This window comes from Apteryx rowi, unplaced genomic scaffold, assembly GCF_003343035.1.
Source record: "Apteryx rowi isolate R43461 unplaced genomic scaffold, aptRow1 scaffold_2, whole genome shotgun sequence".
NCBI classification, from domain to species: Eukaryota; Metazoa; Chordata; class Aves; order Apterygiformes; family Apterygidae; genus Apteryx; species Apteryx rowi.
Genome location: NW_020448307.1, coordinates 7,300,570 through 7,372,146, shown reverse-complemented (window position 1 = coordinate 7,372,146; position 71,577 = coordinate 7,300,570). Strand labels below are relative to the sequence as shown.

The 71,577-nt window shown below is 47.8% G+C and overlaps 1 protein-coding gene across 5 annotated transcripts; it reads right to left on the bottom strand.

Annotated features, from left to right (window-relative positions):
- Positions 1-27,914: 27,914 nt before the first annotated feature.
- Positions 27,915-64,946, bottom strand: CSNK1A1 (casein kinase 1 alpha 1). Of its 5 annotated transcripts, none has more exons than XM_026063082.1 (11): positions 64,375-64,946; positions 63,417-63,523; positions 50,220-50,346; positions 48,358-48,456; positions 45,805-45,888; positions 42,304-42,443; positions 38,819-38,897; positions 37,692-37,766; positions 36,357-36,463; positions 35,353-35,501; positions 27,915-29,436 (listed from the first exon to the last, which is right to left on the bottom strand). In XM_026063082.1, the coding sequence occupies exons 1-11, from the start codon at positions 64,495-64,497 to the stop codon at positions 29,429-29,431; spliced, it is 1,098 nt and encodes a 365-aa protein (XP_025918867.1). In that variant the 5' UTR covers positions 64,498-64,946; the 3' UTR covers positions 27,915-29,428. The 5 variants fall into 5 exon arrangements, with proteins under 5 accessions (XP_025918867.1, XP_025918869.1, XP_025918870.1 ...); XM_026063084.1 differs by having other exon boundaries at positions 35,389-35,501; XM_026063085.1 differs by lacking the exon at positions 45,805-45,888.
- Positions 64,947-71,577: the final 6,631 nt, after the last annotated feature.

Below are 71,577 nucleotides of genomic sequence, written 5' to 3'. Positions count from 1 at the left end.
ATGCCAGTTTGCATTTGCAGCCTAGACGTGGCAGAGGCCTCACCAGACGCTGCTCACGGCTCGTGTTTCTGTGGGCTCCCTCCCACTGTCCCCATCGTGCCACCATCTGAGCCTTGACTGGGGTGGGGGAGAAGGCCCAGCTCTCAGGCAGAGACACCAAATTTGGCTATTTCTCCCTCAGTCTGGCAAGGGGAGACAGGCTGCGTGCCCGGGGGGAAGGAGTGCAAACCAGATGCATCCTCTCCCTTCTGCACCCATCCCCTGCTCTAAGACTCAGAAAAGCCCCCCAAACCTGCTCCTTTGTTCTTGGCATTATAATTTATCCCAGCAAAACCCACAGAGAAAGAGCAGCATCCCCCTGGGCCCCCTTGGCTCGCCCCCAGCATGGGAGATCTGGGCCGCACGGTCTCCAAATCTGCCTTTTTGACCATAAAAGGGCAGGCATTTTGCAGCCATGGCAGGAGGATGGGAAAGGAAAGGCAGAGCTATTTATAGCTGAGCATCAGGACCTCAGCCTGAACTCAGGGTTAATCAGCCTGTGACCAGATTAGGATCTCCCTTGGCCCCTCCATTTTCTCATAAACCTTTGATTTAAAACCAGTACTTGCRAGGGAAGGAGGGAGGAGGCACCTCTCATCTGCAAGGCCACCARGGCCAGCAGTGGGACGGGATGGCGATCCCAAGAAGAGATGGCAGGAAGAGCAATGGAGAGTTTCTGTTGCAGCCCTGGTGGGAACTGCCAAGGTTGGGTCTCCCCGCAGATGGTCAAGGAGCTGGTGTTGCAGGGCGATGACATGCAGCACGTCTGTGTGCTCGGTGCAGAGTGCGTCCCTCTCCAGCTCGGTCCCTCTGCACCTCGTAGAGGGGCTGCAGTGAGTGGAGCCAAGTGAAGGCCAGCATCAGCCACCACATGCCCCTTCAGCTGGGATTAGGGTTAGGCCCCGTCTCCCGGCTGCCCTCTGAGCTCTGGCTGTGTCCAGAGCATCCCCTTGAYGCTGGGGATGACCTCGATGAGAAAGTCTCCAAGCTGCTGCTCAGGGCTCCCCCAGGCAACTGCTGTGTGCAAGAAAAACCCAACAGGTCACCCGGAGTCAGTCTGACAGGGCCATGGCTCAAATTCCTATAGTGCTGGTGAGATCTGGGCCCCTTCACCAAGAGCGTGTCCCCTCCATTGCCACAGCTTTCTCCGGCTTGGCGAGGGGTACCTGAGCACCAGCAGGGCCCGTAGGCAGCACTGCCTTGTCTGATGTGCCCCAAGTTCATCATCCAGTCGGAGATTGTCCAGGGGCTCCTAGCGTAGGTGATGGCCAGGGCTAAAACCCAGAGAGCAAGCAGCCCATGCAGGGCATCCCGGGGGTGGGACGGCTTGGCTGGGGTAGAGACCAAGCCCTGATGGCCAGTGGAGGTCAGACACCCAGCTTTTCGGGGCTGCGAAGAGGGGAAATGGGGTGTGTGCACAGCGGTGCTGGGCACCAGGGTCTCCCAGAGGCTGCTGCCCTCCCGCAGAGACCGGGACAGACACGAAATGCTTGTGGCAAAACCGTCTTGTCAAGAGATTTTTCAGCTTCCCTTAAAAGAAAGCAAAACTTGAAGGAATACTTGTATTTTGGCCCTTACTGCTGATGAAACCAGGCTGAGGAATTTCAAGGAGGAAACAAATCCCAACTGTTATTGAAAAAGGACATTTCCTGAAGAAGCGCCCTTTCTGGCGAGGGGAAAGGGCGCTGTGTTGTAACTGCGGGGAGGGTTCAGGCACGGCGCTGGGGGCATGCTCTGACTCATCCCCCGCGGCCGCGCAGGGAGGCAGCTCATGTCCAGGGAGCGTTCAGCTCTCCTTGGCTCCGCTCCTCGCAATCCCTCCAAGCGCCCAAACCCTGCTCCGGGGCGGCCCAGCGCTTCCCGGTGCAGAGGCGGGCGAGCGCGCTGCTCTGCACAGCAGCCTCGCTCCAGCCGCTGAGCAAATCCCCGCTCCCGAAAGCCAGGGAGAGCCGGGCCGTGGAGGGGAGCCAGCTCCTYGGAGGCTTTGGAGCGAAGGCCGGCGATGAGCACCAGGTAGGGAGGCGAGGGCAGGGGCAGGCAGCCCCGGTGCGAGGAGCGAGGGACCTTGCCCTGGTGTGAAYGCCACGTGCTAGGCACCTTGGTGGTGGTACCCACCGGGGAGCGCTTCGCAGCCGGGGACGCGGTGACTGCTGGCGGTCCTCCGACATCGGCAGTGACCGTGAATCCAGCTATTTTTTGTGATGATTTCTTTTTCTGAAGCCATGTGGGCACTTTCCCACCCACATGAGCCAGGGAGCAGACAGGGGCCACTAGAAGTAATAGGGACGCGGCCATTGCAAGCGTGACCTAAGCGTGGCTGGGTTGTATATCTCATCCTGGGAGGTAGCACCGCGTAAGGGTGTCTGGGGACTACAGGAAGGCTGAGAAACTTGCCTCTGAGTCTTCTCAGATGTCCATGGCCCCTCAGAGCCATCCGGATGTGTAAGGACCAGCTGGGGCAACCCCAGMAACCGAGGGATGGGGCTGAAGCAGGGCTGGTGGCAGGGACGATGCTGCAGGGCCCTGGGAGCGGGTGGCCCCCGGGGAGGCCGCGGACACGCATTCCCGGTGGAGCCAAGTGCCTTGCTTTGCACAGTTCATCGGGGAGAGGGCTGAGCCGCGGGAGAGCGCCGTGCTCTGGGGACAGGGCTGCCCCGTGGGCTCCGAAACGCGGGGTGCTGGGGAGCAGGGAGGTGGCAGCCGCAGCTGCGCGGCATGGCAGTGTGAGCCTCGTTTCCTTGGGAAACTGGGCCAAAAAAGGGCAGAGACAAGGGGGAAAGGGCAGGCCTGGCAGYGCTGGCTGTTTGTGCCCTGTGCCGCTCCTCGGGAGCGAGATGCTGCGCAGGGGGACGGAGGCAAGGAGCACTGCGGTGCCTCCCTTCCTCTGATATTTCCCCCTCGGGCACCGGTGGCCAGGAGGGAGAGACCGTTCCCAAGAGAAGTCCTCGCTCTGTCGGATGCGTGGCCTGACACATTCCTCGAGTGTTTCATGGCATTTCTCCCCCCTGCCGCCGCCTCCCCGGGGACGGCAGCTGAGGTCTCGGGCCCCGCGCTGCGGCGGAGGGAAGGCTCCGTCCCGGCTTTTCCCACCGAACCGTTTGGGGCCAGCTGAGGGCTTCAGCCGCGGCAAGGCAGGAGGATCTGGGCTGCCCCAGGGCCAGCAGCCTCTGGTGGCCCTCCAGGGCAGGGGACATGCCAGCCGCCCTCTGGGAGAGGCCCCGGCACCCGCTGGCTTTTGAGGCACACGCGGCTTTGAGCAGTCCACAKGCCCCTCTCATTGCGCATCTGCCTGGAGCTGAACGGAGGCTCCTTCCCCAAGGGCTGGCTGCCGAGGCGCCCCGCTAGCGCGGTTTGGTTGGGTCAGGAGAAGTCGTGGTCTGACAGGGAGGCCTTCGAACACCGAATTGTTATTGCGGGGTTGCTTTAAAACACAGGAGTGTGGGGGCAGATGTCTGTCCTGGGTGTTTATTATAGGGTTTCTTGCGAGCACAGAGCTGTTGGCATTGCTTGGGGGACTTGTCCCTCTGGGGGTGACCGCTCGGGTGTCCCCACCGTGCTGGGCCACCCCCACACCCCGTCACTGGCACATCGGCCGTTCCCGGGGTGGAGATGTCCCCGCAGCACAGTGCTGCTCCATGCGCAGCTGCCCGGCACCCACCGGACAAGGCTGTCCCGGCTCCAGCCTCGGCCTGGCTCCTGAGGGCTGGACTGGGAGTGCTTCGTGAGGGCGCCTGCTCCGAGCTGTGCCCATGCTCTACACACCCTCCAGGGACATCCCCACCTTCGCACCTGTGCCGGCTTGCTGGGCTTTTAGGGGAGATCCTGGGGTGCTCAGGGCTGGAGGAGAGGTGCTGCTCCACCCGTGTCGAGGGCCTGGAAGGACCAGGGATGCTGGGCTCAGTGGTGGGAGCGATGGGTGTGCTTTGCCCCATTAAGGAGGGCCGGTGTTGCAGACTGAAGCAGCAGAAGGGCCCCGGAGAGCCCCTGGGTGATGCAGGGACGGAGCCAGGGTGCCCTCGCACCAGGATGTGGGGCTGTGCCGTCCCAGCGGGGCAGCATGGCGCTATGCACCCCTGCGTCCTGGAGCCAGCTCTGCTCGGGGAAGGCGCCTATCCTCCCTGCGGCAGGACGGGACGCGTACCGGGGCAGATCTCAGGGCTCCTGACCCCTTTTCTTCTCTTAACACCAAACCCGGGTCCTTTGCAGCCTCCCCTGCCAGGGTCCTGCACTCGAACCCTGCAGCGCGGCTGGGCCCCTGCCCTCAGCCCTCCTTTGGGGTCCTTGGGGAGCTGCCTAGGAAGAGACCTGCGAGCTCACTGCCCAGGGCAGCCCCTGGCTCATGCTCAGCCCGCGGGCACTTGYGACCAGCCCCGGCCGCCACGCTGACGGCCATCCTCTGTCCTTACAGGCTTRGCCGTGGGAGCAACAGGGACATCGTCGCTGGAGGCAGCTGGGAGCACACCAAGGCCATACAGCCCCAGGAACACGGCCAGCGGCCAGAGATGGGCAGAGCCCGCGTGGCAGCACGCCGTCAGCACGGGCRCCACCACCACGTGCCCTTTCTCCAGGCACCAGCAGCCACACGCACACCCGCTGCGCCGGGCAGCCCGGGCCGGGCTGAAGCACCATCACTCAGCTGCTAAAAGGACGGCTGGGCCCTTCCCAGGAGATGCCCCAGCCGAGCCGTCCCCTCCGGGGCCATGTCAGCGAGCTGCCTGCGCGCCGCTGCCGGCTCTGCTCGCCGGGCGCACACGGACGCCCCTCCGGGCGCTGCTGCAGGGCCGGCTGCGAGGGATGGGGCTTGGCTCTGCAAAGGTTTAGGGAGGCTGGGGGGCAGAGCGGCTCCTGCAGGCTGCCGTGCCCCACCGGCATCCCTTTGCTCCGGTTCCCTGTAGCTTGTTTCCACACTTGGCCGGGGCTCRCGGCTGGCCGGCCCGGATGGGGCTGGCCCAGGCTGGGCTGGGAGATAAGCCTGCACCGGCGAAGGCTTTTCCCAAACCACACTCCGAGGTGGCTCACACCACAACCGGGCACAGCCATCTGCACCCTGCCGAGCCAACGCAACCCTCCGGAGATGCTGGCCGAAGGTTTCTCCGGTGAAGGGGCTCTGGCCCAGCCGGGGCCATCTCCGTGGGACTGAGGCGGGATGCACATGTAGGGCAGCACCCAGCAGGCTGCCGGCTGCTCTAGTGAGTGCTCTGGGTGGGGGCTGGCCGGAGCCGTTTTCTTACGAGCTGCCCTGGAGTTTGGGGCACCGGTGGGCTCCTTTTCCTTCCTTCTCTTTCTTCCCAAGCGACGGGGGCTGGGGGAGCAGGGAGGGGCCAGGCGGAGAGGCCTGGGAGCCCTGGCACGGACACGTGTTGGGGTCGTTTCTGTCCCTGGTGTCCCAGCTGGGCTCACGCTGCTCCCAGGCAGCCGGGGTTGGGGGGGGGGCCGGCATGCCGGATGGAGGGACTCCAGGCCAGAGACATGCCATCTGCTTCTTGTCAGGTTGTTAGGAGCGCCGAGGCCCGACAGCAGGACGTTGTCATGATAGATGGTCTGTTTATCACGTTTCGGCTCTGCTCAGGATGTTAGTGCTTGCCTGCAAAAGCCATTTCTGGGCTCAGTCTCTCCCTCCCTCCTCCGCCTTCCTCTTGCTCCCCCCGGGCCCGCTCCCGCTCCCGTGGTCCTGCTGGGGCTGCAGCCTCCAGGGATGGCAGTGCAGGAGGAGAGGGGCATCCTTCCTGCAGCACCCGGCCGTGCCGCGGGAAGGGCTCGGCTCAGCCCTGCCGCGCCGGGGCCAGGATCTGGCCGACGTCTGCGCTGCGGGAGCCCAGGCTGGGCCAGGCTGGGCCTGAAGCCTTCCCGCAGGTGTTGTCCAGCTGCGGGCTCTCCCTGTGCCAGCCCAGGCTCAGCGGGGACCGGGGATGGACCGCAGGGGCTTTCCATTGGCTCTTAACCCCCTGGAGCCTGAGCCAGAGGGATGCCGGTGCTGGGAACAGCCGCCCGGCCGTGGGAAGAGGCGGAGGGCAGGGAGCGACACACTGCTTGTGACCCACATCTACCACCCCATGGAGGCGTCCTGGTCCTGCTGAGCGTGAGTCCTGGGTCCCAGGGCTGTCCCAGCACCGCGGGGGCACTGTCTCCATGGTTTGGATCCCACTGGCGCCCAGGCTGAGGCCCGAGTCTCTTGGCCTTGGGAAACGCCAGCTGCCGATGTGCCCTGGGCCAGGCCTTCTCCCAGCAAGGGGGGGTTCTCTCGGACAGTGCTGCAGCCCTGCTCTGCCCTGTGCTCCCACGCTGCTGGTGGGCTCCCAGCCTCCGCAGCCCCCGGGCAACCCTGCTCTCCATGAAACCAGAGCCTGTGCTACCATGCAAGGGAAGGGCGAAGCCAAGGAGGGCATCCAGGCTGCTTCCCGGCTTCCCTCTCTGCCCATCCTGCTCCCCATCCCACATTCTCACCCATCTCTCTTGCAGTCCCTCTCTTTCTTGCCCAGCTCTGCCCAGTCCCCGGGCTCAGTGCTGGGATATGACTATTCGGAGGTAGAAACCCATGGGTCTGTCCCTGCAGAGCTGGTGGCCAGGCTGAGCCGTGAAGCCCAGGTCTGTCCTATGCTGGGGACGGTGCCATGCGGCTTTCCTGGCCCAGTCCGTGCCTGCCTCCACCGCAGAGGATGCGAGCACGCTGCTCCTGAGAGGGGACCTCTCGCCTGCACCCCAGCAGGGCAGCCAGACCCACAGCCGTGCCGTGGCACAACCCCATAGCCCTCRCTGTGCCCTGGCACACACACCCCGTGTAAAACCATCCCTAAGCACAGCCTAGGGCACACGCACCGCAGCCCTGCTCGTCGGTGCCCAGACGCAGGCGTGCAAGGGGCGAGATGCCACCAGCTGGAGGTCCTCTGAGTCCGGCCGTCTGTCTCTGCCGAGGTGAAGCCGACATCTGCATGCCCCTCCGTCAGTCCTCGCCCGGCGTCCCGGGCCACCCACGCGCTGCCGGCTGCAGCGAGGAGGCGAGAGCGGCTGTGCACTCCTCCATGTCTCCCAGCCCAAGGTGCAGTGCTGCATCTCTGGTCAATTGGGAGTCTGAGATGAAGCACTGTAGCTCGGGAAGGGAGGAACTCTGCGCCGTGGGGCAGCCCCGCCAGGAGCCCCGGGAGCCGTGGGGCACCGCAACACGTCGTGCCCCACGAGGGAGACAGATGCAAGCAAAGCACGTGGGGCTGGGCAGCAAGACTGGAAACCAGTGTGCCAGCATGCACTCGTGGAGGCCAGGACCTGGGGCATTTCTAAGGGCATCGATTAGCCAGGAGGCCCTTTGGTTGGGGTCTGCCCCCTTCCTCCTGACAATCTCTAGGCCCGTGTTCCCCCCCACACTGGCGGAGCAGGGCTCTCCCAGCCCCACTCATGCTTTGGACACCCCCCGTAATCTCACAGGGGGGACAACAGAGCACTGAGAAAAAAGCCTGCAGGCTACCAGCAGGTCCCAGGAACACCCCACTGCAGGCTCTCGGGAGCCAGGGTTACTGAGCCCCAGCTGTGGGGCAGGCATCACCCCATAGCTTCCTGTCTTACAGAGGGGAAGAGGGGGGATTAGCAGGGAGGTGCAGGGTGGGAAGAGGTTCCTCCTTGCAACAGAGGCCTCCTTGTCAGCTCAGGTCCCACCACGAGAGGTGGGGGGAGGATCCCCACCAGGTACTGGGCACCAGCAGGAGGGAGGTGCACGGGAACGTGGGAGCCTTGTGCGGAGGGGTGCTCCGAGGGAACAGCAGGGATGAGACAGCAGCATCCCCCCACCAGCCACATGCAGACAGCCGGCTGGAGGAAAGGATGCTTTGGGACCGGAGCTGGTGGAGAGCCAAGGTCGCCGTGCCCTCAGGGTCCAGTTTTCCCAGGAATCCCTTAGGCACTATGTTGGGGATTCCTGGAAATACTGTTCTTGGGGCCACGGCTCGGCAGCCAGAGACAGTCTGTCCCTTAAGGGGAGCCAGAGTCTTCAGAAGAGTCGCAGACCAAGGTATGGCACCATTTCTGGGCATTTCTGGGGGCTGAGGGTGGGAGGTGGGAGCCCTCAGACCCTCGATTACCCCGAATGTGGGGAGCTGCACAATCTGACCCAGAGACCCCCAGCTCCCCAGACCCAGGGGTGACAGACATCCCCCTGGGCCACAGCTCATCACGGGACGACACTGCTGGCGGGCAGATGGGCTTTTGCTCCGCTTCTGCCCTATGCTGCCCTCTGCGAGGAGCAGCTCTCCCCTGGGGCCCTGTGTATGTCACTTAGCCACCATCGTGTCAATAAAGGTCTAGATTCAGGAGTAAATCTGTCCTGGCCATTTCTTTGGGGCTGGGAGCAGGGCAGGAGCGACGGCACTGCCGCACCACGAGCACCGGGCTGCACTGAGACACCTGGGACATCGTCCCTGCTGCTGCTCAGCAACGCACGTGTCCTGGGCAGCCCCCTCCTTGGCCAGGAGCGGGGATATCTCCTGAGACCGTGGGGGTCTGCAGCCTGTGCTGGGCACTTGGCATCTGCCCAGCATTAAACAAATCCCTCAGCAACACCAGCATCTCGGCTCGCTCCTGGCCGGGGCTGAGCACCAAGTGCTGGGAGAGCCACAGCCCGCAAAGCCCCCTCTTCCTCTGGGCTTTCTCCCTTGGGCAACTGTGGCCTCCCCCCAGCACCATGGCTGCAGCCCCCGGCTTGGCTGAGCCCCCCAGCCTTGGAGCATGAACACGAAGGGGAGCTCCTGGGATTGCAGGAGTGTGGAGCAGACCTGGGGGGCCACCCCACACCCGGGCTCGAGGCTGGAGTGTCCTTGCTAGACACCTGCCACCTTTCCACCACCTCTTGCCCCCGCGCTGGCACCAGGCGGCCCCGGGTGGGCGCTGCCAGCCCTGCTGTGCTCCCGCAGGCTGCAGGGCTGCACCCCGTCCCCAGCCCCAGGCGTCCTGTCCAGCCGAGCRGAGGCAGCCCTGGCAGGGGGCTGCCCTGTGCCCCGGGGCTGTGCTCAGGGGGAGCAAGGGGAGGGCGGTTAAACCACCACAGTGCCTGCTCTGCCCCGCGGCCCACGGCTGTACAGGGTTCAGGAGGGCATGGAGGTGCAGGATGGAGGCGCAGGATGGAGGCAGGCGCAGTTTGGGGGTGCAGTTTGGGGATTCAGGACAAGGCGGGTGCAGTTTGGAGGCTCAGGATGAGGCAGGCACAGTTTGGAGGCGCAGGACGAGGCAAGCGCAGGCTGGCGGCGTGGCCGGGCAGGCGGACGGCAGGTGGCAGTGCTGCCTAGCCTGCTGCAGGCAGGGCCGCGCTGCCCACCCCTGCCAGCCCTGCCAGCTCTGCCAGCTCTKCCAGCCCCGGGGGGAGCCAGGGCCGGCGGGGACCCCCCTGGGCACCCTCACCACTTGCATCTCTGTAGCCACAACGTGGCTGAGCTCGGGGAGGCCAGGCTGGGCGCCTTCGCCAGCCACCCCACGACAGGTGCCAGCCCTGGTCGGGGTGGCACGGGGGCCACCTGGGTGCCACAGCAGAGCCAGCTTTGCATCGCCCGGAGAAGCCACCAGGTTCCCCCACGTCCACCGGGGCCATCGCTGCCCCACGCCGCCCCGTGCCGGTGGGAGCGCAGCGGGAGCCRCCTGCCTCTGCCTTCGAGCAGCGGCTGATTTGTTTTGCCACCTGGGAGGAAACCGAACCGAGGGCCCCGGTTCCTGTTACTGTTAATGGCCGCGAGGGACGGACGAGCCCACCCCAGCGGCTAAGAATAGCCCGGGGCGCGAGGCGGCACAGCCCTGGGCCCCACGGCGGTCGCCTCTCCCCACGTGCTGCCCCCCACCCCGGGCACGGAGCAGGGGCATTGCAGCGTGGTCCCAGGCTCTGCTGCTCTCCGCCACGGGCTGYTTCCAGCAGGGAAGAGCCACGCAGCCCGCGCCCGGGGTTCGGGGCCGGTCTCCCCCTCGCTGCACCCCCGGCTGCTGGAGCCGGCTCCCGCTGTGCACAGCCCGCCCAGCCCGGGAGCACGGGCGAGCGTCCCCCCAAAAGGAGCCTCGCACGGGGTGGTCCTGTGGGGCCGTTTGCACCAGCACCGGGCCAGGGACCCGGCTGCGCCGCTGCAGCTTAGCTGAGCCTGGCTAGGGGCCTTCGCTGCCTGCTCTGGCTTAGCYGGGGAGGCTGGCGCAGAGGGAGGACTCAGGGCTCTGCTCGGAGGGRCAAAAAGGGGCGCTGGGCTGATGCATTTAGGTTTCTAGAAGCTCCCAGTTGGGCTCGGCGTGCCTGGGACACACAGTGACGAAGCACCAGCTCCCRTCCACCAGACCCGCTGGTCCGGGTTCAGCCGGGGATGCTCTTGCTGGCAGGAGAGCAAAGACGACTTCCCAGCTCCCTGCGATTTCRGAGCCTGCCGGCACGCGGGGCAGAGATGGAGTCAGCAGCAGCGCTGATCGCAGGGCGCCGGGCTGCCCCCGAGGCTCCCAGCTGCCCGGCCGGGACTGAGGCGTCACCGGGACGGGGCGAAGCGGCTCCTGTTTCACCCCTGGGCAAACACGCTGCAGGGGAGCCCTGGCCAGGAGCACGGGGCGCCTCCGCCGTCGGTTTAGGAAATGGGGTTCCCCTCCCTTCGCCCAGCCTGGAAATGCCCAGGCCTGACCTGTCGCCCTTCGCCGGGACGGCGACCTCCAAATTGCGAATGCGGCTGACAGAGACGAGGGCAAGGAAATCCCGTTCGGAGCGGCCACCCCAAAACCCCAGCACACGCTGCTCCGGGGGGGCGGGAAACGGCAGCTCTCGCCAGGGAAATTCAGGGGATGTCGAAAGTTCTTCCTGCCCAGAACCAGGAGGAAAAGTGGAAATCACAAAACCTTTCTGGAAATGACAGGCCAAAAAAACCCCTGCAATAGCAGTTTTGGTCTGGGGTGAGTCCAACTGCTCTGTTTCAACCATTTCCAAGCAGTTTGTTTTGATTTTGATTGTTTTTTGGGGGGGGATTACACGACATTCAGTTGCAGAATGGAAAGCCATTTCTCTCTCTCGCACACACACACACACAAATTAAAAAAATATGGCACTTAGCTCAGGAAATGCCAGCCCCGAGAGTTTTGATTGTTTCCTTCTTTATTTTTCCCCTTTCTTCAGCCAGAAAATTCATCAAAGCTGACCCTGGCCATAAGAGAGATTTGGTTTGGACAAAATTGGCAATTTTTTGCCAAAAAGACCCATTGAACTGAAGAATTCCTGACCCGCCCCCAGCCTGCCAGTAAAACAGCTGCCCCAGCAACTGCAGAGGAACAACTGTCTCCTCCTCGTTAATAAAACAGGGTTGGGTTTTGTGTCCCCGCGTTTCATTAACAGCTTTCATCCTGGGCTGTTGCAAAGTCTGCCTGGGTTACAGCGCCACTAAAATGCAGCTGCCTCCGGGTTGGAGAGTGGAAACCAGGTGATCAGCAGAATATCGCAGCGGGTGGCACTTCGGACTCTCAGGGCCGCCCCGCGCTCCGTACGCACAAGGCACCTGCCTCTCCCAGCAGCTCTGGGCATAAAGCCTGGAGCGCTGACCCATTTTCCTGCTGGGGAAACTGAGGCAGAGATCGCATGTCTGTCCTTTGCTTCGAGAACTTGGCCTTGCCCGCAAAACCCGCCCTGTCCCAGCGCGGGAAAAGCTCTGGTTCCCACGGGAAAACGCCCTGGAGAGCTCTGCTCCCTGCACGCAGGTGCTCGGGGGCGAGGATCGCCCGCAGAAGAGCCCCGTGCGGCGAGGCAGAGCGGAGCAAAGCCTTGCCCCTCCGCGGGACTCAGCCGGGTGCCCAGCGTGAGCCGGCGGCTGGGAGGGTGCCGAGAGCTGCCGGGGTCCCCGCAGCAGCCGGGGGAGCGTCCCACCTCGCCCACGTGGCCGAGGCCTTTCTTGCGGGGTGGGACGGGTCACCGGTGCCGCGGATGACGGGGAATCGCACCCGCCCAGGTGGAGGTGAGGCCCTCACAGCTACCCACAGGGATTGCATGCTCCGTGCCTCAGTTTCCCCACTTGTGAGACGGCATTAACTCTCTCCAGTGAGTCACTGAAGGTTGGGAAATGCTCGGATGCTCTGAGAATAGAAGCCAGACATGGAGCTGGGGGCCTCAGCCTGAAATGGGTCAAAACCCGTGGGATGGGCATCACCGCTGGCTTGGGAGCAGCCCGTCCCGCGCCGGCCGGCTGCCCACGTGCCCTGAGCCCGCTGCCACCAGGACCGGGCTCTGCAGCGCCCCGGCTGCCCCAGGGCCCACGGCGGGGGCCGGCAGGGTGTTCCCCCCGCGCCAGCCCAGTGCGGCTGGCACAACCGGCGCGGCTCCCCGGGCAGCACCATCCTGGCGCCAGCGCCAGCCTGGCCGGAGCGGCGAGGGAGAGGCGGGACGCGGCYGAGCCAGCTCGCCCTGCCAGGGAAAGGCTGCTTTCCCCACGCTCGCAGGCGGCCGCATTTATTTCTCCCTCGCAGGACACGAAAGCAAAGTTTCCAGCTCGCTAGAAACCAGGAGGGTTTCCAGGGACGAACCCAGCAGCTCCCAGCAGGCAAGGCCGAGCGACGTTCGCCTGCCACGCTCCCTTTTTTGGGCAGCTTGCTTTTCCCTCTGCCCCCCTCCAAGATTCCTGCGACATTATTGTCTTTGCAGAAACGCGGCAGCTGCGAACCCTCCCCGGCCCGCGGGAACCGCCTGTCCGCACTTYTCCTGCCTCCTCACGGGCTGCACGCGGGGGGCCACAACCCCCCGAAACGGGGGTCTGATCCTGCAGAGCTGCAGAGGGAAGAGGAAGGGAGCTGGGAAGCCAAATCCCCGAGGGCTCCTGGCTGCCTCGCTGCTGCCCTTCCCGGGGCGGCTCGTCTCCGCGTGCCCGGGCGGCAGGAGGAGGCAGGGGGTCCCGCGGGCGCCGCCAGCCCCGCAGCACATCCCGCCACGGCACCGAGCCTGGGAGCCAGGCCCGGGGGCGGCTCCTCCCGTTTTGGGGTGGGAACCTGCCTCGCACCCATGGGAGAGGCCGGGTGCGAGCTGGGGGGGGGACACGTCGGCCCGTGCTGCGGGTGCCGGCACCTCTCCATCGCCTCCCTGAGGATGGCTCCAGGCCTGAAATTAAGCCAGGCGGGAGGTGGGGGAAGAGGAGAGCGAGAGGAGCTGTAAACCCGAGCACAGACAAGGAGAAGCTGGGCCCATCCTGCCCACGGCACAGCGCTGGGGTGCCCCGGGCAGGCACGGCAGAGTCCTGCTCCAGAAGGAGCCGAGCCGGTTCGCTCCAACAAACTTCCACGTTGGCAGCAAGAAAACCGGCCCCGGCAGAGCTGCAGGCGCTACCCCGGGGCAAGGGGGGCACCGGYGAGCTGCAGGGCGGCAGCGCCCGCGTGCCGGGCCCCTGGACGAGGACCGTGCACGCTGCCCAGCCTGGATTGCACCCAGCAACGTCTGAGGGGCAGGACGGCTGGCGTGGAAATCCCACGTGCCCCCTGCCACCCTCCCACCCCTGCAGCTAATAAGGATAGTAGCGGGGACRAGCCCTTAAAAGCTACTTCTGCGGGAGACCCTGCCGGCAGGGCCGTCCGACGAAGCGCGGTGCTCGGGGCAGGCGGCCGCCGAGGTGTCCCCTCCCCGGGGCTCCTCGCGAGCGCTCTCCCGGGGCAGCGGGCAGCCCGCGGGCTGCAGCGCTGGGAGGGCAGGTAACAACCGGTGTGGCCACGGCAGAGAAAAGCATGGCCACGGTGGGAAAAGCATCCTCCAAGCGCCATCCAACGGGGACACGAGGCCCCGGCGCTTGGTCAGGGAGGGAGAGGGGCAGAGCCTGACGCCTGTCACGACGGGCGCACGGGCCACGCTTCATCTGCGGAGAAGCACTGTGACGCCTGCAACAGCATTCCCGTTTTTCCGCCGCGGGGAGGAGGCGGCTCCTGGGATGGGGAAGCTCCTGCCCGTCTCGCGCTTCCCCGTCAGCAGAAGAGGGGATGAATCAGCGTGYGCCGGCGCTGGCTGGGCGCTGCGGCCTCCCTGCGCATCCAGCCCTGCCCTGGCCCCGGGAGAGGGCGAGCGGCGGCGCTGCCTCTCCAGCCGCCGGAACCGGGGCAGGCACGACCTTGCCGAAAGCAACCAGGCCTCCCTGCCACTCCCCTGCTCCCAAACCGGTCCCCCCGCCCCGCRCAAACGCTGCCAGGCTTTTCGGCTCTGCCTTTATCCTGTGCGCGTCCTGACCTGATGTGAGACCGGGGGGAGAACACCTCCAGCCTCGCTCCCAGGAAGCCATCGCCCTTTCCGGGCTGCCGAGAGGCTGGGACAGACCCGGCTCGGGGACACGGCTGTGCTGCTCCGTGCTGGGGACGGGGACAGCGGTGCATTACRCCGAGGTCGGCACATCCCCAGCGGGGCCGTGTCGCCCCCTTCCTCCTGCTCCGGCAGGGCRCTTAATGCCAGCCCCGCTCCCAAATGTGACTCCCCAGCAGCTGGGGGAACCGCGGGAAAGTATCTCCGCGCTTCCCGAGCAGGCAGCAGCAATCAGCTGAGCACTAATCCCCCCATGTCCTATGTTGGCCTCCAGGGCCCGTGATCCCCCCCCGGGGGGGGCCCACGCAAAGCCACCAGCCYGGCGGGCCCCGAGAGGCAGCACCCGCCGCGCTTTCATCCGGTGCCAAGGTCTGCAGGGCAGCTGGGATGGTTTTGCGCGAGGGGAGCGGCGGGTGCCGGTGAGTCAGCCCTGCGCCTGCCGCAGACGGGGCTGCGGGCCGAGCCGGGGCCRGCGAGTGCGTCGCCGCACCAGCGTTGCCTGCTGCCTCGGCCTCCCACCAGGACCCACGGGACATGTCCGCGGCCACAGCGCTTGCCGCCCTTTCTCACACTCCCACGAGCCCAGCATGGTGCAAACGTGCCCCGGCACTAGCACGGACGCCCCTCGGTCCCCAGCACGTGCCCCACAGCACGGCCCGCGTGGCGCTCCACYGCTGTGCTTAACGAGTTGACCCAAAGCTGGTTTGCAGCGCTGTGGTTTGTCTCCTGCCGAGAGCCAGGCGCCCCTGAGCCGGGGAAGCTTGCTTGGGATAAGGGCATTTTGCAGGAGCTCAGCAGGGCTGCAAGGCGAGGGGAGGGTGTGTGCRGACACAACCCCCGCGGGAGGTTGGGGGGAGGACGCCACTGGCTCCCACGGTGCCGCGGGAACCCTCCCACGTGCCCCGCCAGCTGCTGCCCGGTGGCCAGCGGGACCGTGCCGGCGTCTCCCCCCGCCGAGCGTGCGCGCTCCCTCCTTCGCCTGCTCCGGGCAAGGGGCGACGCGAAGACGGGCTCAGGCACCTCCAGCAGCGCCCGCCGGAGCGTGGGAACGGGGCGGCCCGTGCCTGCCTGCCCGCCGGAGGGGCTGAGCCCCGCCGCCGCCCGGCCCCAGCGCCCGGGCTCGCAGCCCGCCCGGCCCAGCCCAGCCCTGCTGAGTCAGCGCGCGGGGAAAGCYGTGCCAAGGCCCCGCCGCCCGGCTGCACTTTCCCGGCCCGTGGGAATAGCTGCTGCAGCATGCAGCTTGGGGGAAGAGCACCCCAGCAAGGGGCGCCCGGCCCCCCGGGATCCAGCCTGCCCACCAAGCCCTGCCCCGGGTGGGGGGGGACGTGGCGGCGCACGCTCGGCCCCCGGGACACACGCAACGCCTGAAAGCCCCTCCGTCAGCAACTCCGAGGCCGTCCCGCCCCAGCGAACCGGCTGAGCGGCTCAGTGCCCACRGCGCGGGCAGGGCCGGCCACCGAGGCGCCGCCCTGCTCCCCACCTTGCGCCCGCAGCAGCCAGGGGGCCGCCGGAAACCTGGGCTAGCAAAATGCACCCAGGAAGGGAAAAGGGTGGCCAAGAGGCAGGGGAGGCTCCCGGCACCTTTCGCCTCTCTCCTTCCCCCTGAGCCCAGGACAGGAGCCAGCTCTGATCCTCCTCTGGGCAGCCCTGCCCCAAGAGCAGAGACCGGGCACAGCTCATTGCATGAGCCCCGAGCTCTGTACCAAYGCCAGGGCTAGTGCAGCCCGGGAGCCCGGCCACGGCTCCCTTCCCTGCTCCCCTTGCCAAGATCACCTTGGGGCTGCTGCGAATCAATATTGATCCAAGGCGCACCTCGACCTCGGCGCCACGGGCYGGGCTCTGGCCTTATCTCGCCGCCTCCTCCTCGGACGGGATCCAAGTGCGTCGGCAGGGCTAAGTCCACCCGGTCGGGGAGCAGCGTCAACCCCCTTCCCCGCRCCGGCCAGGGTCGGCTCCCGCGGGCAGGGCGGCTGCGAAGGGCTCCCGTGCAGCCCGAAACCGCTCCGGGTGGCTGCGGCCACTCAGCGCCGGCTGGCAGGAGCGCGGCACCGGGGCCAGGGGGGCGCGAGGCGGCTGCGAGGCCGCACGGGCCATGCACAGCCCCCACGCAACCCGGCCCGGGGCTGCGGCGCTCGTGCTCCAGCTGGACTTTGGACCAGGCCCAGCCATTTCCATGGAGCCGGGAAGCGAGGGGCTGAGTGTTTGCCGGGAGGCCGAGTACACAATTTGGCAACTGCGGCGGCGAGCAGCCGGCGGCAGCGGGGAGGGCCGGAGGGATCGGCCTGTGCCGGCCGAGACAAGCTCCTTCACAAAGGCTCGGCTGCAGCTGGGCTCCCGCGATCCGCCCTCGTTTGCATGGTGACAGGAGGGAAAGCTAAACACATGCAATTAGGCTGGGAATTAGAGCCCGCGCGGGGCAGGGCCCGTTTGCCGAGCGGGGCAGGCAGCTGCCGGGACGCAGCCAGCAGCACCCGAGCCCTCGCTCCYGCGGGGGACGCCGGGGCCTGGCTCCCGTTTGCAGCGAGGAGCAGGAGCCACCCAGACCTCGGCTACAGCCTGGACCTGGCGTGGGAGCATCGATGCCGCTCAGCCGATATCGGGGCCGCGGGGCTGCCGGTCTCACGCGCTCAGAGCACGGCTCACCCCGGCCGCAGGAAGGAGAGAAACGTGTCCGGCACCAGCCGCCTCCAGCCTTCGCCCCCCCGGCCACGTGCAGACCGTGCAGCTCAAAGCCCCGCAGCAGCGCAGAGCCCAGGACCAGGCTGTGACACAACCCACCTCGGCAAAGCCRGCTCTCCCCAGCCCCGGCTCATCCCTTGCAACGGAGGGTCTGACCCAGCTGGACACTGAGCCACCAGTGTCCAGCTCCACCGCGGCCGGGACGGGGCTCTGGGGTGGTCGCTCTGGGGGTAGGATGGTTCGAGAGGGCAGGTACCTGGGTGCTCTGCCATCCCCTTGCCGCTGCGGCCCGTTTGGGGTCTTTGCACCGCAGCAACAACAGGCAACAAGGGGGAGGCAAACACCAAAGCTCACGTCTTCCCCACTCCTCCACTCCTCAGCATGCCCGTCCTGCCAGGGTCTCACCCAGGGCTGCTGCCCCCACCAGCACCAAAGCTGGACTTGTGCCCCAACCTGTCCCGGTGCTGAGGAATGAGACTACGGGGAGCATAGAGCTGGTGTACTCCTCCGGGGCTTGCACACTGCCTGGATGGTAGGGACAGAAGAGGAGGGAATTAAACACAGTTTTAAGAGCAGGAGCGTGCATGGTACTTGCTTGCCCCTCTACAACTGGTTAAGTACATGACCCCATCCATCGAAAGACCGATACGCCTTCCCTCCCTCTCACACAACAGCCACAAGCAAGACTCCTGCTTTTACTATCTTCTTGCAAATGAGCAATTGTCGCTCTTGTGCATCACTGCTGAGAAAAAGTTCGTCCAGACCTGCCCTTCCTGGCTTCACAMAGCATTAACCAAAATCCTGGAGCCAGAGACAAGCATCTGGAGCTGCAGCAGCCAAAAAGTGTTTCATCACTCAGCCTTGCAAAAGACCTCGCAGCTCCTGAAATGGGTCTGTCCAGGCTAAAAGGACTAGGAGAAATTAGAGCAACTTTGTGCTCGCCCTCAATTAATGAGCAACCTATTTAGTAGAAATCTGGGCTAAGTGAAGAAGGGAGACGGGAATCATCACTTAGGGGTGGCAAGGTGGAAAACACTCAAAGTCTCAGCAGAGGAGCTTCAGTTTCCTATGGGAGAGAGAAGCCAGTTCTGAGTGTTTTTAGAAAACCCCTAGAAGTGTTTACAGCTGGGGGAGAAAAATCCAGTCTGGAGACAACCTCATGCTACTGGATATTTCCCTTCTTGCAAAAACATAGCACTGGCAAAAGTTTGGCTCATCTCCTACACATTAAGACAAGGACAAGCACTAGCCTGAAGGGCAGCTAGTGGCCACAGTCCTCCCGCAATACCTTAGCTTTGCTGCCATATTAAAAAACATCATCCATTCTACAGAGATGGCTCCAAAACATCTCAAAACTCAAACAGCTGTTTGGAGCCGGACCTTTGCGACGAGGGACAAAGCCTCACTGCTGTGGCCGCTCCTTCCTGAGAGCTCACGAAAGCATCCCTCCTGCGGTTTTGGTTTCTACCCTCTCAGCATCTTCCAAACCAGGACCGCAGGTTTGAGGCAGGATACATGAATTACATGCTCGGAAAGCACGACAGGCTTTTCAGTTAAACCTGCCTTCCCCATCACGGCTCCCAAGCGGACTAGATACACCAACAAAGCCCAAGTGGGAGAAGGAGCATTTCCCTCCCAAGACCCTGGTACAAATGTCCATCGAGGGCATTTCCCTGCCTTCCCAGACACAGCCTCCCCCGAGGTACCAGCACAGCTTGAGGCAGGGGTGAGACACACCAAGGAAACCAAAGGGAGTTCAAAACAGTTTTTCTGGGATGATTTTTAATGAGAATGGGTTACCTGGCCTGGTTCACTGTGTTTGCACCAGTGGGCATCCCAGCACCATGGGAGAGATGGGTCACGGGCAGGAGATGCTGCCAGGACCCTTCCAGGAGCACATACTAACCCCAGCTCAGCAAGGCTTCCACCGGCCCCTGAGCATCCCTCCCCAGCGTGTCAGCGAGGGCACCTCCACCGCTGCCAGCCCAAAGCCACCCTCCATCACCTCTTGTGACAGCCCACACAGACTAAACATCTCAGCCTGACCACTGCAAAGGGCAACCCTACCGAGGACAGCTCCAGGTCTGGCTGGGAGCATTGCACTGCAGCATGGGCCACTGACCTCCTCCCAGGGCCCACCAACACGGGAATGGCCCCCTCCAACAGCCAGGGCTTGAAACCCCTCTTTGGGGCTCAGCCAAGCCTGGCTCCACAGGGCAGGTACAGTAAACCGGGGAGGAGGCAGTCAGGCCACAGCTGTAACAAGGAGGTGCTCAACTCCACTCTTGCAAGAGGCCATAGTGAACAGCTACAGGAAGGAGGAGCTGGGCTGGAGACCGCTCTCCCTCCCCGAGGGACAAGTCACCCTGTGCCGCCCGAGCACGAGGCACTGCATGGGAAATGAGTCCCCCCAGCCGGAAAGCACTGAGYCAAGGACTTCTAATCCTCTTTGTTCTCTACGCACAGCAGGACGGTGAGGTGAGACAGCGGGGAGGGACATGGGCCTGAAGCCACCTTGCACTCCTGAAGGAGCACAAGGAACCACTGGAGACTAGGAGCAGGCATTCTCTGTTGGACAGAAGAGCTGGAGCACATGTTCACTTGACGAAATCCTGCCGATAGGAGTGGTGTTTCAACTCGACGGTAGCTTTGAAAGGTAGGCGTTGGTCCTACCCAGCAAGCGCGTTAGAAGCAGAAGTGCTTATCTAACAGGAYGTGCAAGTCAGATGCGTCTCTCTCCTCCTGGAAAAGGCACTGCCTCCAAGTTGGCACAGATTCCCCTTCAGCAGTGGAGCTTGGGAAAGCCAATTGCCCTGGACAGACCTCGGCAGGAACACAGAGACTGCACCTGGGGGCCTCTTTGCAGGAAGGAGACTGGGTGGCAGTTCACAAGTTTTAAGCCAAAGCACTTCCCACGCTGCTCTCAGCTTCCCATCAGCAACACCTCCACACTGCAGCTATCAGGCAAAGCCGGAGTAAACGCTAGGGATTTGCCATGACAGTTCTGACGCAAGCTAAAGCAATGAGCAGCTTATTCTCTCTTCAGAGCCACCTGAAAGAAAAGCTGTGTTATTTCCTGAGCTGGACTGCAGGGACCCAGGAACTGAGCGGGGGGGGGGTTTGAGAAGGCGGCCAGACTGAGTTACGTTATCCAGCAAAGATAAAACAGCCTCTTTTAATACTTCGCTTTGAAACCATGCGCAAAGCACCACAGACATTTGACTATGCCCCAGATCACAGCAGCGGGTTAGCAAAGCAGGCAGAGAGACAGCTGATCTGGCAGACCGAGAGAGGAGGCAACCCCGTAACCCAGATCTGCCATGCTCTGCCCATGCCTCCAGACCATCTGCATCTCATTTAAGAGCTCTTTCAGCAGAGCTGTTAAAATACTTCAGCCAGCCTTCAGCACATTGCTACCCTGGCACAGCAGCACTTCCAAAATCCCCTCCAAACTTGGACAGAAAGCACTTCAGGAAGTCTTTTTCTTATGAAAAAAGGTCACCCGTTCACTAGCATCCATCCCACTTGGGGCATGCATTTATGCAGGCTACTACAGACTTGGCAGCATGACACAAAGATGAGTTTAGCTGAACACAAGCAGCTGAAGCCTTAATTTCATCCACGTGGGTTTTAGGAGAATCGGGCCTTTTCTCACAGAGGCTGCTGGGGCACGGCTGCAGAGAGCAGGCCCCAGGGCGGCAAGGCACGCTGCGGGAGACGAGACCTGCTCTGCGGGCTGGCCCTGCCAAGGCATCCCTCAGTTTTGCCATCACCCAGGCATGCTCCCAAGGGCAGGCCGGGAGCAGACAGAGCCACCGCAGCAAGTTCAGTACCATCTCAGCAGCCACCGCCCCGCACAGCCTGGATGCTAGCAGCCGCTCGCCGCCAACAGGGTGAGGATCCCCGCCAGGGCAGAGGAAAGCRGGGCGCGAATGAGAACGTGCTCTGGGTTAGGCTAACACTTTCGGAGCAGACATGCAGGTCCCCAGACCAGGGTAACACCCTAAGACGCTAACAGTCAGCTCTAGGGCAGCTGGAGAGCTGTCAAGAGAGCTGACGTGGAGATGGTTCAGCCTTTAGCTCCAAGGATGTTGGCAGAGAGACTGAGAGCAGGACTTCAACCCCAGCTCTCGATTACTGTGGCAAGGATAAAAGCAGCCATGATCCACAAAGGAGGCTGCCCTGCCCTTCCAGAAATGGGATTTGGGCAGACACTTCTTTCCTGGAAAGCGCTCCCTGTGGTTTAGGATTTCCTCCTATCCCACAAAACACCCCTTGCAACACAGATTGCAAGTACCCTGCATTCCCCCCAGGACCACGGCCCATCYGCAATAACGAGCATCAGCAGCCGGCAAGCTATTTAGAGGAGTGGGATTGCACCCTGCCAGCCCTCAAATAGGTACGCCCTGGTTTCCTCACTGCCCTCCCCTGCCAAAGGCCGGCCAGCGTCCGAGACAACAGCTCCACTGCAACACAGCACGTTCCAAAACATCGCAGGCCTTGMCACCAAGAAGCCATCGCGTCATGCCTAGGAAGAACTAAGCATGCAATAGGCTCGTCTGTGCCCCATTTATTCCAGTAACTCTCTATTTAAACTTTTTTCTAGAGGYTGGAGCGGTCAGAGAAGTTGCTGTGACCTGGCTGTCTGAAATGCAACGTGGCCCAAAGGACACCAACGGCTCTGGGCCCCCCTTGCGTAGGGTCGGCGAGCACCAGCGAGGGTTCAGGACCGCACAGGGGGGAGCTGCCAGGGGACAACCACCCGCAGCTCCTGCAGCCAAAGGCTAGCGCCAGTGTGAGAAATAAAGCCATCTACCACAGCAAACACCCTCACGCTCTTTGGACCCAGCCTGCCCACGGCGAGGCAGGCTGCTCCCACGTGCCAATCGGGGCTGCTCGGTTTCCCGAGCACTGGGACGGGCCTTTTGCCCTTCAAGGCAGCTCCCTCCCTCCCCCCCTGCTCCATGAGGCTCCTGCCATGGGAGGCAATGGATCAATGCGGAGACAGCTGTGCCCCAGTTCCAGGAAGAGGCAATGAAGGCAGGCCTGGGCGCCCCTCCATCCCCTCTGCTGTGTTTACCAGTTGCTCAGCAACCCGGGCCGAGGAGAGCATTACCAGGCTCCGCTTTCACAGCCTGCCCCGGTGCTGAACCCGTCAGGAAACATGGGAGAAGGTAGCGGGCCAGGAAGCAGGTGGTGCTGGGCTTCCCCCTGCCCCTTGCCAGCGCACTGGAGCTGAACAGCACCTGAACAGCAGAAAGGAGGAAACCAGGGAGAGAGCAGCCTCTAATCCCCCTGTGACTTCCCGGTGGGGGAAGCCAGAGTCCTCTAGGAAACAGCAGCTGCCTGGGTGATCTTGGCAACGGGATCCGGCTTGTGTTAGAGCAACCACTTCCTCTCCTTTCTCCCCCGCCCAGCAAAGTGCAATAAATACATTTAAACACACCCTGCAACAAGAGTCCAGCAGACACAAAGGTGTTTTACATCACCAATATTCAACTCCTTCCTTGGAAAAAACAGCCCAAAAAGAGTTGCATGGCCACAACTGAGCCAGTGCTCGCCCMGATGCCGTCTCTTCTGCAGCCATCGAAGATATCCCCCTAGACAGCTACTCTGTTAACCAGCGTTGGAGAGGGCTTTCAGAAACGCAGGATTAGGGAGGGAAAGGGGGCAACAGCTGACATACCCTTACAGCCTTTCACTACGAAAGGGTGAGCACAGCACAGCCTGGATTGTGAGAGTGGTCTACATGTCAGGAAGCAAAAACAAGCCACTTCCAATCAGCATCAAGTGTCCCTGCCTGTGCTTTGCCTTCTGGGAACACACTGCGAGACTGCACAGAACATGCTGTCCACTGGCACGAAAGCAACCCCCAGCCCCAGCCCGTGGACGGCACAGAACGGCTCTGACGCCCAGCTAGCACCCAACCTGTGCTACGCAACGGCTGGGAGGCTCCCTGCAAAGAGGTACAGGGAAGGTCAAGAGATGCAATATAAAGAGCTGTCAGTAAGAGGGAAAAGGGTCATTTAGCAGAGTGATTTACAACAATAATCAGTTTATGGGATTTGCTAACAGTTTCAGGCTGGCTTGTCRGGAACTTACTGCAACCATGCCAGCTCAGTTTTAGCACAGCAGCACCCTTCCACCCCTGGACTGTAACACAAACAGGGCTTTTTGATGATGTTCCACTATTACCTAGAAACAGGCAAAACAGCAGGGCCATTGTAGCTTGAGTCCATCTATTAAAAGCTCAGTTACTATTTCCTGTGCAGCTTACATGAAGAATGGTCACAGCTGGTTTACCCTCTGCTTTCCTCCTCAGAAGAAAGGGGTCTCAGAAGGGATGAAGAACACTTCCAGGATGTGACTCAGTGTGAATTTCTGGCCATACCTACTGATCAAACAGTGCCCTGCAACAGGAGTTTCCTGAGTTTGACTCACATAATGCAAGAACCAGCTCTGTCCCCTGAAGGAACATTAATATACACTCTATTATGCAAACGTTTCTGATGCTGCTAGCAGGGCTTGCCCTACCAGGTAATCCCAATTCACAGACACGCCTGCTGCACGCAATCCTCCCTGAACACCAGCTGCTGCTATGTGGGGAGCCATCAAGGAGAAAGAATGAGTTCAGCACAAGTCAGAGCGGTGCTGATGAGAAGCCTTTGGCACAGAAGAGCTAATCTATTTGCTGCCAAGGTGATTTTTCAGTTAGTTTGAAGGACCCAATGCAGTTTCTAGTTTTTATCTCTAAGCTCCCCTCCCCTCTACCTCTTTGCTAGACCTGGGCAACACCCTGTCTACAGTTGCCACCAGCTCAAGTTTATACATGTCCTCTGGACCTATCACTACAGAAACCAGCTAGCTTAGTCCAACTGCAGGCAGGCAATGCCAAACTACAGTTGAATCCTGGACTCAGTTGCAAACCACACACTGGTCCTTGGGTCAGCCCTCTGCAATTATCCATGAAACATTAACCCTTGTAGCTGTATAAAAAGAGGGTCTCCAGGATCTTTAAGGTTATTCACTCATGCTGCTGAGAAGCAGAGCTACCAGGAGGTGCACAAAAAAACATGCAAGTTTGTACGGCAGTGGGAAAAGGAGCCAGTYAGACAGAGTAAACTAAGCAGAGAAGACTGACCTCAGCAAATCCTTCTGGGGGTTCTCGGTTAAACAAGTTTGATCCAAGACTCATTTTGAAAAGTCCTAYTGCACCTCTTTGCATGTGCCAAAGCTACATGCAAGTGACTCGCTCAGGAGCAAGGAAGGGAAAGTCAGAGAAGGAAAGATTTGTTTTGTCCCTTGAGCGACCATGAATTCCCACAAAGCTGAGTCATGCAAGACCACCGTTCCCCTTGAGCTGCTTACATAAATTCTGTTGCATCAAGCACATGGCTGTATTTACAGGAATGTAAAGGCTAAGGCTCGTATTTATCATTGYACACAGGGACTTTTACAGCAACAAGGAAAGTGCAAAAGCCAGCCTACATCATAAGATAGCATGTACACTCCTTCAAGACTTACTGATGAGCTCCTTAAAGTGTTTTTATCAAAAAAAAAAAAAGTTCAAAGTCTGTAACCTATAAAGTAGCTAAAACTCACTATCTTTTCAAGGGGGGAGGGGAGAAGGAGGGGGAAAAAAGGGAGTAGTGAATGCAAGCCAAGAGCACTGCTCTTTGAAACACAACCCAATACACCCAGTAGTTCTGAAAAACCTTCCCTGTTATTTACACATATTGATGCTAYTCCTCTAATTCTGCAAAGAGCCAAAGAAATTAAGTATAACCAGCTGTGTTTACCACAAAACAATCAGCATTATCAAAAGGAACAAAAGGGATCCATACATTATGGGGAGGGGAAATAAAATACAGAAAGAGTTCAAACAGAGTTTGGTCAGGTAATTCCAGAAGAAGCCTCTGATGGCTAAATGCCAAGTTGTTCTCTGAAAAAAAAAGATGCTATGTCACTTTCATAGTTAATTATTTTATGAATAAAACATTTGAAAATCTATTCATTCTAACCTGGTGCAGCTGGAGTACTCCTTAGCTTCTCCAGATTTCCAGCCACCTGAACTCAGCAGCAGCAATAGGTGACTTTGTCATATTTAAGAACATTCTGTCATATTTAAGAACATTTCACATGATGCAAAAAGTCACAAATTAACACCTTAACTTAAAACCATTCACACCTTTAATATCAAGCAYTGAAAAGCATTTGGGCTCACTCAGATTCCCTTAAGAACAAGGACATAGCCTTCCTTTAACACACMAGCTTTTCTTTACGGTTAGAGACAAAACAGTCATGGGTCTATTTTGAAATGCTTCACTAATGCAGCTCAGAACCAAGAACATTCTCCAGGCCTAGCACAACAGTCAAGTTCAATTCTTTGTACGCAGACTTCATACAAGCCTCCCCCGCTTCCTGTTTAGTCCTAGATAATAAGGATTACATTGAAGAGCAATTTCCACATTAGAACACGCCATGAATGCAATTGTTCCACTAAGGTCCAATTAGGAGGGTGGGCATTTCCTCTGCTTCTTCCCTTGCCTCAGCTTCCAGCGGCATCAGAGCTCCAAGCAGACAGCTCTTTCTCCCAGCCCACTTTTGCTTTTTGTCTGGGGCCTGCAGCACCCATAAGTTGGTATTAGGACATCAGGCCGATATGAAATCATTAGGATTTCACTGCGATTAAGTAAGGAGCAGATGGGGCTGATAGAGTTGGCTAAGCAACAAATCTTCTAAATTGGAGAATGTTGTCAAGAGAAATTAAAGCCTCATGCAAAAACTAACTTAGGATCATAGGAATATTCAGGCTGGAAGGGACCGCAGGAGGTCATCTAGCCCAACCTCCTGCTCAAAGCAGCGTCAGCTATGAATTAGACACTTTACTTCTGCTGCAATCCCCAATTTAGGAAAGGGGCCACACACAAAGCCACATACAAGTTCCTGGAAGTTCTAAGCAATGCACTTGAACAAGCTAAGTGAAAGAACAGTCAGAACAATGCAACGGCAGAACAGATCAACAGGTAGGCTTAAAAAAAAAAAAGCTGTACAGGTGAAATTTAATAGACACCAGTCTCCTCCCTCCTAAAAAAGGTCTTAAGATGGCATACACTGAACAGGCTTGACAGATTAGCAAACATCTAGCTCTTTTAGAAACCGAAAAACATTTTCAGCACAGGTGCTTCCATAGGAGAAGCTAGGGTATAAATTAATCATTTCTCATTACCAATATCCAACACTAAGCAGAACAGTAGGCAAGCCAGGACAATGCTCCTCAATGAAAGAGATGCTACTAATAAATGAGACCCAGAGAGCATTCTTCCCTCCTTTCAGAGCCTTTTACAGAAGAACAAAAAAGGCTCTCAATTGCTTGTAATAAGGCATGGCTTAAATAGGTTGAAAATAATGAACCAGTGGACTGCACATATGAGCCTACCGCACTACCAATTATGCAGGCTTTTAAAAGGTGGTGTAAGAATGCCTCTCGAGTTGCTATAAGGAGGTTAATAATTGCTCTACAGCTCCAGATGCAGTTTACAGAGATGCTGAGAACCTACTGTAACAGYAATATCATTACCAGAATTCTAGTACTTTTCAGGGAGCATGAGATTGTAGCTCTTGCACTTTATGGCCACTGTTATAACAATAATTATTTGCAAAGGGTCTAGGATTGCTTGCAGAATTTCTTGGCTTTGCATCATAACAGTAGGGAAGAGGAAACCTCTCACTATAAAACCTTTGCAGAGCTGCAAGTGGAAGTCAAGTTCAACATAGCTTTTAATGCTTTCAGTTTTAAACGTCTTTGCTACAAACCAAATGGATTATATAGCAAATGAGTGTTTGGTGTAACAGCATCTCTTTAAGAAAGGTTGGCATCTTGTTCATTGTTCAGAATGTCTGGTGTAGACTGGTGCAACATTTTCTGCAACAAAGCATGACAGCTGACAGCTTCAGCTCACACTTTTACATAGAAGTGAACTCTATGCACATACCATGTTTGAAAGACTAAGTGACATCCATGCTCTTTTGTACTAAAAGGCTTACATTGGTTTGTAGTGCTCAAAACTGCATCTTGACACTTCAAGTGTTAGGAACCTTTGTTTGCACTGCTTATTAAGGACATTTTTGTTTTTGACTTTGATAACCTACCTAGATGGGTAATAGGTAAATTTAATGAACAGAGGAAATAATCTCTTCTCCCAAAACCATAGATTTTCTCCCACTTCAGAGTATCACATACCAAGGCAAGAGGAATGGTACTAGGAAAATCCCAAGAAGTCACTCTGAAAACAGCTGCTGAAAAGGCAAAGCAAAAGGAAGCACTGATGCTTCCATTTGTGCCAATGCATGTTGCCAGATGCTCTGTCTGCACAGGAGGACATAACATAGTATTTTAGATACCAGTTCTTAAAAACATACCATCTTTTATATGAGCCATTGCTTATAAAGCATCCTTATTTGGATGGGGCAGATCTCTGAGCCTTAAAAATAACTAGCCAGAGAGTGAGCTATGTTTCTTCTTCTGCCTTCCAGGTAACAAAAAGAGAATGTTCTGTACACAGCAAACAACTTTTCCAAATATGCATTGATGTCTCTATGAGGTCTGGCAGACTTTTTGCCTCAGTGCACTCCCAGATTATCTATCGAAGTGTTAATTAGCACACAACAAAGGGTTCTCCAGCTGAAAGATTTCATATCTTCTCATATCTTCTCAGGGCAGAGCCTTCTCATTTAGGGAGTATGCACAGTGACTGCAAAGAGTACAGCCTTGATCCAGACTGCCACTCTAGAATGACATGAGCACAAAGTGCAAGTTTTGTGACCTTGAAGTAACAGAGTTTTCAAAACGAAAGACCTCTCCCAACAGTAAAAACAGGGACTGTGCCCAGGAACTCTGCTACTGTCTAGAAGAGCTAACATATAAAACATTTACACAATAGGCATCTGGCAGCATTTTCAGACATTTTTTTTAATTTATTCTGACATGCTATAAAGGAATAAATTACACTGTTAAAGAATTACCAGCAATAAAAGTATTCTTTCTTTCAGCTGGGCTAGAATAGGAGTGAGAAGGAAGACAGCCTGGGGCAGTAACCAATGTGAACTCTGCATGGTATGAGGCTGTCCCCAAGAACAAGTATAAATCTGGTCATATCCACTTCACAAGAACTTGAAAGAAAATGCCTTGGTTTAAAACCATCCAAATACTTCCATTCAAATTTTTCTCAAGACTAGCAATCACAAGTCAGTCCAGCCAATGCATGACATGGCAACACTTAAAGGCTACCAATACCGGGTCTGCAAAAGATGCCATTTTGTTTTAAAAAATCCAATCTTCATATAGAGGGCTGGGTCTCAAACAGGTTATAAAAATGCAAGACTGCCCCTCCCCCCTCAAGGAAAAAATACAAAATTTATTTAAAAACAAAAGCRAGGAAGAGTTACAACACTAAATCTAAAATGATTTAGAAAGAAATATGACTTCTTTTGCTTAACAAATGGCCTTGAAACCTGGTTTTAAAAAAACAGAGGTGATGTAGATTTCTTAAATTGAATTAACAAGGCAAATTAAAAAAAAATCTCATTTCCTTACAGAAACAGTTTTTAGTTTTTAATGAACTTGTAAACAAAAAAGCTCCCGCTTCAAAATAAAAACAAAATCCCAGATCGTATAGATGTTTACAGTGATTACATTTATCTAAGCAACTTACATACAGGTTCAGTTGTAAGATGTTAACTAAATTTCTGTGACAAATATGCTGTTTTTCCTTTTATACCAAGAACATTATAGAGTTAATGCAGAGTCCTAAAGATTATCTAGTAGTCGCTAAGTTTCTCTTAAGTCTTCACTTTAGATGCTGTTATTTCTAGCACAGGTAAGCAGGCAGAGTCTTTCATACGCTTAAAAACTGGAATCTTTGGTTACTACCATGTCAGCTGGCTTGGTATGTTGCACATAGAAGCCAACAACTTTAAGAATGTTTTAAGTGTACAACTTTCAAAACCCAGGGAGGAATAACCAGAAAAGAGTGCACAATTGTGAGCATTTACAATTATCACAACTGTTGCCGAAGACTGTTCATGCCATTCTTCCAAAACAATGAGATCTCATAAGCAGTGTAGTTCAAAGTAAAAAGGTAACAAAAATTGGCATATGCACAATTTTCTCCACTTGTGTGTCAACCATTAGTTAACTTTTCCACTTGAAAAAAATGCAATAGAAAACTGGACACCATGTTTCACTATCTCAGTAATATTCACAATTACAGCTGCTACAACTCAAAGTGCAGCATCATCGACGCTGCCCAGAGCCAGTTTATACTGATATTAAGTTCTTTACACCAAGTAAATGGTTGCCCACAGCCACTGGCAAGTGTACTTATGAACTAAAATTTCTAGGATTTGGGGAGTGACAAGTCCTGCTCCGATCTGCTCTGCTTTGTCCCATCCTCTCCATGCTCAGAAACCTGCAAGATAAACACAAGGGCAACTTACTGACACTGGAAGAAAATGAGAAACAGCCTCCATGGTAGGAGAATTAAACACCAACAATTACGGTCATTCACAGGGGAAAATGTTGCTCCATCTTAGAACCGCAGAGTTCCCGATATCCTTTTCCAAAGCTAACAGCATTTGCCATCACCCTTTAGCTCAAACACACACCTCATACTCGCACCTACTGCTGCAATGGAACACACGATTATGCACCAGCTGCATGTCACATTCCTCAAACAGGAATTCAGACCAACAGTTTGAAAATAAGATGTGTTATTGCCACTAGGAAGCAGGATGTAATTTCATAGGATTGTTTTCTCCTTGTCTGCAATGCCTCATGTTTATTTCCTTGAATGTCAAACTGTCATCTGATTGCRGTGGTGCTCTTCAGAGACGCAGTACGGCAGTGTCACACAGACAGAAGGGGAAAGAAACAAAAATAACTTACCTTACAGTAACTGGTGTTCGCTACATGCTCAGATGTATGACTCTCTGGGTGACCAGAACAGAAATGAGAACCTTTGACAGTGACTAGGAACCCAGCCTACCTTCTGTCCTTGGAAGGACAAGTGAAACAACTTGTGTGACAGGAAAGGTGGGGTGTCAAGAACAATTGCTTCAATGTTCAGAACTCCAAAATACAAGTTCAATACATTGAGGAAAGGGGAGAGTAAAGGAACACATACACAGAACTCAAAGAACCAGTTACTGCAAGCTAAGTCAGTCTTCTCTTCATGTGATTTCTTATATTCCCATTTCTGGTGACTCAGGTAGTACTATGGTGCTATTACAGGGTAACAAGAGTCAACCAGAGACTACTTTGCCAAGCAAGTTTCCGTCCTGAATGCCTTCCAAATAGCATGGTATTTTGTGAATGTATGAATTAACTTGGACAACAACTCTGAGTTTTTACAACAGAAATATCTTCAAAGTAACTGTAGACAAAGTTGACCTCAGCTATAGCTTGTACTGTCATCTGGACAGGAGCAAATGCAAGCAAGTCTTAAATGCAGCCTGACATTCAGAAATGTATCTGGATAGCACCTAGAAAATAGCTTAAATTCTTTCAGAATAGGTTACAGGTAACTTGGAAGAGATTCAATGGCTTTGAACTCAAAGTACTGAAGGATACTTTCCTGAACCTAATGGTAAAAATTCTGAAAAAAACCTGCAGCAGAATTAAGACAGAAACGTTGCTTCTTGAGTGCAAATTCTCACAGAAGCCCCAGTAATCCCTTAATCCCACTGGCATGAAGTTCCCCATAAACTTGATCAATTCAACAGAAAGTTACACTGCTTTTCCACTTAATGTGTTCAGCAAGGAACACAGATTCATTATTTGAACCACTTGCTCCACTAAAACAACCAAAACTAAGTTAAGAATGAGAGAGCGTGCTCCCCAAGTAGAAACAAATTCATTGCTTTAGAAGCCTTGACATTTCAAGTGAAAATGGGATCTTGAACCTGAGGACAAACAATATGCTAACAAGTTTGTTTTGGGCTACCAGTCTCTACTACGCAAAAGTCAGGAAAGCCACATCACTTCTGAAGGGTAGAGCATGATGATCCAGACTCCATTTGGCATCCAATAGATGAAAAAAATAACCAGATGACTTTTTAAATGTAACATGGATATCTTTGGCAGGCCTTCTTTATAGTTAGAAAAGCATCTAACCTGTAAATACATAGACATCAGTCATCTGGAGGATGGTTTTGTTCAACTCAGATCCATTTTAAGTAGCTCAAGAAACTATATTTGCACAGGCCAAAGCAATGTTACTATCGAAATTGGAGCACACTGCTGGCCTTCTTCAAAGTAAACGTCTTTGAAAAACTAGTGGGAGACATAAGAAGATGTGACAGAATTAGAGACATCTAAACACAAATCTTCAGCAGTTGTCCCTTCAAGCAGCAGAGATCACCTTTCCTTTAATCACAAGCAAGGGAGCAACAGTTTGTTGTCCCCATGTATGAGAACACCTGCTGAATAACTTTGTTCTTTGTGGTCAGTTCCTGAAAACAAACTATTTCAACATCCAGCCTGAATGACTGAGCAGCCCTGTGATACGTGCACTGCCGTCAAGAGTGTCCACCACTCTTTTCTGATGGTGAGGGCTCCCCTCTCCTCTTTCCACATTGTTCTACACAGAACACTGCAGACAACAGTGATAAAATCACCCAAAGCAAGTTGCTTCAGATTAGAACTACTCAAATCCAAGGTATTACGTGCAAAAGAATTCCCAACTCTACAAAGAGCAGTCAGAAATTAGATTCAACCCAAAGTCCCTTGCAAATCCTTTTAAGACTATGTAGATGAGTTCTCAAACTCAGGCACTGCTGTTAAATGAGCTGACAAAATGGTCACGCAGCACACAGACTTTGCCAATATAAAGAATATGCTAAAAAGTTTCCGCAGGCATGTCTCTATAACATAAATCTTCACTATGTACAGGACTAGTTCAAATCTGCACATTCATCATTGCTCCTCATCCATCCAAGATGTTCCCCAGAATTCTGATAACCTCGGGGCCATATGAGGGATGCTCAAACTGCTTTACCATTTCTGTAAGCATAGATCTGATCAAAAGTGGCAGAATAACTGTACTGTCAGGCTCTAAGGAGCTCCTGTACTTGAGAAGCGTTCAAACTTTTCTCCTATTAAGTAGATGAAAAACAAGCAGTGAAGTCTTGAATTGTCAATTGGCTAAACCTCAAGAAGCGAACAAACTTTAAGTCTGTTCTGAGAATTCCTGCCAATGACCAAAGCCTTTCAGTGAATGCTAATAGGACTGCTGACAGGCTACAGAATTCCGCACTGAAGTGAATTAAAAACATCTCTTGCAAATAGATTGATCAAATGTATCCTGGGGATTGACAGTTATGAGTCAGTTTTATATCTGAGGGAAGCTGACTGCATGCACGGTCACAAATTGCACCTGAACAGTCATATTGCACTGTCAAGAGATCCAGAGTTAAACTTCCTGGAATCAGAAGAACATCAGAAACTCTATCCCTTGAAACAGTTCCTCTCTCCCAAGTTCAAAAAATGCTGATCTTGCTGTTACAAAAGACACTGTACAGGGTTCCAGAAGAGGGACAGATGAGAGAAAAAAAAGATATGGGTCTGAGTTAAGACAGCCAAGAATATCTGCAAATGAGCATACTTACAGTGTAAGTAGTGTAAATCTCTGGATGAATTAAGATTCTTCCAAGATGCATGCTTTCAACAGTACCTGCACTTTGTACAGTATACTCTAAGATTTTTATCAATAAATGCATCTGTATATTGCTATTTCTAGTACTCTTATTAAACTGGATATAGTTACAAAGTGGGTATAATTTGATATGGTCAAACCTTTCAAGCCTCTTCAGGATAGGCTTTGCTACAGCAATTGCGTAAGAATTATACAGAACTCAAAAAAATTATTCAGTATTTCATTAATCTTTAATATGACAGCAGTATATAAACCAGAACCTCCTGCTTGAGCTTAACTCATTTCAGAAGATCTTCAACTGGTAATACTCCTCACAAAAAGTCATGTAGGATTTTAGAAACTTAGGACCTTTATTTTAATGAAGAGATTAAGCTAACTATTTAGGAACCTGGGGAAGCCTTCATAAGTTTGACAAGTATTACTTTAATGCTTTGCTGACATTACAGCTTAATCAAGCCAAAGATCATGAACCTTTTTTTTTTTTTTTGGGGGGGGGGGGGCAGCAGAGTGAGGGAACCATTCATCCAGAAGGCTGTTACTCCATACAAGAGACAATGAAATTCTACCACAAAAACAGTAACTTCTTCATGGCTGTAACTATGGGCCTTACTACTGCCCTAAAACAATGCAATGAAAAAAATCTATGAAGAAACAGAAATGGTCTACAAAGTTCACTCACTAGAGACCCTCACTGTATCCACGCTTGTCACTCAGATGTGGCTTTGCATTCTGTCACTGAACCATCACTAGAAAGTGGAGGCCAATAATCTTCATAATTACCTTTTCTTCACTTACAGTATGGCATTTGGTCAGAGATAGTCTGAGTCAGGCAAGTAGCCCTTTAAACCTCAGACTACTTTACCAGCAAAACAAAGTTTCATGTGCATACAACCTAATTTAAGCCAGTTTCTATTTTCAGATCTTCACCTCCATTAAGACCTTCACTGTAAAGAAGAGTGCTGTTGCTGTGAGGAATCTGTGTTCTTGCTCAGACTGTTTCCTCCTGCTCTAACAGACAGCCTTTCCACATACCCCCAACATCAGGCTGGATTCAGGAGTGGGTTCTGAACCCCAGTCAGAGCTTCTGTACTTCGGGGGGTGGGGGTGGGGATCTAAACCCGGGTATTTAATCAGTTAGTCTATTACATACCAGTGTTTCAGCTGAAGTTAATTGTTTATAGCCTTCAGTATTGTAATGCCTGTCAACTCCAGCAAAGCAAGTTGGACTTTCTGCCACAAAGAATCTGACATTTAAATGTAGCTTACTGAAAATGTGTCTTCAAGAAACTGTTTCAGACTGAGCCTTGGGAAGACCAGCAGATACTTCATTTCATTGAGAAAAATGAAGAAGAACAGTTGTGCTTTTATTAAGTTGCTTTGATACCTGGTAAGGTTTGAGCGCAGTCACAATACATAAACAAGGTTCTGATAAACTTATGGTAAACATTTCAAGCATAATACAAAGTCTCCTCTGCATTTCCTTGACTCCTAGTCTGCCATGTTAGCTGAATGTCTTGTAAAAAAAAGCTTCAATGGGATTTTCATTTTAAGAAAAAGTGACAGTGCCAAAACGAAGGTCAAGACAAAACATTACTGAAGAGTAGCAAGAAGTAGCAACACCTCAGTATGTAACTTAAATCTAGCTTTTCTGTTACTCACTTGGGCAACCACACTGGCTTCAATTTTATGCATAGCTCATCCTGAAGAATCAGTTTCACATCAGGACTGGCTGCAATAGCCATCTGCTGTTGCAGTGTTTCATTCTAGTGACTTACTAGACTAACACTGGAAGATTTACTTGAAAAAACATTGAATTTTAAAAAGTCCCCAGAATGTGCAAAACAATCTTACATGCCTTTTCAGAACCACTCAGTTTCAAATTTTAGAACAATCAGATCTTGAATATTTAACAACATTTCCCCTTGAAATCATAACCTGGAAACATTATAAACAGTCAAGAAATCTGAAGACCCACCCCAGAACATCCAGACACTCCAGAAAATTGTGACTTGGCAGTCCACAGCAGTTCAGGTTTATTTCTCAATTTAGGCAAGACACTTTGAGCTCACTGGCCCTTTCCTTTACCTCTGGACCAAATGTCTCAATGTAAACCCTCTGGAGGAAGCCAGATAATTCACAATTCTCTGTTTCCAACATTTCAGGCATACAGAACAGAAGCAAACCCACAGCATTATTACAGCTGAAATAGAGTAGAACCCAAAGTCTCTAGATCCTTGCCTAGTTAATGAGAATTACCCCTAAGAAGTGTTAGGTCTAGGATTTTGGATTGTATTATATATTTTTATGTAAATAAATATATATATATATTCATATGCATATATATATATATATATAAATAAATAAAAATATAACACATTCCCAACACCAAGTCAGTTTCTTGTTTTTTTGGAAAGGGGTTAATGCGGGAGCAAAAGATGCAGTGGTTAAAATGACCCAACATCCCCAGAAGAAATGATATGAAGAACAAGGACATTTTGGTATAAAGTTAGTAGTCAAATTCTCCAAGGACGTCTTTTTTGTTTTCGTTTTTTAAATGAACAGCCAAATATATTTTTTAAACCACCTCCTTGATCTAACACTTAAATTGCCGACGTTGTCCAAATTAGTGTAATTTTTTTTTCCTGTAACGTCACTTGGTTCTTGGCTACTAACCTTTCATGTTACTCTTGGATTTGTCAGTTTGCTTGCCTGTGGGGGTTTGGGCCTGCTGCCCCTGCCCACTGGAAGAGGCTGCCTGCTGTGCTGCTTTCTGCTTTAACATTGTCCAGTCAAATGTGTAGTCATATTGGTGGTTCAGGGTCCTAGAAAAGAGTGAAATACTTTATTGCAACACATCATAGCTACCTTGTTACTAATATCAAGACTGCTGAAAAACCAGAACTAGAAATTAATTTTATTTGTAACCTGCTTTGGAAATTACAAATGGTATATAAATGCTGATTATTGATAACTCAAAGGGATTCTTGAAGCAAGCACAAATACCATCAAGCAGTGTTTTCTTCACTGTTTATGCAAAAGTCTGCATTTGTAAAAGCATTTCCTCACAACCCAGCTTATCCCTTTGTCTGCACTGGGGTTCTGAGCTTTTCTTTAGAGCTTTAAAGAGAGACTATGGTACTATAAATCCCAAATTCTTCAATAAAAATTTCTGGAGATTCCAGAAACCTGGATATTCTTGATAGCTTTCACAGACTATTCACTCTACAAAGTTGGGGTTTTGTTCTCATTTCTCTAACAAGCACAAAGAAACAGCACTACTGCTCTCCACTGAAATCAATCTCCTGGGTATCACCGCTAGTCCCATCACCAATCTCCAAAAATAAAAAGCTTCCAACACTTCTATGAAGGGAACAATTTCTTAATCCACTTGCAACAGAATCTGAAGTGTGGGCTCAAACATCTGGCATTAGTGGTCAGATCATGCAACTCAAACAGGAGAATCTTTTCCTTCATACTTAACATTGCACAGTATTTTTCTGGTCTTCTGAATAGCAATTTGGATTCATTTTTCAAACTCTGAGAAGTAAAGAAAATCCCAGAACTCCTCCCTACACCATACACATATGGATCAGCTTTCTACAGTGCAAGTTCCACAAAGCAGTTACTGACTAGTACAGCACTGACAAATTTCTATACTTTTCTACTTGGAGACTGACCTGAAAAGAATACGGAATAATTGCCTCAGATACATGTAATCTGGTGCTTCTTCAAAGCGCAGGCCACGACAGTAGTTCAGATACATGGCAAATTCTGCAGGGAATCCCTGTAAATCAACAACATTAATCAAGCCATGACTTGCAATGAAAAGCCTTTTACAACCCTAACAGAATGCAAAAAAGCTATATCCCATATATAATGCCAGACAAAACTGTCTGAAGATTCAAATCTAAAAATTCCACTTTGCCTATAGTTATTATTTTGTACTTCAGAAAGTGGATTTCATCAGCAAGTTCCCAGGTACACATTCCTTTCCCTCTCAATTGACAGACTTGTTAGCTGGTATATGTTTTGCTTTACTCAACCTAATTAAACCTAGTTCTTATTAACCAGGTCTCTGAAATGAGTAACAATGGTCTTTTAAAGATTCTACTTCATACATTTTCTTGATAATCTATTTAAATATACTAGAAGCAAGGATACTTACCACTATTAAATGTGAGGACTTAAAACATGAAAACCTCTTTCAAAGATTCCCTACTTAATGTATTTGCACATTTACTGCTATATTAAGCCCCACCCTTGAGTAGGTAATAGTTTATGCATAAGCTAATGCTGTACTACAAGAGAGAAAACATGGGGTGGAACAACTTAGTGGTTTGGAAGAAGTCATCTCACTGTAAGGGTGTATAAATGTTAATGACTGGAAAGTGTGATCCTTGGTGCTTGCTATGTGATGTGCAGCCACTACCACCTGTTCCCAAGGACCTTTGATAACAAGGATATGGCAGCCACAGCTTTCAAGAGACAGGGAAGAAATCCTTTGAAGACCTAAAGGATAGCACTGAGAAACTGCTATTCTGCAACATGGCTTTAAAGATTACCTGACATCCAATTCTACTATAGCTTCTGTTCAAGATATAGAAGACAACCTGAAGAATCTTAAAGAGGCAGCAGCAAGCAGGCATAGGCAAGCTATACAGCTCTGCCTTGGTTTTATTTATCCAGAGGGTACAAGTAAAACATTCACCACAATTTTAAGAAACAAACAAGCCCCACTCGAGAAAACTTGTGAGCTTGCATAGCAGACAGTCACCAGGAACTGGAATGATGGCACCATGAAATGTTCTAATAAACGGCAGAGGATGACTGCCCTGTAACACATATTCACAATCTTTTTGAGTGGCCAACACACAAGAAATTCATGACTGTCATAAAAGCATTATTCAGCAGCAAATGCAGTGTGAGACTATCTAATACACTGGCTCTAGTTTTAAAAACACCAAAGAAAAGAACTTCCATTTTGCTGCATGACATCGTTTGGAAACTCTTACCTTACACAAAACCTCAACAGGAGTGGACATTTTCTTTTCACTAATCTTTTCATATTTTTGCTTCTTTGTTGCAGCCTGTGGAACATGTAGGTCACAATATAAGAGATATTGTGCAACACCGGATTAAGAGTAGCAAAAACAGCAACAACAAAAAAACCCAAACAAAAAACAAAAATCCCTTGGTCAACCAGAAGTATTTTACATGAAATCTCCAAGTCCCACGCACTTACTGCAAAGAGAATGAAGGTCAATCTGGTATTAAGATTTGGACACAGTTTAATACCATTTGTTGCAGTCTAATGCTTCTGTCACATGGCACAGCTCGTGTAGTTCTAGCTGTTGCTTTTGTCCATTAAATAGACCAGACTTGCATATCCATTTGCCAAAGTTCTATTAATTCCCACTCAGTACCCTATTCAAGTGCTGCCTGTGTGTTTCAGCAAGCAGCCATTACATTCATTTGCAGCTGAAGAGTTCTAGTGTTTCACAAGCTGCTTGCCTATTTAGAAGTCTTAGATCTGCAGCTGCAACACCATCTGAGTTACACAACTCCCACATGGACGAAGAAAAACAATTAAAAGATGGAAATAAACCACTGAAGTCCATATAATAGAAATAAATATTTGCCACACTTGTACTTGGTTACCATACATAATAATACTTGAAAAAACTCTGTTTCAGCTAATAATCATTCAGCCATTCTAGTCAAACTAGACTGAAGATATCACTACAGCTTAACTTGCTAGGCATGAGACTGTTTCCATGCTTTCCACAGCAACTGAAGAAGCCACTAAAAATGTTATTTTCCACTTCCCAAAGAGGGCCTCAGCCTAGGACAGGAGAATAACAACTTTGCAAGACTGACATAAGCTATTGTTTAGCATAAATTTTAAGAGACTTAAACAATACACATTCTGCCTCCTGCACGATAAGCAGAAAGAACCTTTCTCTTACATTCTATAAATACTGTGCCTTAGAAAAAGCTTCTTTGTATAACTGCAGTAGATATTGCATACAACAACCTATGCAGACCAGCAGTGAGCATGATTTTCAAACCTTAAAAAAAAAGGTGTGGGTGTGGAGAGTTTAAAGAAAAAAAAGGAAAGAAAAAAGGCAACATAACCTACCTTTAATCCTTGCCAAGGCAGACTGGTTCTGTTAAAGTACATCAATACATAGCCTAGAGACTCCATGTCATCTCGACGACTGTAAAAAGGTAAGTAAAACCCCTGAATTACAAATTTCAGCATTTCATATTTTATTCCAAGATGTGTGAACATTGCAAAGTTAAAAAGAAGAATTAGGGAACAAAAACTAAAAACAGTTTTGGTGCTAAGAAAGTCTCTTTTTAATACAACTAAGACATTTGGAAGTTTAGGATACCACTGGCATACATGTAACAAGTCACCAAAACCAGGAGAGTGTTTTCATTCTTCAAGCAAGTCAGTAGGTGTTGTGCATGGCTAAGTTTCTTCTATCTGCAGTTACATTATAATACTTAGGGAAGCATAAAACTTTGGAAAAATAAAGAAGAAAAGAAATGAAGCATTAAATGTCTTTCCCATTTAACTAAGTAGCTTGGATACAAAACTAATTAAAGTTTTACAATGCATTCCTTGGTACATACAATTAAGTGATGTGCAATGTTACTTAACTTCTTTAAGGAAAACGAAAATCTTTGGCCTTCTTTACAGATCCTTCCCTAAACCTTGCTTCAGTCGGGGACCAATATTGAATATCTAGCCTCAAAACAGCAGTGTATTTACAAAGAGCATAACTCCATTCTTTCCTCAATTTCTTTTGTTAAAAATAATCTCAAATATCTCCATTTTTTTTTTAAAAGACAACTGGTATTTAGAAGGGTGTATGCCTCAATCTGAGAGCTACTGCTTTGCTTTCCTTCCAGAACAAATCTTTTCAAAGCAGTTTGGGAACTTCAGAAGTTAAGGGTCCATAGACTTCATGGAGAATCTGCATGCAGACTCTCTTCTGAAGGGCTTCAAATGTTTTCTGTACTGCATATGCTCTAGATTCGTGCTTCAGCCATATGAACACCGTAATACTTCGCTACACAGCTTCCATGATTACTAAGGCTAGTACAGTTCAGTGGGGCCGGGGGGAATGTTCCATGGTTGTTTCCTCCTGGCAAAGTCACCTCTTCCTAGCTATAGCAGAGTCAGATTTTTCCTCTGACTGCCCCTCTACTGCTGATACCTATCTTACATGTGACAGAAAAATAATTTAATCTGTTTTTCTCCTCCTGGTTCCCTTACCCTGAGAACCTGTCAGGTTTTGCTGCTGCTCTGCTACCCAAGCAGGATCTGCAGAAAGAGTATTTAGATGATGGCAGAAAAGACTATACCCCCCCACACCCCACCAAGAAGCAAAAGGCTGAGAGGGTGGAATACGAACAGGATTATATATAAAGCTGAGAGCAGAATGAAACTTTTACTTGAGCATAATCTAAAGGAACCTGAACAGATCTGCTGCCTCCAGTTTCATATTAGAAGAAAAACTACAGGTAAAGCTTCCCATTACAGCCAAGCCAACATAACCACTAGTTATTGCCAAAAAGTGCCTGCCTACCCCCCCCCCCAACCCAAATCTTGTACCAGCTTCCTGACCTTTCAGGGGGCCAGTTCAGGGAGTTAACCCAGTAGAAAAACCCACTTGGTTCCCTGAGCCAGTTCACCACAAGGACAAACAAGGACTAGCTGTGCACTGGGGTCAAGGAAGACAAGAGGGGTTCATTTCTCTTGACAACAGCAAGCTATTAGGTCATCTTAGCTGTAACATGAAACCACAGCCAAGGTCAAAGGGGTGAAAAATGACAGTAAATAAGACCACAAATTCCAGCCTGCAGAACTTGCTAGTTCCATTAGACTTGCAGATTTTAATCATCAACAGAATCCAGTGAACCAGTACAGAGCCATGACCTACAATTACATTTTTGGAGAAGGCAGCAGCGGATTCAACAGGCGGAAAGGCATTAATAGATTCCATCCACCACTCAGTTCATTCTTTTAGTACTTAAATATATAATTTTGTAGTAGAAAGTACAAAATTCAATTTTGAAACCTTCTTTGGAAATACTACATTGAGCATATACTGATAAAAGTGAATTTCAGGATTTGGAAGACTGGATCATAGTCTCCATTACTAAAACAAGAAATGGAAAATTTCAAACAGTGACTCAGAAATAGCTGCCATTACATATGAGAAGACACATTCTGTAACAGTAAGTAAAGCACTAACAGTTGAAACATCCTGCCACAGAACTTCAGGCCTGGCTTCTCTTGATTACGGGAACATTATTTGTTTGCTTCACTGCTTGCTTCTAGACAGTTTAATGACTTTTAACATGGACCACACTACTTTTCTAATTACATCAGAACTCCTAGTGCCAGCAGATAGGACACAGGACCTCTAACTGAATCTAAAAGCAATAGCGCTTTGCAGTTCCCTCCCTTCACTGTAAGGGACTACCACAGCTATTTCATTACAAGAAGAGCTTAAGGTCTGTAGTATGCATGTGCTTACTTCAGAAATTATACCCATCATTTGCTTTACCTGATCCACATATCAAGTAAGCTTAAATAATGACATTGAATTAAGGAACCTTAAGAAAATTGAAACAAAGAGGAAATATGCTCTATTTTAAAGCCCCAAATATTTCTAAGTTACATGTTCTGTTAAAGTCAGCCACTAGAAATTCTGCTGTTAAAACCTGATTAAATCAAAGGTCCAAGGCATAGACACTCAGGGAAGATTTAACTATGTCTCTAAGTGACCCTAGCGTCATGAGGTAAAGCCATGATATTACACCTATACGTTACAACATCTAGGCATACCAAGCAAGGAACAAAAGAAAGGCACTATTTGTTATCTCATGAGTGCCTAACACGTTTCTGAAGAACCTGCAGGGCTATCTCCGCTGGACTGCTGCTAGGACACTGTAGTAGCAACATGATTTTTAATCCAGACAATAAAAATGTTTTTGTTGATTAAGCAGAGCTTTTTGTTTGTTTGTTTTTTAAGAAAAGTAGCTATGCCCAAATGTTAGGTAAAACAGTGCTGCAACTGCTCTTATGTGTATCAGAAACCAAAATACAGTATGAATGAAGTACTACGATTATGAAGTCTTGTTTGCAGGCAATAGAATAAACAGTAACTGGATAACTTGAAGGGGGAGGAAGACTATAGGACAAAGATACCACTTTTAGAATAAAGACCCTTTTTGGCTACAGAATTGCTTTTCAAGAGAGTCAATAGTGGCATCGACAGGTACAAATACAATGAGGAAAATGCACCATTATATTTGCGAAGGTCCTCTGATACCCTTCAGATCCACCTGAAATTATAGCTTGTCCTGAGAAAATGTATTCAGAACATGCACCTCTCATGCCTGCAAGATTTAGCCTCTCTCAAAAAAGCTTATTGGATGCCTTGTTTTTCTTTTCCTATCCATCTATAAGCAGCCAGAAAGAAAAGTACTTACCAGAGTGAAATATCCACACATATTCATATAAAATTAGTTTAGAGACTTCAGAATCTTACAAGAAAGATCATCTTACAACCTTCAAGAACACAGCAGTAATCTCCTTAAACTCACCTCTGTTCAATGCCAAGATGTGCATTGATACTGGCATATCGAGCTGTGCCAGTGAGATTTTTGTCTTCTCTGTATGGTATGTGTTGCCTTGTCCTGTTGTCCCGGTACTTTTTGGCCAAACCAAAGTCAATAAGGAATAACTTAAAGAGAAATGAAAATAGATTATATTCCCACACAATATAAGAAATTCCAACCTCTTTTACTATGTATTAGCTATAATTTAAGACAACCACACAATGTAAGAGCCTACAGTTTACAGGAAGCAAAGTAACATTGCAGAGTCTCAACTAGCTTTAACTAGCAAGTTCAAAATCTTAATACTGAATTAGTTCAAGCTTTTTCTCAATCCAGTGGAATAGATTAGATTGTGCTACTCAACACTTGTAGCATAGTTCTAAACTATTTTGTGTTACTACTGTAGTCTGTATCACACTAGCTCAGTAACTACAAGGCACAATTTAGGAAGGGAATTAACGTGCAAAAGTACACTTCACAAAAACCCACTCACACTGAAGCAGTTTACACATACAAGCAGTTAATGGCAGCTCAGCAACTTAATGTAAATGATGTGCTATACTTCACTTAATCATAAAAAACACAGGCCATTTTGCAGAGTATAAGGCCAAAAACTTCAACAGCAAACAAGACACCTTGCTTTCAATCATATGCCCATTTTAAGACTACCAGAACACTATCACAGCAGCATGAAACTTTTGTTGATTATATTAATAGAGCCAGGAAGCTGGAGCCTAGTATATGGAACTCAATGTAGGTGTCTAATAACCAAGCTTGCCCAATGATTTGGTATTTAGCAACTACTGAGCAAGTGCTAATTAGTGTGCTAACAGCCAGCCTATCTATAAAGGTTAATACAGATTTTACCTTCTTGTGACAAGATTTCAGGACTAGACAACAAAAGCTAAGGCAGAAGTACATAAGAAGCATTTCAAGTTCTAGCAATCAATCTTCAAGCTACATATCATCAAGGGGAACGCCCAATTCCATTGCTGGGATTAATGCTACAGGAGCAGGAACTACAATCCCTATAAATTAATGCATACTGGTAAGGCAGCTATTGGGGGGATAGGGAAGGGGAGGTGATGGGAAGACGACAAGGTTAAGAAATTCTCTAAAAAACTATTCAATATCACCTTAAAGGTGATTCCAGAAAAGAAGATAAGACTTTAAATGCAAACAATTAACAGAGATTGACTTGCAGGCGAATCTGGAGACAGAAAGAAAGGCTCATTTGGGCACACTGGAACTGCTGTGAACTAAAGTGATGCTTGACAAGAAAGTATCATAAAGATACTGAAGAACTGAAGATTTCTGAAGCACACAGTAGCTATTTTTTAGAATAGCTGGTTGAAGCTTTTTAAAAAAAAAAATAATTCAGTCAGAGCAGAAAACCTTAAGCTGAAATCTTGCCACAATTTCTATGTAATCACAAAGCACAGTTCTTCCACATTTGCTTTCTACAAGTTGTTCTACTGAAAGTCACCCCAAAAGCCTAGAATGCTTTGAACAAGAGGATGTCAAGCAAGTTTTTAAATCTACTACGCTGGTCAGACAACAGTTTGGGAAGGCAGACGATGGGGGTGAGGTAATGGGGGGGTCTTTTCTTTGTTGCACCCAATACAGCTACCACTAGAGGTAGGTATTCACTTAGTGAGCAAGAACATGTTTTCAAGCTACCAGGAAATTAGTGATTTTGATACTGAACTSCTAAAGCAGATAATGTAAAGCTTGTATGTGATTACTATACTGCAAATGCAACTTTCCTAGAAGCAAAACTTGATCTCAAATGCAATTCCCTATCTTCTGATTAAAGCTTTGTAATCTGCTGACAGCCTCTGATGTGCAGTTTGCAACAGCTACTTTTGCAGGAACTTTGCTAATTAGTTTAAGCAAAACACTATGCCTTGAGAGGAGGAAAAAAAACCCCAAACACTATGCATACAGTCAGAATATTTTCACTGCACAGGAAGTTACAAACACTTTAAAGAACTCAAAATCTTTACTTGCTTTCCATAATCTTGGGGATCTTTCCATTAATAATGGTATGAAGGGATAAAGTCACAGATCTAGAATCTATGGTTAACATTGAAAGTATGCCTCTAATACACGAATACTTGGTGTCTAGCCCTTAAATGTATTTGGTACATACATGTTAAGACTACCTTCTTCCAAAGAGTTAAAGGCAAATGATGCTCTGTCTCTTCCACAGCTATTACAAGTGCTATATTTTAGACCTGAACAAGGAAGTTCTGTACATTCAAAATGCATGAGAAGGGCCTTAAAAAAAAAAAAAAAAGAATCAACTGAGCAATGCAGCCCTGTTTTTCACTAGCCAAGTAACTGGATATTATTTTACGGCACTGAATTCCCTGGGGAAGTTTTCTTTGTTCCCTAGCTTAGGCTTATTCTGTATTTCCTGTTCTAGATGGGCAGAAGTTAAAGGAATACGATCACCTTGAAAGAAGTTAAGTTGGAAGATATAAATCTGATTTGAATGAGCACAGAATCGACCGATACCAGCCAGCACTGACACGTAAGTATTTCCACAGGTAACCTCATACCACCTTAGTTCTGCTTGTTGCATGATCAGCAGGAAACCGGAGAAGTAGAGCAAGATTTCTGCCAAGAGCAGCTAGGGAAGTAGATCAAAGCTTCTGCCTCAACTGATAAGTAAGTTTGAGAAGCAGACAACACAAGTCTGTCAGTTTGCGTACAGCACAGCTAACTGTCTGGGATTTAATAAGTGAAGATTATTGTTGTGGAAAGCTACTAACTGATTTCATGGACAAACGCCTGAGCTATGATTTGTACTCAGCAATTTCCAGCTGTCCTACTAGAAACCGGCATATGTCTTCATTTCTTTCCAATCCATCTTCTTCTCTTAAAGGAGTCAGGAGTTCTACACTTAACTTTACAGGATAAGCTTGTGCTTATCCAAGACACAGCATATTGGAATTATCTCATTTTGATCCATTGGTCTTATAAAATAAGAGAATTCTCAAACAGTTGGAAAGCTTATGAACAAAACCCGCATGGGGAAAGAGCCCGGCTGAAGTGATAGTAGAACTTCTCCATGTGCATTCAAAGACACTGCAGGAACCSTACAGGAAGGCAAGTAGACAGCCCTACACAAAAGCCCTGCTATTTTTCTAGAATGGCATGTCTACCCCTTCAATACATGGAACAGATTGCCTTTGATTTTTTAAAGGCAAAAATAAAACCTGCTTCTGCATTTGAAATCAAGCACGTACATTTAGCCCTTTTAAAATCAAGTTTAGAAATAACTTCACAATTTAAACAAGCGCCACAGGGAAACATCTTAGTAATGTTACATGTTTGCCAAGTATGTCTGAATAATGCCAACATAAGAGGTGCTTTTGCAAGGTCTACATTCTCCAGAAAGAAAAAGAAAAAAAAAAAAACAAAACAAAAAATAAAGCACATGAACTTGGGGTTGAGGTTGGAATAGGAGACAGTTCAGACCTGGTTTAATCCTGAGAAAGATGGGTCCTGAGAAGTACTAACAGTCATGCTTCTTTTCCTCTTCCCCACTGGAGATTCTAAACACTGAACAAACAATAGAGGGTGGCAGTGCATCAAACAGTATTGCTTACATTGCAACAATGGCCGGCGCAGACAGGCAACACCGAGGCGTTCGAGAAAGAACAGGGTAGCCAAATGCCATCCTTCTTCCACCAAGCACTGTAGTTTTCCAAAAGCTATGTTTTTTGTTTGTTTGTTTTAAGGAGGAAATTTGAAAGATGTGGCAAGATAAACTTCAACTGCGAGCCACTTCAAAATGACACTGCCTTGAACAGGGATAGCAATGGTGACATTTGGCTCTATTAAAAAAGGAAATTGAAGTTTTGCTTACAAAAGCATCCTTTGGTTCCACAAACTGCCCTTCCCCCAAAAGACATTTAGAAAAAGTAAATCTTCAGTAAGGAAGAGGTAGAAGGCATTTAGTCACCTTAAAGTTTACTTTCATAAGCATGCAGGGCTTATTTCTAGCAGAGCTGAAAATTTACCTTTTATGGAGGGAGCAAAATCTCTCCCAATCATCAAATTAAAAATTTGAAAAAAATCAATTAATTTTGTTTGTATTTTTAAAATATAACTGACAGGAAGCTACTGGAACAAGATTACCATGCTATTCTAGTCTTTGTGGCTGATGTATCTTTAAGCAGTGTGTGGACAGCTTTAAAAAAAAACAAAAACAAAAAACAACAACAACAACCCCAAACTACACTTAACTACAAAAAGAAACAAAATAAATACTGTGTGGTGCCAAGTGCTATCTAGATAAAGCATCTATTAGTTCCAAACTGAAGCAACTCATTTCTCATTTTGCATAACCAAATGTGTAAACCAATCATTCTGCACTTCTGTCAAGAACTATCTCCCTTATCTCTTAAACCCTGCATCAGTAAATGAAGCCCATGCTCACAGAAAGTGTTTATCAGAGTATCATTGTGTGGCTCCCTAACTAATCTACATATGGAAGAAACTGAAAAATCATGGTTTACAGGCAATTTTGGTTTTCCATTTCAGCTGATGCAAATCTAATGCGTTCTTCTACTAAAATAAGTACAGCAGCATTTTCTAGGCCATTATTCCATGTCGAGACAAAACAAAGCGCAGCAATGCCAACCCAGCATGACTGTGCAAAAGTAGAGAAAAATGGCCCAAAAAAGAACGCTTGGAAATCAGATGCTAAGATTAGGAAAAAATTAAAATTTTCTAGTTATACTGCTAAGTCATGCCAGAAAATTAAGGAGCCTAAATGCTCAGCACAGCAGAGAAAAATAGAGCTCTACAGAGTGAAAGTATGAAACTTGGGAACAAGAAAGTTTAATAGCAACAGGATTACATGAAAACTACCTCTCATTTGGACTGTTACAAACTTTTCCAACATCGTTAAAACTGAACATCCAGTGCATTGCACCTCTTCAGATAAGAGCATAATCTCATGTTAATCAAGTTTTCCCCTTCTAATGTTCATGGCCCTGAAGTTGGCATTCATACAGGCAAACAAAGGTAAACATTTTAAATACTAGTAGTGCCTAAAGACCATAGACATTCTCTGATGGCATATAGAGAACAGAAGTGGGAATCTTGCTTCCAATAAACAGCTTGATCATGTACATTTGTCCTTAAGTTAATTTCTATTAAGTAGCATGCTTAATGCATTGCCAATGCTGCCTGTCTGCCCGAGCTCGACACACAAATTGCAAGATTAAGCATTTCACTCGAGAACTAAAAATAAAAATAAAAAACAAAACAAAAAACAGTACTTTTCTATGTAAGGTTTTCAACTGGAAACATGCACTTCTGACTAAGTTTACCCATTCAAACAAATTTAACCACCTCAGTACCTCCCCCTCCCACTACTCTTCACATCATAAAGTTCATTGAGAGCAGTTTTTGTTGTACAACATATTCAGCTACTCTACATCTTAACAGTTTTCCATCAACGTATTTGCACAAATTCATTTATTTATAAAGACAATGATTTATCTACACATTGACTGTTAGTCATATCCACAATTCTCATGGCTGAAGAGGTCTCTTTACCAGTCACTGCAATCTTTAATGCCTTGATGACTGGTAGCTCAGGAGCTCCCACGCTGGCACGAATTCTTTTCATCGCAGGAAGTCAGTCCCAAAGCCAAAGTTAAATCTTAACTTAATATTAAGGAAAAAAAAAATGCTATTACAGTAGTTATCTCAATAATGAAATACCATCATTGAGAAAAGTAGCCAGGTATTCTCTAGGCTTAGTTTATAATCTTGTTGCAAGCCTAGAAACCACCTTGCAGTCAAGTCCATCTCACAGGGTGGGCGAGAGACCCATATGTGTATACCACTGCATTTGGCAGTAGACACTGGGAAATCCAAGTTCTTGCACCAAAGAATTATGGCTTTAGCATCCAAAACATCAATTCAGCAATGAGTTTTAAAAAAGCTATGCAGCTAGAATAAAGTCTATCATAGCCATTCTCTTTGGATCATCCAAGCAAAAAGCATTCAACTAACCTTATTACAGTGACGCCCGATACCCATTAGGAAGTTATCTGGTTTAATGTCTCTGTGTATAAAATTCTTTGTGTGCACATATTCAATTCTACTGATCATCTGCAAAAAAAGAACAGTTAAGATTTCAATGACAGCAATACAATTCACTTAAGCTTGAAATAAAGCATGACTTTCTAGTGCTGTCTTTCTCTGCAAGTTAAGCCTAGAAGTTTGATTTATTAACCAAATATGACAAGATACTTGCTAAATGAAAACCAAGTCTTTTCTCAGACTGTTCAAAGAAATGCATTTCGTAAGTATTAAGCCATTTAAAGAAATCATATAATCTTGGTCAGGAACTGGCAGATCAAATGCCTGAAACTACTTCCCAGACATTCTAGTTTGTCTGTGATATCCCATTAGTGAATAATTTCTTTTAAAACTGTAGTTCAAAACAAAGGTTTTAAATACCTACCACAAAAACAATTTTAAAACTCTTTTTTCAACTGTTACTCATTCATCCTGTTCCAAGCATCACTTTTCCAGTTAACACAGTTTTCACATAGCAAGTAACAACTTGACAGTGTGGGCCACACTGTCATAGCTGGGCTACCGTGATCCAAGAACAGCCAGCAATGAAGATGCAAAGAAATTATGGCACTTCCACATCATCATATACAGCGATGTTGTTTCCTATGTACTAGATCGCAGCACATGTGTCAGTGGTACAGCTTTTTAACTAAGACATACTTCATAAAGTCTTCAGTGAGTTTAAGTATGTTACAGCAGTTCTACTGAACTGTGTCCTAAGAGTCAGTTTCTTGCAATGATATCATACAGCCTATCTGTATGTTCCCAGATGATAACTGATTAGTGTTTATCATATAAAGGAAAACTACAAGAAAGCCATATAGATGTCCTGAAGATGCTGTATTATCCTGACTCTAGCTAAGTGAACAATTCTTTCTAAAGCAAGTGTATCAGTCAAAAAGCAGCTGAGAAAAGGGACAGCTGACCTTTGTCTCCATACAAACACTGTGAACTTCCTTGGCTAAGAGCCTGGGATTCTATGACCACCTGGCTAAGTGACAATTTGGTACTAACATCAATTGGATAATATTAGGTGAAATTTAAACTACCACTGAAAACTCAACTCGAGAATCCTTTATTGTCTTCTAAAGTAACTGAACACAGTACTAAATAGTAAGAGAATAAATATGGCTGAGCATTTCAAACACTGTACTCTCATGACCAAGTTCAAAAAAAGTAAATTGTCAGAAAAGGTGAAATCTAGACATTCCTGATACCTTGAGTATCAGAGCTCAGTTTTAAAGGCCTAGCTTAAGTCTGAAGCAAAGAGTAGCAACTCCACTAGCAATTTAAAGAGCTGTCTTAAGTACTGTAACAGCCAAACCAGTTATTAGCTCATGCTCTGGTACAAGAAATAGAACAGGAGGTTGTGTGGATGGTGACATTCAGTGAGAACAGATGCGTAGACCTGCACGTTGCCCATTTGTCAACACTTCACAGGTTTTCACTGAACCAGATCAAACCAGAATTGAAGACTGCTTTACCTTCTACCACCACCCCACTACTGATCTTAGGAGTTAATCTACTCTAAATATTATTCTCAATACTTCATTAAAACCACGCCTGCTCGATTTGCAGCGTCAAAGAGTAAGTATCTGTGCTGCACTCTTCCTGCAGACCTAGGTATGCCACAGCACACAGAAGCTTCCCATTACTTTGTTCCTTTATAGGTCAAGTGTTTACTTCACTATACAGAATACAGCATCACACATTATTTAACCCACCTGAAAGGAATCATGTTGCAGAAAATATTTAAGGGTTTTTAAATTCCTTACAGTAACATTTGTACATACCTGGTCTGCTAACATAAGTACTGTTTTCATCGTAAACCTGCGCGAACAGAAGTTGAAAAGGTCTTCAAGGCTGGGACCAAGAAGATCCATAACTAGAACATTATAATCCTTTTCTTGACCATACCACCTACAACAAAGAAAATTATTCAGTATTAGCAGAAATCTTACAAATTTGAACCTTAGCCATTAGTAAACATTAGTGAGCCAAGCAGCTCAACTATTATCAAGTGGCAGAGACAGTTACCATACTTCTAAACATACAAATACAGCCATCCTCAAAATGGAGTTGTGGAATACAACATACAGTTCTAGAGCATCAAATATTTCAAAATCCTCGTGCTAAAGCCTTTGAGTTTCTAGGAGAATAACAATTATAAAAGATGTATCCTATTACTTCTAAGCAAGTTGCGCTGAACTCTCAGCTGGATGAGTTCCATTTTAAGCTTCTTGCCATCAAGTCTCAGAAAACAGCTGTCAGTGCCAGTGTAAGTTCAGTTAACTTCTGTTCACAGACAGACCAACTAAAATCAGCATCGAGGCACTTTACTTTCCAGTTACTCTGATAGGAGACACTCGCCCCCTTCTTTTTGTATAGGGGAATATTCTACAGGAATAAGCATCAATTTAGAAAGCTGATTAAAAATATTAAAAAATGGAGCCAGTGATATCATTTATTTTTCCTGGAAGCAAAATCTGAGGTCAAAACAGAATATCTCAATTGAAAAGAGTGTGTGAATTTAATTTTCAGTTAAGAGAATATGCTTCAATTTTTAAGTTTTAGCAGCAACTGAAATACCACATACCATAATTAAAAAGCAACCAAAGCAGAAGCCATCAGATATCAATATACTGAGCTGTCAGTGCAAGAAGTCTGACTTGAAACTCATCTGCAGGACACCTTACATTCCTAACATTGTTTCCTGTATTATTCAACTTCATAGAAACTTTGCTCAAATTCTTTAGCTTTATTTTCAGGTATGACTTCCCTGCAACAGACCAAAGCAGCTCATGCAGATAGCTCAAATACTATCATTCATCCAAATTTAACAGCTAACCGAAAGTACCAAGCATGATGGCAATCAAGTTCTCCTCTCCTATTAAGTAGATGATAAAGACTCTTTACTAGGTTTGCCGCACCATACAAGAAACACTTAAATGTCAAAAAAAAAAAGTTATAGCAATATACACATACACACACACACCCCTTCCATCACAACCAAGCAGACTGTGACATCCACCTGTGTCTGTTCTGTCAACTCTGGGCAAGGGAAGAAATATTTAAAAGATATATATGCTGTCAGGATGAGCAGAGGCCTCCCATCCATATTCTTCCTTCCAATCAATGGATAGCATTTGCATCATTGTACTGTCTTGCTTTATCTGCAACAGGAAGGAGAGTATTTCACCCTGTAAGCAGCCTGAGAAGGACTGGAATCACACCTTCTACTTGTTCAAGTCTCAGCTGTGAATTCCAACACTTCAAATTGGGTACTGAAGGACAGAACCTGAATACTCTCCCCTTAAAGTCCTTCTGCACATTCCAGACAGCTACAGTTAAGTGGGGGGGGGGGGTGCGAAATACTGTCTATGAAGCTGTGCTGAGCAGCATATCACTGCAAAGATTTGACACCCTACTGGCCAGAAGGCTGCCTAGCAGAGACATCCTTTTACAAGGACGTAGTACCAGCAGTCAACGGATTAGGCAATAAGCAACTGCCTCCTGGAAGAGATTTGAGGTTTCCAGTAACAGCGGTGAAGCTAAGATACCCAAGAATATACCCCATTAGAGCCTGCAGATGAAGGGGGGGGAAGGGGGAAGCACTTCAGCTTAACCCCAGCTCATAGGCATTAAGACTAATGCGTGGTTGCCTGGAAGATAAAGTTACCACTGAAAATTGACAAATTCCTTGATACTCTTGCAAAGGATTCCAAGCAAATTGTCAGGTTAGTAAAGTAAAATGTTTTCAAAAAGCAATGGAAAGATTCTATAATCAGATTCAGTTTGGGGATTAGTGGCCTGTATCTTCCCACTGTCAGGGTTCTGGTAGAAACCATGCACTTTTATCAAGTTTTTAAACAATGCATTATAAAGTCAGTATGGTCTGCAGCCTACATATAGCCTTACAGGTCAGTCTAGGAGTCTTTTTCATCCCCTATGTCAAGAGGCTGAAGCTATGTATTTTGAAAACAGTCATTCAAATTAAATGCTTCCAATGTGTTAGTACTTACAGTACTGGTGAGTTCATTTTGTCAGTTTTTTGACTTCTAAAAATTCATTAAAAGTACTATGATTTACAAGAGTTACAAGTGACTCAACTGGGAAACTATGCTGTATGGTATTATTTGAGAAAGTCTATAATTTATGAAAAGGTTAACATTCACACTGGAATCTGACACCGAGCTACCAAACTTGCACATTTTTTAGGCTGAAGAGTTCTGCATAGACAGGCCCTTTTAAGGAGTGATCAGAAATTAGTTCTAACTGCAAAAGCAACCAAGAGAAATATTTTACAAATACAATATTATGTAGAGATGGGGAAAGAGTCAAAATTAGATACTGTTAAGAAAAGCTCGTGTTCAACTACACACCAGCTTCAGTTCAGGAATTCCTGAACATGCCTGCAAGTCTACTTCTTGATTCCTACAAAGTCACCTATGCAAACTGCTGAGTAGTTTTGACAAGGTTACACGAACACCTCAGTACGTCACCGTTCAAAGTGAAACATTATGGTAAGCCAGAATAATGAAAACTGGACCGAAAGAATGAGCTGTCTAGTTATTTTGCCATATGAAGTTTAGCTTTGTTGTGAACAAGTCTGAAAGAATAAGCTAAGCTGAATCCAAGCATTCTGAAGTGTAAATCAAGACCTAGATAAAACAGTTTTTTCTTTGAGAAATGAAAGCCGAATTCAGGTACTAATTATTTAGTACAGTAACAGTTCAACGCCCAAGAGACTGCAGCATAAGGGAAAAAGATCAAGCAATTGCCTTCAACTAAGAAAATTTAGTTACAGCATCACAAAAAAAAGTAAAACTGAAGAAAGTGAAGCCTACCCAGGGAGCTACATTTGAAAAGTATTTGGTTCCTCTACAGCAATCTCTCTGGATAGTAAGTGCAGTATTCAGGTTGATTGCACAACCTCCATTTGGCCTACTTCTGCATACACACAACAAAATTTTAATCACCTGACCATTTTGTACTGTTGGAAAGCAAACTCTGCCAGACAAAGCAGTAAGCTGAGACCTCTTAACAATTCATCTTTATATTTACCTGCCAGTAATTCCTTACACAGAAAAGTTCTTCCGTCTATTTCATTTCACTATTGGCCACTGAAACTTCTACTACTATATTAAGTAACTTGTGCTTTATCTACTTTGCCAACATTGCATGTAAGCTTTCATTTCCTTAGAATGTTTCCACGGTAAATGGGATTAATAAGGCTAAATCATGTCCATTCAAAGTCTGTCTAGTGGCTGCTACTACTGGCAGAGTAAAAGTGTTAAAAGTCTTGGCTCTTGTTAGGAAACCTTGGAAATTATACTCATGATGCATAAGACCTTGGCAAGTACTCTTTACTCCCATATTCATATAATCAATGTAAGATGGCATACAAGTACACATTACAGATGAGCACAAATTCAGAACAGTTCAGCACGTAAGTTTTAACACTTGTGGTACAACAAGTCAAGGTCTAAAACATTATGGCAACAAGATGAGAGCATCTCTGAAATACTAATCTCTCAAATAGAAATCTCCAGAAGTCCTAACACTGCATCAGCCAATGATATTTGGAGCAAATTACTAATACGAACCACAAGACATAAAGGAGTAATATATATAAATTCCTAGGCAACTATTAGATGCTACCAGCATCAGAACACAAGTTCTCCACATGTCTATTAGAGCTCCACGGCATTTTTTTTTTTTGGGGGGGGGAGTATAGAAATTGATCCTCTAACTCTCATACTGAAGTTGAGGAAGCAACAGCAGCAATACATTTTAGGCAGGGGTGGTTTGGTGGGAGTGAAAAATGGGACTAAGATTTAACTACCTGACAGTACAATTTGAGTGGGTAATGACTCTTCACATTAATTTCCCAAACTCACACCATGTGTCATTTTGGGGGGGGGGGGGACGGACGGACGGGACTTTCTCCAATTCACTCCCATAGTGAGTATGTCTCAGTAGGATATATTTCCTAAAAGGGGAATTTTGATTCTGTATCACAGGTCCACTTATACCCATTTGTTACATCAAAACCCTGCAAACTGTGTATTATTGACTTTCCTGAAGATTAGCAGTAGAAGACATTACCAAAGGCTTCAAAAAACATTAGCAAGACAATATTTTTAGAAAGAGCCAACAGTTAGGCTCAAACAGGTAGCAATACAATAATAGCTGACGTAACTGTTAAGAACTCTGGTACATATGTAAGCCATAAGGTAGGCCCAGGCTCATTCATGTATGAAAATGCTTTGTCACCCTTCCTGGTCTTATCTAAGACTACAGATCAGTTTAATAATTCAGTTAGGATACAGTAAATACCATTTACGAAGCTTCCTGTCAAATCATGGTTAAAGGTCCAGCACAGTGATGTCGATTTGACTTCAGTTACTTTCTAATTTGAATGACTAAGACTCACCATGTCAGCAAGTTTCCAAATCATGTGGTTCAGCAGCCTGATATACAGTCCAGTATATGCACACAGCTGAAACTTTTTGTAATGTCCTGAATTTCAGTATTTGTACCTCCATGCTTAACAAGTAAGGCACACAATACAGTGGTTTAGAACTATTTGGTTTCCAAATCTTATACAGTCAAGTGGGCATTATGCCAGATCATATGACACATGTCAATGTTTACTCAAACTCATGCTTTTTATTCCCTTGACTAACCTTGAGGCAAGCAAGTGAAGTATTGATGCACATCTAGCACTTAGTAGCAAATAGTGTATTCAGGTCTACCCAAACTTATAATCCTTGTCTGTCTTCAGAGATCTTTCAAAAATTGTATGATGTCTACTTCAGCAACTGCATATTTCCTAAACAATGTCAATAACAAAAGAAATGGTATTTGAGAAAAGGTGAATAGATTTTTATTGAGAAAACATTTCATTTGGTTATCACAGTGTTCTCTTTATGTTTGGTATTTCTTCCTTCGAAAAGGTTGAGTTGATACAGGCTAGCCCCCTTCACTGACCTCTGTTTGCTAACTATAACAGAATCCAGAAAGAACAGGATATGAGATTATAGGCCCAGTTTCAGACTACTGTACCACTTTTATAGTTCTGCAAGATATCCAATTGCTTAATCCTGCACCATAGTTACATATTATGTTAATACTTGTAATAGCAACAAAAGCCGTATAACTATCAAAACCGTATAAACTGCTCAAATCTTGAAGAGCAGAAAAGGATACAGGAAACTTGTTTGAAACATCTCAAGTTCAGATCAAGATTAACTCAAGCACTGAATACCTGTATAACTGTTGCTCACTGGTTAAAAGACACCAACCACACAACCCAAAACTCACTTATTCTTAAACCATTAGGGCAGCAAAGGCCACCATTATGGAACATGTCATTTTGTCCACAGCTGTATTCGAGACTTAACCAGAACATCAGTTCRCTGTCACAGCAAAGTATTCCTACAATGCAACACAAATGCATCTACAACAAGACTGTATTTTGTTCCAGCTTAATAAAAGTTCTCTTCTGACAGCAGCTGTTTTTCCAACTAACCTATTCTCTGCTAAAAGCTTCTGTCAGATCAGCTATGATCTCTAATTACGCCAGTGGTGGTTGGGAAAAGGCAGACTAGAATTACAAAGAGAACTAAGAAGGTGACTGTGTTAATACTTGAGACAGGAAATATCTCTTGATGCCTAACTGCAAGAAGGTACAATGCTATTTTGACAAGACTTGGATAGTTAACAACTCAAACATTTAGAATTCTTGAATCAAAAACTTCTTGCAATACTGATATAATAAAGCATCCAGAAATCACCATGTTCACATTCAAAAAAAAGGAAGATTTGGATTTCTTTGATATTTCATTAACTTTGTCCACTATTATCATTTGTTACTATTCTACCATATAACTACTCTGACGAGCCCTATGCAATTAGTTTCTCAGCATTTTGGCTTTCAAACACCAAATGGAACAGCTCATATGCCAACAATGGAGATTATCAGAAGAATTAAGAGTGGATAGTAAAACTATTACAAGGAAAATAATTTACAGTGAACAAGCAAGCTGTAAAGAACTTACTACTGGAATCACCTGAGATAACCTTACTAATAAGCTTGACAAGTCAGCAGGCACATGAGGGTGAACATGCAAGCCTGAAAAGCCTCACAAACATATAGGATTCAGACATCCTACAGGAAACCAAATGAACACTCAAACGGCATTCCATTTCTGCAAGCACTAAGTCATTTCTACAAAAGTCTCTGAACTAGTCATTAGTCAGATGATGTGATTGAAGAGAATATCACAGACCTTCCTACGATCATACAGCCCTAATATCAGGCATCTCCGAAAAGAGTAAGTAATCCTAAAAAAATAGGAGCACAGGTATTTTGCACATAAACTGGGAAGCATTGGTACCAATGCTCAAGGCACTGGTGCGCCTTCATGTTGCATTCCACATGCAATCTCTGTGACCCACATTCAAAGATGGAAATTCAGAACACGGACAGAAAATGACTACAAGTATGAATGTGCAGGTGGTGATCCCTGCAATCATGTGTTCAAAGAGCTCAGCACAGCAGTCATTAAATTATGCAATGCTCTTTATAGATATGTCCAGGGAAAGTAAAGGTGGGAAGACTGTAAGAGGGAGATGGCTATTAAAAGTAATAGTAGTAATAATAATAATAATAATAAAAAAAAGAAGTGGGAATTGACTGACCACGGGTAAGAAAACTTATAGTTAGGCACAGAAGTTCTCTCCAACCACAGAATCATGAGCACTGGGGTGCTTGCCTAGGAAGTTTTAACATTGTGCCTGATTCACAAGAATAGTATGTTGTCTAAAACAGGAGCTGAATCTGGATGACTAAAGTGGTCCTTTCTGGTCCTATGTTCTAGACTCCTCAGGGCAGACATCTCCTGACTATTAAAGATGCTTTAGGCAAATTGGTAAATATATTCTGCCTGTATCAAAACACTATTTTCAGTTGTAACAGGTATTGAGGCAACACACATAAGGAAGGCAGTCTGTTATAAGATTCAGGTCTAAATTGCCACATATTTTATATTTCTAGTTTATCTTCCCTGAAGCTGAAAAAGCACTTGTTAACTGTTAGCCAACTAGGAGTCAGTAATATAAGTGGACTTAACATAATATAGCATGACTGAAATACTGAAGTAGAATATTTAGCAGATGTCATCTAATGTTAGTTGCCATGGTGAGTATGAATTAGGCCACCCAAGTACTAAATAAAGACACAGCATGAATACACTATGTTACGAAGTTAGATGGGCTCTATAAATAAAACTATCGTTTTTTGTACAGTTTGAGAGAAATATGAATACATGAAGTATGCCAATGCAAATCATCTCCTAAGCAATATGGTCATTTCAGCTGCCTAGTGATATGTTGCATACATACTTCCACCTAGTTGACTTGCTACTTTGATAGTTGTTTAATGAGGTAAATTAACAGCTGGTAGGAAGTGAGGAGAACATAAGTCAAATTTCTTCCATAAAAGCCAGAAAGCCGAGTTCAGCTGAGAAGGTAAACCATTAATCTGAATTATGTACAGGGAACGTTCCTGAGGAAAATACACTGTGTCAGTAGTGCTTCTGCTGCTGATCATCTCTTCCAAACAGATTAATGCTGAACTGAAACTGCATACTTTAACATCTGTTTCTGCAAAGGTTCAGCTGAGGGAAGAGAATCAGAAAAAAAAACAGCTTCATTTGTTTTAAAACTGTGGTCTATCTTGGTTGTTTCTCAAGAGTCTGGGAGGACCTTTAAGACAGGACTTTAAATTGTTACAAAACATTAGGATTTTGTTTAGAAATGTCCATCCTCCTGCTAGAAAATTTTTAGATTCATTTCAAAGACCAACATTCAGCTCTGCTTTGAACCATGAGAACAAGAGTCTTCCTGTTACCTACTACAGCGGTTCTGTCCTTCAGCATGCAGCCTTAATTAATAATAGACGGTTAATTAATAGGAGGCTCCACTGCTAGAACTTTCCTCCTTATTACTTCGCATGCCTGGATGAAAGTATCCATATTACCAATGAAATGAAGACAGAAAAGTTTTCATATCTTTCTCTTAGGTTTTTACATGGTGCATCAAGTTCTTGAGACAGCAGTTTAAAATTAATGTCTGAAAGAAGTATATTTACAGATTTTTAAGCACTGCTTAAGAAAATCAAAATTTGAAGTACTCAAAGAAAAATCCACTGTGAGAACACCCCTAAAATCACCAAATTTGACCATGTTTTTCCGTTGTGCACACTACTCAGTGGAGACGAATATAAGTAATCTGTTATTAATGGCTTATCCAGCAATATTGCATTAAGTGACCAGTAAGGACAAAAAACAAACAAGCAAACAAACAAAAAAAACTTATTTTAAGTGTATTTCTTGACTTTTCATCAGCAACTTTATAATACGCTACACTACTGAGAAGATTGTAGTGATACAAAGTGGTATTTCCCAACTTCAAAAGTAAGTTACTACACTGAAAAGTTCCAATAAGTAAGGATGGATTTATTTAAGGTTGCAAAAGAATGTTGCAAAAATCGCTGCGTCAGTAGTTCTAGTTTTTGAACCTACAAATGAAAAAAACTCTAATATCACTTCAATTAGCTTCACATGCAATTGGGTACTGTATGTAATTCTTCAGCCTTGCCTACACAAGAGTACAAGCAATATCTGTTCACTAGACTTTCTTCCTGCCCTTAAATGCAACATTTTTAATACATTGCATAAATAGCCACAGCTGGATCTAGTGTATCACCCATTTCAACTGGAAAATAGGTTACAAAATAAGTTATCTCAAGAGGTTGTCAGGAGAAAAATCTCTGAACCCAACTTTTCTTTTAGAAGAAAGGTACACCCGAAAGCATACCTAAAAGTTCTCTTCGTAAAGGATACGAACAGCTGTTAAACAGCACAAACAGCAAAAATCAAGAATGACTGTCACAGATAATTTATTAAACAATCCCTTGTCAAGAGTGCTTTAACAGAGTTGCACTAAAAACAATACACAGTCACCACACAAACACACACTGCTTCATTCCTCCAAGCCAGAATCAAGAATTTGGGTACAAAGGCAGATATTCCAAACCAATGGGATCAGTGCCCAGTTAACAAGACTACTACAGCCAAAAATGCTTTGCCTTTGAAAAGAAAAGAAAAAAGAAAAAAGAGACAGACAGCTGATGGCTCAAAACAATGAGATTAAGCCTACCAGAATAGTGTGGACTTTGCATTGTGTCCTAAAGGCAGATCAGACAGTTGGATGTTAAGCTTGGTTCAAGAGCCTTTTGTCAAAAATGAAGGTAATAATATAAACTAAATTTACACATCCAGAACATACAGTGACAACCAAGAGTCTCTAAAGTATTTATATAAAATTTTTGTGAAACTTCTGAAACAAGTTCAGAATCTTCCCTACTATTCCAGCAAGCAGGAAGGCTAAAGATTCCCTTCCAAGTCCTAAAGTGTTTACAATATTCTGAGAGTTAAGACAACTCAAACTCAATTTTTGTTAAATTATGTATCCAAACAATGTGTTCTGCTAGAGCGGGATTACCAAATCCCCTTGTTCTCCCTCAACAACAGGGGAGAACTCAGTTAATCTCACAGAAGCAATATAAAAATACCTTTTCACTCCAAAATTGAGATTTTGCTCATTATCTTTCTTACAATCTGCTAAAGTTAACCTTAAGGACTACCATAAAAAAAACAACAAAACAAAAAAAACCCCCCCACACACCACACTTTGCTTGGTTCTAGATAACTCAARTGACACTCCAGATGCTATCTTATCATTACTGAGTTTGGAATCACATCTAAAAGGCAGAAGAATTCAGTTTTAAGAACAGGTGCCTGAACTGAAGGAACAATCCCTACCTCATCTCTTCTTTTGGCTTCACGAGCCAAAGAACCACAGTAGACAGACCACTTTACTAATGTAAAGCCATGTAATGCAACTTCTAGTGAGTCAGTGTTGGCCACTGCATTACTAATGTAGATAGAAACTGAAGACCAAGTCCCTAATCCTTAAATAAGAAATGCAGCATCATGTGCCTCTGTTTCCCAGATCTGCAGAACTGAGATAAAGGTGCTGCTGGCCCCAGCTTACGTAGCACAGCAATGGCAAAAGCTAAGACGATTTCTTACTTATCTATCAAATGTCCTACCTATTGGATGATGCTGTTATTTCTTAAGGGTGTCACATTAGAGAAGTTTTAACAAATTTGTTGAAAGTGTACAAATTTCTTTCCTTCTAAATTTCTGTCCTTCTAAATATACTGAGCCAAGAACAACTCATTCTGACTGGACAGCATGCCATTACAAAACAATGGCAGAAGGCGTATTATCAATTACGTATGCAAAGTGACCTAAGGACAATGTCATACGTTCTCCAAGCCTAGTTTCTGCTAACAACGCTTGTCAGAAAAGCTTGAGCTGTCTGGAACAATACACACAGTAATTTGACTTTGGAGTAATAACCTATTCAAAGACATATTCTTGTTAAGCACCCAGTGACACATCTCTCTTTGTAAGCCAAGCTGTCCGCCTTAGATTCAGAGTTCCATAGATTCTGACTCTACCGAACACATCATGCTTTAATGTTTGTCCCAAGAGCTGCGCTGGGTACCTTGCTCAGCTTCCTCTTCAAGAAGAAAGAAAACATAAAATACTAGTCTAGATTTCTTCAAGCATCAACAGATGTCATACAGCAAGAAGGCAACTAGTAACAGAAGCACAGTCAGAGAACCTGTCAAGCAGTGTCTGATATATACAAATAGATTCAAATCAAAGCAGTTTCTTAAGACCAAACAGGTATTTCCGAGAATATTCTGAAAGATAATTTTCTAGGCAAATACCGAAAAGGAGACTAACACTGTGAGAATCTGAAAGTGAAAATCTTTAAGACTCGTTCACATTATCAAACAGATTAAACATCTTGAGCACAGCAAGTCTAAGAATCTATCTGAATAGTTTCAAGTATTGTTTCAGCTGCCCACTCTTATCCAGATTTTGGTAACCTTGCATTATTTCTCTGGGGGTGGGCATGAAATGCATGTCAAAAAAAAGTTTTGGTTCTTCTCTGGCGATGAGACTTTTAAACCACAATCAATGGTTACACAAAGCAAAGTCAGATAAGAGAATACTGTCAAACGCCCGGGGGGGGGGGGGGAATGACCCTTAAAAATGACTGATATAACTGAAGGCAGAAACTTCTTTTTTTTTTTTTTTTTTTGGAACATGTAAGATGACTTCCAATAGCTCAGCTTGAAATAAGCTTTTTTAAGGTCATTTTAACAGAATTGAACAGCATACCTTTAACACTGTTTCACTTCTGTTACATAAGTTGAAAAAATTATGCCTTAGGTCTCATTATAGCACCAAAGGTTTGTTTATTTTTCAAAAAAGTTTAGTTTAAAAATGTTTGCTTTTCCAGTTTTGTGATGAAACACCAGATATCCACTTGCTTTGGCTGTTTTCCCAGTTATCCCTGTTTTAGCATGTAACTATACTGTGATGACTTTCCAATATGCAATTTCTATTCTTAATGTTGTGAAAAAGGTACTCATTTGAAGAAAAGCAGGGAATTGTAGTCCAAAATAAAAACTGAATTTTGGGTTTCACACAAGCCACTCTTTAAGCTATAAGTATTCTGCTTCATACAGGTATATTTATTCTATCATTGCACAAGGCCGTACTGAATGGAGAAGACAGATGGCCAAGACAACACTGCTTCCTTGGTTGTAAAATTCCAGCATTCATTCAGGACTATAGCTAGTCATGCTTTCAAAGGAGAAAAAAAAAGCTATTATCCTGAGAAATGCAGGTTTAAGTTACAGGCTTTTTTTAAATTAATATACAGTCTAGAATAAGAAAACCATTATGTCCCGCACAATATGTACCACAATCCATAAATGTACACACACTACAAAGCGAGAGAAGGGTTAACAGGCTAAATGGAACCCACAGTTTGACTCAATTTCTAAATTAAAATTGCTTCTGTAGTTCAAAGAACAATTCCCTTTATGACATAGGGCAAACATTAGAAATACTAACTTTTAAAATAATTAATAATGAAGTTTAAAAAAATACCCTCTTGGATAAAGTCTCTCTGGAGAAGACTTATGTTTCATTTAATCTATTCTTATACATAGATTCAGTGGCTAAAACTACTTAGTATAACAACTCAATAATAGAGAAGTGACTCCTCTTAGAGCTCTACCGAAACAGTAGCAATTTTTTTTCTACATCAGGAAATTAATAAACACTGTGTGAAAGTTTCAGACAGAATATTAAACAAGGAAGTCACATAACGAGCAATTGGGAGGGATTAATCTTGGCACTTTAACTGTACGGAAATCCAAGTGACGCATCTGTTACGGGTAACAGAAAGGGGCTGCCATTTCATTCTTGGTTGAGGTTCTATGCAGTCTCAAGCCTTGCAGCACATAACTATGAAAGGAAAAGATACATGCCTGAGCACGTCCCTTGTCCCAACAGGAGAAGGGGGAGGGTTAATCACGTCCATCCGCCATTTTCTGAGCGGAGGAGGAAGACATGTTGGAACAAAAAAAAAAAAAAAGCAAGCAAGAAAGAACGAACGAAAGAAAGAAAAAAAAAGAACTGACAAAAGAAAGCAGCCATTTCCAGTACCGGCTCCCAACTCTCAACCCTGCCAAGAACATCAGCTCTCACCTGAACAGCCTCACACTCTGTTCTAATCACTATAAAAATTTCACATATCTCAGGCACTGCTGAAGATCCCAGTCACAAAGCACAATATGAATAAGCAAAAGTAGGGGGGGGGGGGGGGGGAAGAGGGGCAGTAATCCAAGTAATTGTAAAGCTTGGCATGGAGCATTTTGCTGACCAGCCCAATCTCTCCCAAATTAAATCATGTCTTCTTAATGGCAAAGTCCCACCTCACACTAACATTAAAGGAAAGTAACTGTACTGGCATATATGGACGATTCCTACCGTATATGTGGGATGCCAACTCCTCCTTGCAGAATCTTGTATAGTTTGCTTTCATACAGCAGCTGGGGATGTCTAGCCTTCTGAGACTCCAACTTTACAGCAACTTCCTGCAGTAAGAAGGAACAAGGAATCAGAGCAGAGTGTCCACCAAGCACAGACTTGCCACTGAGGTTTAAGGGGGACAGAACTTCACTATCCCTCACACAACCCTGCCATGACTGCTTTCAAAGATACATTTTTTTAAGCTCTCAGCTGGTGCTCAACATCCTGAGTTTTGTTGGGTCTTCAAATAAAATCCATATTGTGAWGATTTGTACATAAATATCCATCTCGGGTAATGAAATTGATCTAGAGATGTTAAGTCTTCAGATCCATACAAGTGAGAAGAACATACGTGGGTGTTTCTTCTTTACAGCTCAGAGCAGTGAGGGGGAGGAAGAAAAAACAAGAGAAAAGAGCTGAAGAAATAGGGGATCTTCTTTATTTTTCACCTTTATTGTTGATGAACACAAAATAAAGTGTTCTCCAGCAGAGAGAGAGGGATAGATGATTGGTGGAAGAGAGATTTCTCTGGCCGCTGATGAAAGACAAAGTATGTTTTCCCCACAATGGTGGTCTTCTCTCTATACTGCTCACAAGTGAGCTATGCGAGTGCTGGGTGGGGGAGACCACGGCCGCACGGCTCTGCTGTCGGAAAGAGCAGCGCCATCCCCTTGGCGGTGAAGGCCGTCAGGCGAGGGAAGCCCCTTTTCCCCCACCCCGGGGAAGGCGGCTTAGCCACCCTGGCGAGACGGGCTCGCCCGGTGCCTCGGAGAAGGGGACAGCAGGGGAAGAGGAACGAAACCCGGCTCCAAGTCCGCCCTCGGGGAGGCGATCGCTGGTCTCCAGTTCCCCCCGCGGTGCGGAGGGGACCGCGCCGACGGACCCAAGGAGCTGGAGCAGAGTGTGCCGCCCTTACCTCCCCGTTCGTGATGTTGATCGCCAAATAGATGTCCCCGAAGGAGCCCGACCCGATCTTCCGCACCAGCTTGTACTTGCCCCCGACAATGAACTCGGCCTTGGAGCCGCTGCTACTCGCCATGGCGAGGGGCGGCTGAGGGGCCCTCCCGGCGCTGAGGGGCTCGGGAGTGTGGGAGGAAAGAGGGCTCTATCGCCGCCCGGGAGCCGGGGAGGGAAAGGGGGCGGGGGGGCAGACAAAGAAAGGCTGGTCCCCCGCCGCTCAGCTCCAGCCGGGCCCCTCCGGCGGGCGCCCCCCTCCGCGGCTCTGCCCCGCTCCCCGGCCGGGCAGCGCTCGGCTCTCGGCGCCCTCCAGAAAGGCGAGAGGTGGCTACCGAGTTGATGCGGGGGAAGGGGAGGGGAGAGGGGAGGGGAAGGGAAAACGCGAAGCCCGCTGGCTCCGCCGGGTCCCGGCCGCCGCCGGTCCCTCACTCAGCCGCCGCCGCCATCTTGTCTCTCAACCGCTGCTATCGCGGACACAAAATGCCCCCAGCCTGCAGCCGCCGCTTCTTCACCGCGCAAGGCACGCTGGGAACGGGGCGGGGGCAGCCACTGCGCATGCTCGCGGGAAAGCCGCCTCCGTTCCTCAGCACGCCTGCGCGCGGGGCTGGGCCGGCGGTGAGAGGGCAGTGGAGCAGGGGCGAGACTCCCGCCGGCGCATGCGCACCGGGCGCCCCTCCTCAACGCCAATGGCCAGCGTCGCTCCTCACCCGCCCCCGGTCTCGCCGCTCGTTGCGTTCTGGTGGGGCACATGCGCACGCCGCCATTCCGAGCCCGGGCGGAAGAGGAAGGGGAAACGACTACGTGCCCTCACCTGGTTCTTAAAGGGGCCGGCGCCAAGAAGCCCCTCGTGGGGCCTACCCAGGCCAGGCCGGCCTCGGCGGCCCTCAGCCCCCCTCAGCCGCAGCCTAGCGGGACGGACGCGGCCTGAGGCCGGGGGGACGGGCGTCGCACCGCAGCGGGCTGCTCCCTGCCCAGCCCCGCTCCTTGGAGAGGGCCCTGTCACGCCCGGGGCACTATCCTGGTTCCTGCCCCACTGCTCGAGGGCCTCATGCCCCTGCGATGCCTGGTGGGGCTGTGGGGCCACCCGGAAACACGGAGGGGGGCAGGGACAGCGGAGGGGCTTCGCAGCCACGAGGCGCCTTCTGGTGCTTAAAGAAGTGTCTTTTCTTTTTCCGTTCTCGTCTGAACGTCTCCGCCTTCGCTGCATGGCAACTGGATCGTGTTATACGTTGGCTAAATCTGCTTCATTGTTCCCCATAGATTCCGATTACGTCAGTCCTCAATTTCTCCTTGCTAACCTAAACAGGCTGAGTTTTCTTGAGTCATTCGCAAAAGGCTTTCCAATCCTTTAGTCATCCTCACAGATTTTCTCTGGACTCTCTCCTTTGTCATGATCAGTCTTGAGCTGTGCAACCCCAAACCAGGAAATACTGCGCAAATTTGAGGGCCTGTATTTAAGAGTTAGCATAAATGGTCCCATTCCTATTGAAAGCGGTGAGCTGTGATTTCTTACGCAACTGAACCTGGTCTTTTCATAAGTGGGTAGATCTCCTTTAGAGCCTCTCTGGAGCAGGACTGCAAATGCTATGGTGTCTCTAAAGTGTCCATCTGGGATTTAGAAACATTAAATAATGCTCTGGAGTCAAAGTCACCACGCTGACACACATCTCACGCCACTTTTTATATGACCCAAATGGGATTGTATCCGTGCCTGGCTGACAATGTTTCCAGGCTCGTATCAAATCCAAAAAACCACTACCTACACAAATGTTAGTTGTCTGTTCTTTTTCCCTATAAACAATGAATTCACAATAGCATGTGTCTCTCTCGTCCTCCTGCTGCTCCAAGGCCCTGCAGTGTCTAAGGCACAGCAGCACGATGGGATGGGCTGAGGGCTAAGTGGAGTTTTCCCTAGCTTTTGTGAATGCACAACATCTGCTTCATTATCCTTCCCTGCTAGGTCTGACATGATTTGATTTATCCTTCTAACCTTCAGCCTTGGTCTATTCGGTTTGTAATGTGCAGCACTAGAAATCCTGGACAGGCCTCACACAGTTCTCCTGGGAGTTTTCCAAGCCAGATGTGAATCTACAAGGAGTCTAAGGGGGCTCTAGCCCCCCTCATTAGGACCACACARCACAATAGGCAGAGTCACCTGAAATGGCCACAGCTCCTCAGCTCTGCGGCCCCTGCATTCATGTGGCAGTTACACCCAGCTCCTCTTCAAAAGTTTGCTTTGATTCAGCAACTTGTGTTCCAGAACCTGTGTTTCTTGCTGCCTTTTAAAAATGATCTTTCCTCCTTTGTCCTCTCACTGCGAGTTTTTTCTTTGCAGGAACACAAAACTGTGAATTCCCAGTGACTCATCATCACTCACTGTCAGAGTGGCTTCTTCTGCTGTGCAAGCCTACACTTGGGAAATGATTCAGTCCTCAAGAGAAAGAAAGCATCTACAGTAATGAAGCTAATGTATGTAGAAGGGAAGCCCACAACAGATGCCAGCTCAGGATGTCTACTTTTAATGGGGGCAGTCAGAGAAGCTGCTTTCCAGCTTACCTGCGGCACTCGAAACAACGGCAATGATGAAAAGTTTGTTTTTAATATCTGGTCTATGCACTGATTTGTTTAGATAGTTAACTGTTTTGGAGAAAAGTGAGATCTGGGTAAGGACACTCTATGTCAGTAGAAAGTTGTTCATATRAAAGTAGAGGAATCCTCTTAACATAACAGCATCTACACGGTGATAAAGGCTTTTATTGCACTCACCATGTTGCTTTCTAACTCGGTAAAGTTACTGTGGTACAAACACTTTCTGTCTGCACAAGTGTAAAAAATTCCTGGCTTGTGTCCATGTGGCTGTTACACAGAGAGGGAAGTCTGTGATTTGCCTGTATGGTGGACTCTGTTAGCCACAAGAGGACTCCATAGTAGGAGCAATGAAGAGGGGGGAACTGACAGTCAGCAGTGCCCTGAACTGTGAATTTCAAGTCCAAATTCCCCATTTGTTTCAGGGAATTCAGATCCAAGGTTTTACTACAGGTCCCTCCACATCTCTAATGAAATTGAAATGGAGAGGATTCAAAACCAGTCACATCCCRGACTATGCTAGGTTCCCCAGAATAAAAAGGATACTCAAAGAGCAAGTCAACCTCCATCTCATTCCTACCTYGATACTGTAAAGGAGCATTTGTGCAAGCAAGCATATCTGCATTCATGTCACTCAAAGTGAATGTGGATCTTGTGTGGAGGAGCTCAGATACATATGAACGCTCTAAATACAAAGCCTTTATGTCCTCAGTTGCCCTCAYATTACTGTTAATCGTGATGTGCAAACAGCTTAGGACTGATGTGCACTTAGAGCCCTTTGGGGTTTAGTTGTTGTTAATGGTTGCTTTGGATGGGATTTGAGCAGTTTGGAAGGTTTGGGCTTGAGTCACGTATCCTTGGAGGAACTGGAAAAACAGGTCTGCAGCTCTTGGCCAATAAACACACCATGCATGGGTATGCAGGAGAGCAGGATCTCCTGGGCTATGCAATGCTGCCACCTCCTGCCTGCTGCGGGACATCTCTGTGTCCACGGGACACTGCCAGTGCCTGGGGCCTGGGGACATCACTCAGGGTGGCATCCGGCTGAGCCAAGCCTTGTACAAAACACRCCAAGGCACACATCTTCCCCCAAATGTCTGCAGTCTAATTGGGCATTGTGCAAAGGAAATGATCAGCAATCTGTGGACAGGTGTTTGATATTTTTGTCCTGGTCATTTTAAACACACACCCGCTATTAGGTTCTGCAACAGGGATAGGAACTGAGAGATGCAAAGGAGGATCAGTCAAGGGACTGGGAAGGGGAGCAGGACAAATTGGAGGATAGCAGAGAGATGGGAGAAATGAGCCAGCATAAACCAGGATAAAACCAGAACATGGAACAGAAGAAAGACCTACCAGCACAGCCATAGTTCATCCATCACCCCTGGCCAGGAGCAATGATGGTTCTTGTGAACACTCTCCTGCACTGGGACCAGGAGTGTGGGGAAAACCTCCACCCCATCTCCAGCACTGGCTGCTCCAGGTGACCTGCCTATTCCTAGTGATTACGCGATAGGTGGAGGAGTGGCTGAAGAGCCCTGGGTGCCAGCATCCCACCGCACATGGCACTGAGATGGCCTCAACCCATTTCCTGTTTCCTCACTCCTCTGTGGTTGCAGACTACATCTGTTCATGGGCTGGGCTGCCCTTTTTGGAGACCACCTTTCAGATTTAAGTCTTGGCTACTCCAGAGCTCTGTTTATGTCTCTACAGTAACAAGGAGGGGGTTATTTATTTTGACAAAGAGGAAAGGCACATGCATATTTCTGGGTGGGCAGAATTTCAACCTAGTGAATGAACAGCACTACTCAGAGCATGAGGCTGGAGGAGACTTGTAGACTGAAAGATCTTAGATGTCCATCAGACGTATGGGCCTATCCAGCCCAGAATCCATCTCTGTCTTAAAGCCATTCAGATGCAGAGCTGGGTCTAATCTGGTGTTTTGCCCCCTGTTGTATCAGGACGGATCCAAAGTATGCCTGTGTAAGATCTTTTGCTCTCTTTTCATTTTGGCCTACAGATCTGTGCTATCTTCTTCATTATCCCAGAGGAAACCTGCAATACCACAGTGTAGTAAAATTCCCCTCTCAGCCCCTCTCAGAAAACCAAATCCTATGCCACCAAGTTTGTGTTTTGACTTGCTGAACAATGAAGATACTGACAGTCCAAAAGCACTCCTGGCCCTGTAAAAATCCTACCACAGCCTCTGTGTTGAGGTTTGTGTCCTGAATCTTTAGGAAAACACAGAAGTTGGTGAAGACAAACAGAARCAATATCAAGATCTGCATGAGCACAAAAGCCACAGAGGTACTGATCAGATTTTAAATGATACAAATTAACAACACTGCAAATATAAGTTAGGAGAATTTTAGGCTGTGGTTTCACAACAGCTGGCCTGATCTAATGGTTCACTGCTGGTGAAACAGGGTAGGCTCACTTCTGTGTCTTTTTCCCTTCCTACTCACCCTGCTCCTCATGCCTAGTTCTGTCTGCTCATGAGACCCTCTGCGGGTCAGTTCGACTCACCCAATCTTTAGAAAATTGTCCRAATGTTTTCTGTGGGTATTTTCTCTGGGTTAGTATTCTGCTAGACTAGTGACTTGAACTGGCTCAAGGAGCTCCAGAGAGCTCCAGGGACAGTGGAAGGGTTGTCCCCTTTTGGCAATGGCGTGTTGTCAGCCAAAACATCAGACAGGAGTGTTCACACTGGAAAACTGAAGAAACACCCACTGCTGTCCAGAAAGGTGCTCTGCAAACACTCAGGAGAGAACACCGGAATTGTGAAAAGGCGGGGTGAACCTGGCTGCTAGAGCATCCTGCAAGCAATTCATTAGCTCCAGTTCTTTATTATTTTTCGTGTCTTTCAGGGACACTAAAGCAATGAAAACATGTTTATGCATCACTTGATAAAATGAAGGGAATAAATCCCCTTTCTTCTCTTTCCCAAAGCTAGACCAGAAGTCTCCAGTGTTATTAGCCTTCCTTGATCGCAGCATTGGTCATCTTTTATTTCTTCCTGCTTTGCAACTGAGCATCCCCAAACCTCTTAATTTGATCCCAGCAAGGGAGGGGAGTGTTTGCAGCTTAATAAAACAGCTGTTTGATGCAGCACTGATGGAGCAGTATCCTCTTTGCATGCCTGTAACAGTGCCAGCAAATATGTGTGGCTGTGAAGTTGGAGCATGAGAGAACTGCTTATCCTCCTGGAGAGCAGAGATTTCCCAGGCTCCTGTCAAAAGGCTCCTGGGGAGGGAGGAAACTTGAAATGACAAGCTAAGCAAAGCCATGGTTGGAAAAGTCAAAGGGCATCCAGTGTCTCTCCTCCAGAGCAGTCAGCTCATGTTCAGTTCAAGTTATAATTTCATAGTGTCTCCAGAGTGGGGCTGCCATCTCCCAGGGCTTTCCTTGCACTGGTGTGGGTAGGACCTAGGAATGCAGGGAAATGCCCCTCCTGAGTGCTGCTGGAGTACCAGTCGCAAAGGGCAAAGTTACATGTTGCATCTAAGCTGAGCTGACAGGTCCATTGCCCTGCCCAGCTGTAAAGCCCTTTTCATTCCTTTTCAACAGCTCTGGCAGATTAGGCCCCACTCTGAGCTGATTCAACTTCCTAACCTGGCAGAAGACAATTCACTTGTTTCGCTGGGCTAGTTTTCTGATGCTATAAGGAATCAAGTTATCTCATGGCAGGATCCAACAAAAACTGAAGCTGATGCAAAGGAAAAAGAGGAGTGGGATCACTTCATCTTGGCAGCCAAAAATCTGCAGAAATAAAACTGGTGTCCTCTGTCTTCTGACTCCTCCTTCCAGCCATCTAGCATCAACCCCTCTCCAGGGAGGCATGTTCACCCTATGTGCCCTGTGTTGCCAACAAGGAGTGAGGCCCTCTTCTCTCCAACCCAGGGTCCAATCTGCTCTCTGAAGTGTTTATTTTCTCAGAGATATAGGGAGCCTAAGGCAATTCGCCCCCAAATTTCCATGTAGGCAGGCAAAATCTTGGTGCAGATGAACAAATTGAGACATCATCAACAGGTTTCACTAAGTCCTGGGCAGCCAAAGTCATCTTAGTATTTCTTAGCTCTTTGGAAGTAAGAGCAAGTAGGTTTCTGGCACAGCTGAGGGATTTATGTATAAAATCAGATCTGGATTACACGTTTGTAGACACAGCAGATGATTGCTTGTCTCAGGGCACCCATTCTGCTCTAGCATCTCCTCATGCTGCCCCTGCCCATGCTGTTGTCAGCAGCGTGCCCTTCACACAAGGGTATATGCCCTCCCTTCTGAGTGCTGGGCTACAGCTTTGCTCTGACCTTAGCTGACTCTCGACTGGGCTATTTTTAGCAGGGCTTATGGCGTTTGGGAAAATGACTAGGGAAGAGCAGCTTGTGCCAGCAGGAGCCAAATCGGGCTTGTGTTGGCGAGGCCATGGGACCCTGCCTGAGGTATCTCTATTCCTCTGTGCAACCGATCACCTCCAAATGCCGGGCTCCTGAAGCTACTGGCCGTCAGAGCAGCACTCATCACCAGCTCCTGCAGAGCCGATTTGTCACTGCCAGTGGATCTGTCCTCAGTCGCCCTG

Bases quoted from the DNA above. Each gene is read 5' to 3' on its own strand.
- CSNK1A1 (XM_026063082.1), bottom strand. From the start codon at position 64,497: ATGGCGAGTAGCAGCGGCTCCAAGGCCGAGTTCATTGTCGGGGGCAAG. The intron at 50,347-63,416 runs GTAGGAATCGTC...TCTTTGTTGTAG, and splicing joins GTTGGCATCCCACATATACG to GTGGTATGGTCAAGAAAAGG. The intron at 35,502-36,356 runs GTCAGTCTCCAA...ACTCTTTTCTAG, and splicing joins TTATTCCGTATTCTTTTCAG to GACCCTGAACCACCAATATG.